The following is a 72,089-nucleotide window of genomic DNA, read 5'->3' as shown; positions in this document are numbered from 1 at the left end:
AGGAGACACGAAAGAGGGCAGGAACCCACCGGAGTCTACAACGGATATGATAATGAACAAGCTAGAATACATAGAATGTAATTGCAATAAATGAATAACAGCAACATGCAAAGTTGACCTAAGTTGAGCAATGTTCCAATCCTTTACGATTTTATTCTCAATGGTCATAACTAGTGCATTACTAGTGACCTATCATCACATCATTATGAAATGTCTGATTGATATGTTTTATCCTGATAGTGAGACCTGTTTTCTTTCAACCAACCCCAGTGTGTCCTGAAGAAGCAATAGCGAAACGTGTTGACTCACAAGGGCTCACTACCATCTATTTGGTGCCAACTTTTTGTTTAAATTAGACACCTTTGACCATCAATGTATACTGAATGTTTTTAACTCTGTTCTAATTGACCTGTCTGTTGTAACTTGTTGTTAATAAAATATTCATTTTATCATATTTTTGTCCATTGCCTGAAAAGTCTGAACGAGGAAAACACAAGTAGAGAGGCGCCTCTGGGTGCAGTAATTTTTTAGAAAACACAGCTTTAATAAACAATAAGATCAACTCACATTTACATGAAGATACAAAGGCATGGTATCAGTATGTCAGGATGACGCTCCCAATTCCTGTGCTGAGCGGGTTCCTTGCTGAAAGCGATGTTGGAGTCCCTTCTGATAGATGGAAAATCCGACTCCGGAAGGCGGCCTCGGAGCGAGGCTTGGAACGCAAGGGACAGCTGGCTGCAGGAGGATGACGTCATCAACGGTGGACGTGTTTCATGAGCGTGCACACTTGGATGTACTGCAAGTTGCACTCCTTTCTGAACAGACCCTGGAACCCGCTCAGCACAGGAATTGGGAGCGTCATCCTGACATACTGATACCATGCTTTTGTATCTTCATGTAAATGTGAGTTGATCTTATTGTTTATTAAGCTGTGTTTTCTAAAAAAACAACTGCACCCAGAGGCACCTCTCCACTTGTGTTTTGTTGCAGCCCCTGGAATATGGTTTCTACGCCATCATGATGGCAGCCCTGCTTGCTTCCTTTGTATACGTTTTTTACCCCTCCAGAATGACCACATAGACTTATCAGCCTGTGTATGCTATATGGCCAATTATCCTTTTCTCTGCTCCATCACAGAATATTGATTAATTAGCAGATTCACATGAGATTTATATGATTCCTAAGTTGATTGCGCCTACACTTGTCTCCAAAGTCTGAACGAGGGCCTGTGGCTCTTTACCCCTTTCCCCTTTGAGTTAACAATATACGGATGTGGCCTTAGGAGTGTAGTTTCAACCATTTACTAGAGACCTATCTAATTTTACATAGCTCTCATGTGTCAAGGAGGGGGGGTGTTTATCTACCCAAAAATTAATATAGCAAGGGAAGACACATTCAGGAGAGGTACAACAGCTGCACACCCCAAAATAAATTGTGTAACTTGGGAAGGGTCCCCCAGGGTGGCTTTAAAACAGCAATACAAGCAATTCAGAAAGGAATTATATAAAAATATTTTATTTGGAAACATGTAAGATTATTAACATGTTGCCATATCAAAAAGTATAATCTGGTTAGGGGATAACAACAACATTTCACATTTACAGAAAACAAACACAAAATTACAGCATCACATATCATTGGTCTGTTCTGATGATGCACTGATGCGTTTCAACCCATATGGTCTTCTTCAGGGAGTTGGTTTGCTATAAAGAGATATGCTGTGATTCTGTATTTTTGTGTTTGTTTTTTGTAAATGTGAAATGTTGTTGTTATCCCCTAGCCAGATTATACTTTTAGATATGGCAACATGTTATTGACCTTACATGTTTCCAAATAAAATATATAATACAACATACACACACTTCATTAAATTAACACAAATTAATTACTATAACAATATAAGAACACATTAATACCTAATAAACATGTGGAACCTGTTCGGCATCTAATGTTCTAAACTTAATAATCCATTTGACATTTTGTAATATGTTAGGACTTTCTGGAATCCCATTTTGATGTATTGATATTATTGGGAATTTGCTGCAGGTGTTGAACTCCCTTACCCTCTGAGGGTGTCCTCAGCATGACTGCTTGCAAGTCGCATCGGATCGATCTTTCCCGCCTTTGGGACACGGATGGGTGTGGACCCTCAGGGATCTTTCGACGGTTTTACATTTCTGGTTGGGAGATCTCTCTCTTCACCTTTCAGTGGTAACTATACTTTATATATATATACAATTCAATACATGTTGGGACATCATCACAACAGACCAATGATATGTGATGCTGTAATTTTGTGTTTGTTTTCTGTAAATGTGAAATGTTGTTATCCCCTAACCAGATTATACTTTTTGATATGGCAACATGTTATTGACCTTACATGTTTCCAAATAAAATATTTTTATATAATTCCTTTCTGAATTGCTTGTATTGCTGTTTTAAAGCCCCCCTGGGGGATCCTCCCCATGTTACACAATTTGTTTTGGGGTGTGCAGCTGTTGTACCTCTCCTGAATGTGTCTTCCCTTGCTGTATCTACAAACTTAATTTACCCTTAAGGAGAGGTGATTTTGACAGAATTTTCTATCAAAAAGAAAAAATGCAGATCTTCAATTTAAATAGTATGCAACCCCTGGGGCTCAACAGTGAATGCATTCTGTCTGTGTTCCTTGAACCCTAGGACCCACTACCCGCCTTGTCCTGTCAACCCCTCTGCCCAACTGAGATCAATATGAGTCTAAATAAAAAGCTTCCCTAAACTAAACTATATACCTACTGTAATCAACCATCATTAATGACTTAGATTTTTCTGTTGTTCTCCGCCCCCTTGTTTCAACTTCTATATGTAGAGGTACTCTTTTCCTTGGTTCTCAATACATTCCAGTAGTTATTTCAATCCATACTCTATCAAGGACATACTATGTTTATTACAATCTTTGTATATTTCTTTGATGTGCTTGGAGCTCTGCTGCACTCCATGGCAGGCCATGCCTACTGTTGTTATTGTGTGAATGGCTGAGTAACCAGAAGTGGACGTCTGTTAAATCCTGTGGAGACACCAATTGCCATACCTCGCATGGGCTATTTAAGGATACTTACTAGATGTTCGCGCATGCTCTGAAGAAACTCGGGTCACGAGGGAAACGCGTCAGCATGATGCTATCACGCTCTCTGTAGTGACGGCACAGACCACCTACTAGCAGACAACCCCCCTCCGAATTCCCCCGGAGACTTGTAAAAAGATATTGGAGTACTCTAGCTTCATCCAGGCATTACAACGCTCAGCATCAACAGCACTGGATGCCTTTGGGACACTTGGAGCAGTGGACAAAGGTCTTTTTTCATCCCCTGTGGTTTCCATCTACTCTGGAAATGGGTGGAATGTCAGCTCTGCTTTGATGCTGTGGACGAGGTGGACATCAGGAGAGCAGTGAGCTCTACTTTTCACAGATCACCTACTGGCGGATGGCCCCCCCTCCGCATTCCCCTGGAGACTTGAGAAAAGATATTGGAGTAATGTCAGCTCTGCTTTGATGCTGTGGACAAGGTGGAAATAGGGAGAGCAGTGAGCTGTATTGATTCCTCTTCCCGGCAGGGAGGAGTATACACACACACTCACATCGCTCTAAACCCTAACCCACATCTATCCCTGTCCACACTGGGACTTCAGTATGAGAATCAGTCATTTATGATATTGGTGAGGGGTGTGTGTCTGCTTGTGGTGGCCATCTGTGTCATGAGACAATGTTGTCTATTTTTATTGTATGTGGTGGAGGTTTGTCATTTATACATTCACTAGTTATCAGTGTTTATGTGGATTTTTTCAATAAAGAATTATTTATATTTTTGATAATTCCAGCTGTTCCTTTTTGAAGAATTATTTGGGAAATTTCCTTCTCCCCTCTTTTTTGTATGCTTGCCCTAATTCAGAAGAACACACCTCAAGCCTTTGATTAAGTTAACTCTTGAGGTGACGGTATGCAATGACTTTTTGAGGAATTGCTAAAATTTAGTTTCCCCTCTCCAGTCTAGCTTGTATTAGGTGTAGCCACTGTGTAATTTTTATTATTTTATGTAGTGCACATATGGGTAAAGTAACCTATGGTGCACGCATCAGCTAAATTTAGGAGAATGATGGAACAGAGGCGACTCTGCACTGCTAAGTAACCTTTGGTGATGTAGTTGGTGTGATACTGGTTAGTCACGGTGCTCTGCTTCCATAGAATTCCTCTTCCAGTGCATATGATGTGATGACATGAACTTTTGTCAAACGAACTTGTGGGTGTGTTTTTGACAACTTGGTACTGATATGAGAATGCCCAATACTTTCTATAGAGAAGGGTTGGTATTACTATGCAAAGTGAAGGAGGTATAAAGTTGTGCACTGATACTACAGGAGTACTTTCTGGAATGCCTGGAGATCAGTTTTCAAGTAACTCTATGCTCTTCTTATTGTAAAGCATGTGAAGTGCCTGCATATATTATGAAAATGGTATCTTTCTTAGAGAAAGTTTAGGGCTAGCCCTTCATCTCACATAACTCCCAAAATTGGCCAGGTTTAGAGATTTTCCTCTCTAGGTCAACTGTCTTCTGCTACCACTTTTTTCAGAAGACTACAAAGAAATAATTACATACATGGCAGATTAAACAATTTAATTGAACCTCTGACAAAGTATATGAGACATAACGCATAGGGCAGAATTTTTCCCAGTAATGTCGTCACTCTACAGAGAAGCTGGTTTACATGCACTGCACACACCACTATGAAGGAAAGGAATGCTGCACAGCCAAGTGGTGGATAAAGTGTGAATGACTGGCAGAGTCAGCTGGTTGCTGAATTTCAACAAACCAGCCGGGGATGCTGGTTGACATCATTGACCACCATTTTGTTAGATGTCACTTTTTCAGAAGTACATCCTACAGGTGTGCCAAAGCACTTGCAGGTTTAAGGCATCCCCAAACATGTTATTTTAAGGATTTTGTACTGTTATTGTTGCCTTATAAACCGCATTGAAAAACATGCTCCCCACTGCATGGTACTTTGAAAAAAGTTTTTGCATTGGTACTTTCCCCAAAGTCAGTATCCAGCTATTCATTCCCATTTTTATTAAAGCTTCCAAATTAGCCCTGACAAAGCCAGAACAAAATTGCAAGATTCAGCTACTGTAAGCTTCTATAGGGTTCGGGCGCTATGTATGGGGTTGGCAGATTTTTTTAAAGTGCTTTGACAAACGTTCAGTGAACCAGGATGTAAAGACTGGTGCCTCCACAGTTTCTGGCAGTGTTGTGTGACAAAGATCAGCCCCTGCCTTACCCTCTCAACTTGTGACTTGCTGCAAAGTTAAATGTTGCAGCTTGATCACTGGGTCAAAAGTACTGTTTTTTAATGATAAAAGTTAGAGTTTTTTTAAAGCTACCATTGCTGAATTTTGTGACATGGAATTTATTATGTAAACTAGTTGGGCTACTGAATTTACCACTTTAAGTTCCCAACTCCAGCTTCTTTCTAAGTGCTTTTAAGTTTTAAGAATTAGGATGTCCTATTTGGTTAGAGCTATAGGTGTATTTCATTTGGGAGACACATTACAAAGTAGGAGCCTATTTGGATAAATATACTTCTTCAAGGAAACCTGCATTGAGGGGAATACAGAGTGTGTCATTGTGGATTTCCTCCTCTTCCTGCTAGTTGCCTGGTAGTTATGGTGATCCTTTGACTTTAATACCTTTGGAGTTACTGAACAAGTATGAGGGCGGTAAAGTCAGGTCTCCTGATCTGAAGACTTGTTTCAGGTTAGAGTCTTAGAAATTATTAAAGCCATCAGTTCAGTTTGACATTTAAATAAATAATAAAAATATAATTGAAGGTCAGCAATCACAACCTCCATGTTTTTTAAAGTACATCTATTTTTCAATATACATGGAAAGCATTTAACGGCTATAAAGAAAAACTGGGTACTCAAATTTGGAAGCTGCATCTACAAGGCTTTATATTTAATTCTTACAATATAGCTTTTTTTTTTTTTTTTTTTAAAGTAGATCTACCATCAGATATATTTTTATAATGCTATAGGCATGCATGCTAAATAGATGTATGCACAGACATTACAGTAATCACGGACAATATCTTTATCTTCCTTTTTCCCAGGAGGCTGACACCAATTTTGTTTTAACTTCATCCAGGCTCTGTAACAACAACATGACTGAAATTCTTCCCCTAGATATCACAATCATATAAGCACTGGTACCAGTGCGGTAACCAGTATGTTTTTAGTGTGTATGCATGTTGTCTCACACAAATCAGCTCTCTGCTGCAGCCACTCATCATATGATTTGCTGTAAAGACACACTTTTGCAGTAATCACTAGAGGAGAAGAAAATGTGTAAATGCTTCTTCTTGCCTGCAGAAGACTTATGACATTATTTTCCTATATTTCACCTCCCAGCCTAGGCAGTCTCATGGCTAAAACTCAAGAACCAATAATAAAAGGTACATTTTTTTTGAAAATATTTTTATAATTGAAATAAGGACAAATTGTAATTTAAGATCCTCTGCATGCATGGTATCAGTGTCCCAATATGTATGGTAAACTATGGCATCACCTAATAATGGTGCCTTAGGTCAGATTCACACTGTTTGAATATCATCTCCATTTGTGTAAACCAATCCATGCTTGGATTAAAGTTGGATATAATGGAAGCTTAGGCAATAAGAGTTGTGTTTAATAACGTCAAAAATATTTAATTAGATGTTACCAGTAATCTTATAGATAAAGTAATGTTGCTACTTTAGGGCAGAGCACATCTCTGCATCATTATGCAGAATAACATAATAACAAACTGTTGAAAGGTCATTTTTTTATTGGCCCAATTATTACTTTAGCAATAACAGTTATATTATTGCAAGTTGTTTTCAGTGTTTTGGAGTATAAACAACAGAAAATTGTAACATTGTAAGTTTTTCTAAACTTAAGTGATGTGAAGCATAGGGAACATTATGTACTTTTAATAATAGCTTGTGCTATTCTGCGTATTCGTCTGTCCTTGACAACCAGCTATATGAATAATAATGAAGTATTGCTTGAAAAATATAAATCCCAAAAAATATGGTTGCAACCTGATGAAAATAATCTTATGTAGGGTTGAAGCTTTACAATCTCTTCGAGGGGACAAAGGACAGTGGTAGGTGTATCGAGCATGTAATGTGATGTCATTGTGTGTAACCAAAAATGCATTTAATTCATTTTGCTGTTCTGCCTGATCATAAACTTATTTATTGACAGTATTACAATGCCAGGGGTATAATCATTTTCTTACCAAACATCCCACATATAGCAACCAATTGCTTATACATTCTCGAAAAGGGAGGAGTAGAACAAAAATATATGGGATCTTTAAGGCGGATTATTTCTCAAAAAAATTTGTTGATTAAACATTAACCAGTAAACTAGGAACTCATCCATGGCATCCTAATATAGCAAATTCAACCCAGGGGTTAACAATGATTCTTATACCACCCGAGACTCAAAATGTAAATGGCAAGAAATAGGCGATCTTGTACTCACAATATAGGTTGTGGAAGTGTTCTGTATATCAATGCGTTTTGCTTAATCACTTCCTGACCAGCCGCTGTAGTTTTACTATGGCGGAATGGCACGGGTGGTCAGGCGCGTAGCCGCCTAGAGAGGGAGCGTGCGTGCCTCCCGGGCTGCCGCGACGATCGGATTCATTTCAGAACCGATCAGTCTCCAGGCCCAGGCCAATGATTTCTGGCCTGGACCTGCTGATCAGTCCTGACAATTGAAATGCTTCCCCTGTCTGTAAGTGTAAAAACAGACAGGGGAAGTGATGTCATCTCCCTCTCTGGAATTCTTTTCCGTTCCAGAGAGAGGAGAGAAGACATTCACACGTGAGTTGCACCAACACTACACTAAAACAGTACACATAGGCACACATTTCACCCCCGATCACCCCCCCCAGTTAACCCCTTCACTCCCTGTCACTGTGTCACCCAGTGCAGTGTTCATATTTTTCTTTGATCACTGTACTGGTGTCATTTGTGACACTAATCAGCGTTAGGGCAGTTAGTGGTAGGCCCAGGTATCTTTAGGGTATCCCCCTAAACCCCCCTAATAAAGGTTTAACCCCTTGATCACCCCCTGTCACCAGTGATCACCGTATTAGTGTCATGGGTGACGCTGGTTAGTTAGTTATTTTTTTATAGCGTCAGGGCACCCGCAGTACATTACCTAATAAAAGGTTTAACCCCCTGATCACCCGGTGGGTGTTATCAGTTAGGTTTTAGCGTCAGTTAGGGTCTGCGTCGCCCCAGACAGCGTCAGATTAGGGCCAGTAGTGCTAACACCCACGCACGCACCATACACCTCCCTTAGTAGTATAGTGTTTCAACAGATCAATATCTTTGATCTGATCAGAACTATATTAGTGTCCCCAATAGTTTAGGGTTCCCAAAAATGCAGCGTTAGCGAGATCAGCCCAGATACCTGCTAGCACCTGCGTTTAGCCCCGACGCCCAGCCCACCCAAGTGCAGTATCAATCAATCACTGTCACTTACAAAACACTAAACACATAACTGCAGCATTAGTCAGGCCTGCGAACGCTAACAGTTTTTTGGTAGCGTTTGAAGCAGTCGCTGACAGTCAGGTTTTTCTTTTTCCTGTGAGTCTCACTAGTTGTACCAGTAAATTTAGAGGCCAAAATATCCAATCGAAGGTACACTAGTGAAGAGGCCTACATGTTTCTGAGCATGACAGATGAGGATGAAGAGGAAGTCACCCATCTGTCAGATTCAGGCTCAGAATACGAACCTGTAGACAGCAACAGTGGATAGAGTAGTGGTCCCTGCCAAGGTCAGGCGTACCCGACCTCGTTCTGCTACTGTTGTTGAGGTGCAAGAACCGCAGGGCTCTCGTATGGAGCAGAGAGCCAGTACTAGTGCTGCTCATCCTTCTGGTGAACTGGCAAGCACCAGCGGCCTAGTACATCCTGGTCATACATCCAGCACTGTAGTAACACTTGGTAATGTGGCGAGTCCCATAAGTGCAGTTCAAGCTGGTGAGGTGGCTACCACAAATAGTGTCCCGTAGCCACCAAGAAGACAAGGACAGGCCCGTCAAGCCCATAGTACCCTTCCTGCTGCATTAGCCAATCAAAATTGGGAGCCCACCACTTCTGCAGCACCTGTACATCCCCCATTCACTGGCCAACCCGGAACTCAGGTGAAAACAGTTGATTTTACGACACATTTTTATACGCTGTTTTTCATGGAAGATCTCTGTAGATCTATTGTGGACCAAAGCAATTTGTATGCTGGTCAGTTCAGCGCCACTAATCCCCAGTTGATCCTTGCCAGAGATTCGAGACCTATTACGGTCTCCGAATTTAAGACCTTCCTGGGCCTATCCCTCCTCATGGGCATAACTAAAAAAAGTGAGTTGCGGTCATATTGGTCCAAAATATCATGATTGGTAGTTTAAAGTGATTTTCTAGCAAAAAAAATATATTTTTTCATGTAAACAAAAAGTGTCAGAAAGGGCTTTGTCTTCAAGTGGTTAGAAGAGTGGGTGATGTGTGACATAAGCTTCTAATGTTGTGCACAAAATGCCAGGACAGTTCAACCCCCCCAATGACCCCTTTTCGGAAAGTAGACACCCCAAGCTATTTGCTGACAGGCATGTTGAGTCCATGGAATATTTTATATTTTGACACAAGTTTCGGGAAAATGAAAATGTGTGAGACCTTTTGTGAGCCTAGCCGTGTACAGGATCCAGAAAACCAATCAACGCCTTCAGGCTTTCTAAAGGGCAAAAAATGGTGATTTCACTTCCTAACTACCTATCACAGTTTCGGAGGCCATGAAATGTCAAGATAGAACAAAACCCCCACAAATTACCCCATTTTGGAAAGTAGACACTTCAAGCTATTTGCTGAGAGACATGTTGTGTCCATGGAATATTTTATATTTTTCCACAAGTTTCGGTAAAATTAAAGAAAATATATTATTTTTTTACACAAAGTTGTCACTAAATGATATATTGTTCAAACACGGCATGGTTATATGTTTAATTACACCCCAAAATACATTCTGCTGCTTCTCCTGAGTATGGAGATACCACATGTGTGAGACTTTTTGGGAGCCTAGCTGCGTACAGGACCCCAAAACCAAGCACCGCCTTCAGGCTTTCTAAAGCCGTAAAATTGTGATTTTACTCCTCACTAAGGGCCCTTCACACTGAGGCGGGGGCGGCGTCAGTGGTAAAGCGCTGCTATTGTAAGCAGCACTTTACCGTCGGTATTCGGCCACTAGCGGGGTGGTTTTAGCCCCCGTTAGTGGCCGAGAAAGGGTTAAAAACCACTGTAAAGCGCCGCTGCAGAGGCGCTTTGCCGGCGGTATAGCCGCACCGTCCCATTGATTTCAATGGGCAGGAGCGGAAAAGGAGCGGTATACACTCCGCTCCTTCACCGCTCCGAAGTAGCTGCTAGCAGGACTTTTTTTACTTTTTTTACTCGGGGCTTTCACACTGGAATCAAAGCAGCGGCACTTTCGGGTCGGTTTGCAGGCACTATTATTAGCGCAATAGCGCCTGCAAACCGCCCCAGCGTGAAAGGACCCTACCTATCACAGTTACGGAAGCCCTGAAATGTCTAGATAGTAGGGATGAGCCCGATGTTCGAGTTGAACGTAAGTTTGACTCGAACATCGGGTGTTCGCCTGTTTGCAGAATAGCAAAAAATTTGGGGTGTTCGCGGCAAATTTGAAAGCCGCTGAACTTTTAAAAGTCTATGGGAGAAGTGCTAATTTTCAGGGCTTATATTCATGGTATTGTCATAAAAAGTGTTTGGGGACCTGGGTCCTGCCCCAGGGGACATGTATCAATGCAAAAAAAAGTTTTAAAAATGTCTGTTTTTTCGGGAGCAGTGATTTTAATAATGCTTAACCACTTGACCACTGGGCACTTAAACCCCCTTCCTAACCAGACCAATTTTCAGCTTTCGGTGCTCACATTTTGAATGACAATTACTCATACAACACTGTACCCATATGAAATTTTTGTTCTTTTTTTCACACAAATAGAGCTTTCTTTTGGTGGTATTTAATCACCGTTGGGTTTTTTATTTTTTGAACTATAAAAGAAAAAAGACTGAAAATTTGGTAAAAAAAATAATTTTTCTTTGCTTCTGTTATAAAATTTAGCAAATTAGTAATTTTTCTTCGTAAATTTTGGCCAAAATTTATACTGCTACATATCTTTGGTAAAAATAACCCAAATCGGTGGATATTATTTGGTCTTTGTGAAAGTTATAGAGTCCAAAAACTATGGTGCCAATATCTGAAAATTGATCACAACTGAATTACTGGTGGCCTATCTAAATTCTTGAGACCCTAACATGCCAGAAAAGTACAAATAACCCCCCAAATGACCCCTTTTTGGAAAGAAGACATTCCAAGGTATTTGAAAAGATGCATGGTGAGTTTTTTTTGAAATTGTCATTTTTTCCCACAATTCTTTGCAAAATCAAGATTTTTTTTTCTTTTTTTTTTCACAAAATTTTCATATTAGAAGGTTATTTCTCACACACAGCATATGCATACCACAAATTACACCCCAAAACACATTCTGCTATTACTCCCGAGTACGGCAATACCACATGTGTGAGACTTTTACACAGCGTGGCCACATACAGAGGCCCAACATGCACGGAGCACCTCCAGGCGTTCTGGAGCACCCAGGCCAATTCTGACATTTCTCTCCTACATGTAAAAATAATCATTTATTTGCTAGAAAATTACATAGAACCCCAAAACATTATATATATATATTTTTTTTAGCAAAGACCCTAGAGAATACAATGGCGGCTGGTGGAACTTTTTATCTCGCACGGTATTTGCGCAGCAATTTTTCGAACGCGTTTTTTTTGGAAAAAAAACAGTTTTGTGCTTTAAAAAAAACAAAACAGTAAAGATAACCCAATGTTTTTGCATAATGTGAAAGATGAAGTTACGCTGAGTAAATAGATACCTAACGTGTCATCCTTCAAAATTGCACACTCTCGTGGAATGGTGCCAAACTTCGCTACTTAAAAATCTCCATAGGTGACGCTTTAAAATTTTTTACTGGTTACAAGTTTTGAGTTACAGAGGAGGTCTAGGGCCGTTTTCATATGTGGGCGGGACTTACGTATGCGTTCGCTTCTGCATGCGAGCACACGGACAGGGGCGCTTTAAAATTTTTTTTTTTATTGTTCATTTTACTTTACTTATTTTAGTTTGACACTTTTTCCCCCCAAAAAAAATTTTGATCACTTTTATTCCTATTACAAGGAAGTAAACATCCTGCAGAGTAGTGCAGGGTATTGCGGGGTATTGCGGGGTATTGCAGGGTATTGCAGGGTATTGCAGAGTATTGCAGGGTATATTGCAGAGTATTGCGGGGTATATTGCAGAGTATTGCAGGGTATATTGCAGAGTATTGCAGGGTATATTGCGGAGTATTGCAGGGTATATTGCAGGGTATTTCAGGGCATTGCGGGGTATTGCAGGGTATTGCAGAGTAGTGCAGGGTATATTACAGAGTATTGCGGGGTATATTGCAGAGTATTGCGGGGTATATTGCAGAGTATTGCGGGGTATATTGCAGAGTATATTGCAGAGTATTGCAGGGTATATTGCATAATATTGCAGGGTATTTTGCAGAGTATTGCGAGGTATATTGCAGAGTATATTGCAGAGTATTGCAGGGTTTATTGCAGAGTATTGCAGGGTTTATTGCAGAGTATTGCAGGGTATATTGCAGAGTATTGCGGGGTATATTGCAGAGTATTGCAGGGTATATTGCAGAGTATTGCGGGGTATATTGCAGAGTATTGCGGGGTATATTGCAGAGTATTGCAGGGTATATTGCAGAGTATTGCGGGGTATATTGCAGAGTATTGCGGGGTATATTGCAGAGTATTGCGAGGTATATTGCAGAGTATTGCGAGGTATATTGCAGAGTATTGCGGGGTATATTGCAGAGTATTGCAGGGTATATTGCAGACTACACGTGCAGCCCACAGCGGTGCTGCATCCGATCCCTCCCCCTCTACCCTTGCACTGTACCGATCGGTACACAGAGGGGAGGGAAGAACCGACATGATGCCGGTTTGTTTACATGTGATTGCTCCGCCATTTGATGGAGCGATCACATGGTAAACGGCCACAATCAGCGGAAGTTCTTGGGTGCGCGCCCCAGGGGGCGCGCGAGAGCAGTATTCTGTGATGACGGACGTCCACCCAGAACTGGCCGACCGCGCTGCAGCCTTCTTCTTCTATAGTATGCCTGTAAATCGGGGCATTTTTCATGTGTTTAAAACAGTCCCTGCACAAAATGACATTTCTAAAGAAAAAAAAGTCATTTAAAACTACTCGCGGCTATAATGAATTGTCGGGTCCTGGCAATACAGTCAATTTTTATGACAATAGCTTGCATATTAACCCTTAAAATTAGCGCTTTTGAATTTTCACATTCATGCCCCATAGACTTGCTGCAAACTGAACTGGGGGGTGTTCGGCTCATCCCTACTAGATAGCACAAACCCCCCTAAATTACCCCATTTTGGAAAGTAGACACCTCAAGGTATTTGCTAAGAGGCATGGTGAGTATTTTGCAGCTTTCATTTGTTTTTGAAAATGAAGAAAGAAAAGAAACATTTTTTATTTTTTTATTTTTTTTATTTTCAAAACTTTGTGCCAACAAGCGAGATCTGCAAAATACTCAACATGCCTCTCAGCAAATAGCTTGGGGTGTCTACTTTCCAAAATGGGTTCATTTGGGGGGAGGGTGTGCTATCTGGGCATTTCATGGCCTCTGAAACTGTAATAGGCAGTGAGGAGTGAAATCAAAAGTTTACACCCTTAAAAAGCCTGAAGGCGGTGATTGGTTTTCAGGGTCTTGTACGCGGTTAGACTGCCAAAAAGTCCCACACATGTGGTACCCCCATACTCAGGAGAAGCAGCAGAATGTATTTTGGGGTGTAATTCCACATATAACCATGCCATGTTTGAACAATATATCATTAGGTGACAACTTTGTTTAAAAAAAAAAAATTAATTTCCCGAAACTTGTGGCAAAATGTAAAATATTCCATGGACTCAACATGCCTCTCAGCAAACAGCTTGAAGTGCCTTCTTTCCAAATTGGGGTCATTTGGGGGGGGGGGGGGGTTGTGCTATCTTGTCATTTCATGGCCTCTGAAACTGTGATAGGTAGTGAGGAAGTGAAATAATCATTTTACACCCTTAGAAAGCCTGAAGGCAGTGATCGGTTTTCAGGGTCCTGTACACGACTAGGCTCCCAAAAAGTCTCACACATGTGGAATGCACATACTCAGGAGAAGCAGCAGAATGTATTTTGGGGTGTAATTTTACATATGCCCATGGCATGTTTGAGCAATATATCATTTAGTGACAACTTTGTGCAAAAAAAAAAAGTTTGTAATTTTCCCGCAACTTGTGGCAAATAATAAAATATTCCATGGACTCAACATGCCTCTCAGCAAATGGTTTGGGGTGTCTACTTTCCAAAATGGGGTCATTTGGGGGGGTTGTGCTATCTTGGCATTTTATGGCCTTCGAAACTGTGATAGGTAGTGAGGAGTGAAATCAAAAATTTACACCTTTAGAAATCCTGAAGGCGGTGCTTGGTTTTCGGGGTCCGGTACGCGGATAGGCTCCCAAAAAGTCTTACACATGTGCTATCCCCATGCTCAGGAGAAACAGCAGAATGTATTTTGGGGTGCAATTCCACATATAACCATGGCATGTGTGAGCAATATATCATTTAGTGACAACTTTGTGTAATTTTTTTTGTCATTTTTCAATCACTTGTGACAAAAAAATGAATATTAAATGGGCTCAACATGCCTCTCAGCAATTTACTTGGGGTGTCTACTTTCCAAAATAGGGTCAATGGGGGGGGGGGGGGTTGTACTGCCCTGCCATTTTGCACCTCAAGAAATGAGATAGGCAGTCATAAACTAAAAGCTGCGTAATTTCCAGAAAATGTACCCTAGTGTGTAGACACTATATTTTTTGCGCAAACCAATAAATGTACACTTATTGACATTTTTTTACCAAAGACATGTGGCTGAATACATGTTGGCCTAAATATATAACTAAAATTGAGTTTATTGGATTTTTTTAATAACAAAAAGTAGAAAATATATATTTTTTTTTCAAAATGTTTGGTCTTTTTCTGTTTATATCGTAAAAAAAAAAAACTGCAGAAGTGATCAAATACCACCAAAAGAAACCTCTACTTATGGTAAAAAAAGGACGCAAATTTCGTTTGGGTACAGCATTACATGACCGTGCAATTACCAGTTAAACCAGCGCAGTGCCAAATTGTAAAAAGGGCTCTGGTCAGGAAGGGGGTAAAAACCTTCCAGGGCTGAAGTGGTTAATGTTTCTTCAGGAGAGGGGTATTCAAAAGAAATGTATCCAGGTATGTCAATTTATGGGATCCATGTGATCCCCAAAAGTAGAATCTTCTCAAGGACCCCCAAGGGCGGAGTGAAAAGGAATCTAGGCCAGTATATATATTACAACCCCAGGCTGGCTCTGTGAATATATACTGCTGGTCGAATTGTGGCCTTATAGTGAATAAGAGGTGTATAATAGAATAAAATAGAATAAAATAAATTCCATGCTGCCTTTGCGGTGTTTGGACACAGAATATGGATCTATATTTTTGACAATTCAGTATTATAAAAGATGAGAAAAACAATTATTCACACTCATATGGGAGAAGCTGCTCCCGTGGATCCAAAATGAAGGGGATCATTCAAAATGTTTTATCAGTGATACTTTTTTTTAAAAACATACACTTACACATTTTGTACACATTCTTCATCAGGGCTAGATGTTGGAAAAAATGATATTGTATGGATCTATCTGTACCCTAGGCGTAGCACCAACAAACTTTTCTTTCTATTAAGGGGCAGTACATCTAAAACAAATGCTTTGTGAGAAAGGGTTGATTAAAGCAATAAAAATATGATAACATGAAAATATTTATTTGCCATTAGAAGATTTTGTAACTTTGTAACAGCAGTTGCAAGCTGTTTTGGCAAACTGGAGCAATTATCTAGAAAACATTTTTACCTATATATGAAAGTGTAATTATTTAAAATAGCATTAAATACATTTTTAAAAATAAAAAACATAATAGTGAAATAAAATTGCAGCCAAATTAATTTTTTTTTCTCTATAAACAAAGAACTGTAAAAAGTGTGTGCAGTTATAATTGTGATTAAAGAAAAGGAAGCCAGATGTTGAAAATAGAATTATGCAAAGCACTGAAGAAAGTGAGAGATCAGAAGAAAAGAGGATAGGAAGAGGTTAGGATGAAAGCAGAATATATTAATTATCCTAGGGCAGATGGACAAAACTCATATGTCATCTAAAGCCATGAGGAAGTGGAATGGATTGTCAGTAATAGCCAAAGACAGGCCATCAAAGAGTGAGACGGTAGGAAGCAAATGGTGAACAACCCTATAGATAATTGTCCAGGAAACACAAAACACATGATGTTCAATCCAGATATGACCTGTATTACAGCTAATGGGTTTTTATAATATTTTGCATTATATCCTTATATCCTTAGGTCATTATAGGCTAGAGATTTTTTGTATTTAAAGGTGAAGAAACTTTACAATACAAATATCTGTCAAAATCGACTTCTATATATAGGAAATATGTTCCGCAATTGATTTGTAGAAATCATAAACTTGCCATAGTAATGTCAGCCAAAAGATTTTTTACAACATGTGTAAAAATTAACAATTTTTGCACAAGATGTAAAATTGAAATAGCAATGTTTACAAATTGAAAGAAACCTGAAAATGTTATACTTACCTGACAGTCATTTTCCTTTCCTGATGCAAAAGCCTGACAGCATATACATATGGGTAGGCCCCGCCCCCCTGCCTTATTCCAGGACCTGTTATACTATATAAGTAAGTCGCCTCCCCTAGGAAGTATTCTCGTAGTCTATCATCACTGTGAAGCCTTTAGGGAGGGACCTATATGCTGTCATGCTTTTGCATCAGGAAAGGAAAATTACCGTCTGGCAGGGGCGGCTCCAGCCCAAATTTTTTGGGGGTGCTGTGCAGGTGCTGGAAGAAAAAGCGAGGGTGCTGAAGTGGCACGTGCCGCAAAATTTGCATGTGTGGGCGTGGCCAAAGGGTGGGTGTGGCTAAAATGTGTGTGGCCAAATGTGAGCGATTTTTCCCAATCTATAGCCACCTTTCCCTCTTTGTATAGGCTAAAAAGAGCCTGGAGGTACACTGAAGAGATTGTGAAGTAAAAGTTCCATTGAGGCCAACAATTATAGCCCCCAGCATATGTCAGGGCCAGCGATAACCTCAACTCAGTGGGGTAGTTAAGTATAAAAAGTCAACAGCAACAAAGAAGCCAGAGAATCTAAAAACTCAGTCACACATTGAAAACAGGCCATGCAGTCAGGCACATTGTCCCATACTCCAAAAAAAACCCAAAATGTGCTAAAGGTAATTATCACCACAATGTACGCCACAATAATTCAAAGAAAGCAGTAAAAGCATAAAAAATATCAATAATATATAAATTAAATATGTGATAAAAACAATAAAAATTTAATCTGTGCATACATCTAAAGTGCAATGTGCAACACAAGTGACCCCTATTAGAATTTCACATCCACAAAGTTCAGTAGAATTGTCTGCAAGCAGAGTGAATCCTTTGCAACCTATTAGCAGCTACCACCATCACCCCCTGGGAGAGAGTTCAGCCTGCTTACTAGAGGTTAAGGCCTTAGATAGCAGGCCCAACAATGCATGGTCATGTTCCACGGGCAATCAGCATACCACCAACCGGACCTCAGATAGTTAATCTTCCTCCAGCATTACCTGCATCAGGGATTGTTCCCACAATAACACACAGCAACTAGGCGAGCAATTGTACACATACAAATACAAGAGCTGCCAAACAATTTCTAATACTGTTCAGCCAGCCTTATGATCCAGGCACCCCTACCAGAGAGCAAAATCGGGTTGTGACCTTACTGATCTCCACTGCAGTTGTAGAAAACCTACCACCTCCTCCTCAAATGTAAGTTACATTGATTGGTGGAATATATATTTATCAGGTTAGATTTTTTTTTTTTTAATGGTAACATGAGGGAGAGTGTTCAGAGGGAAAGTTCACTTTTCTTATAATGAGATATACTGTGACACCACACCAGCAATGTTGGGGCTCATTTGCACTAGCGGTTAGGCAATTGAATCAGCCTTTTCATAACCTGCCAAACATGCTTAGATCACTTTTTAGAGGAACAGTGGTGCCTGTTCCACCTGTAAAACAGCCCTTAGCTGCATTTGACGGTGGTACGTGAGACTAGGGTTGGTAAAACCCTGTGGTTGCGTCACACTTTTACCTTCCCCAATCCCTACTCCCTTTAGCTGCAGAGGTAGCAGCCAAAGGTGTACACATGCCATGTTGTGCCAATATAGCTAATATTGTGCATCTGTATGGGCTCAATAGTATCTTTATGGGCTCAATAGCATCTTTATGCTATTGTGCCTATATAGCTGCTATTGTACCCACATAGCTTTTACTGTGCCCTATCATGCCTACTGACCTTAACTTCTTGCAGAACTTCCAGCTGCTGTGGATCTACCAAGAATGAGGGGCGGACTGCTATTGGTATCACTCCACTCCACATTGCAGCCGGAACTATGGACAAGGCATTGGCTCATGAGGCAGGCTTGATGCCCCCGCGGCCACCTGCTCCCTCCTGCCCTGCTCTTCTTGTTCTGTGGCTGGCCGCCGCCTTCATCCACAATCTGTGCCAGAAGGTCGGTAAGCCCAGGACCAATCTACCAGTCACCTGGATGCGATCGACTGGTAGATCGTGGTCCATGGGTTGCCGACCTGGGCTCTATAGTAAACATGATTTCTTCTGGGAGAAAGGAATACTAGGTGTCTGTGTTCCCTCTGACAACACCCCTGAGCATTTTGTAACAGCCTCCCGGTGTGTAAATATACACAACATACAGTATATAGGGAATGCTTTCCTCTGTTTCCTTCACTGCCTACACTAAACCAAGGAGCTGTGACTGTCCAGGCTATTGCAGAATTTGGTTCTCCCCTCCCTGAAGCAATGTACAGAAAAAAAAAAGACTCACATGGGTGTTTAAGAGCTGAGGGGTCATTTTGGCTTCTTCTTGCTCTGGCATTGAAAATCATTTTTGGAGTGTGCTGCGAGTATAGGTGTATGGAAAACGCATGGAGTGTGCAGCGAGCATAGGAGGTGTATGGGAAATGCATGGAGTGTACAGCGAGCATAGGAGGGGTGTGGGGAATGCATGGACTGTGCAGCAAGCATAGGGAGTGTGTGGGAAAGGCATGGAGTGTGCAGCGAGCATAGGGGGTGTATGGGGATGCATAGAGTGTGCCACGTTAAGAGTGCACAGCGGAGGGGTGCGTTATTTACATACATTTACAAAGTGCAAGATTCAGGCTTGTGCTATTCACAAAGTGCAGGGTTCAGGAGTGCGCTACACACAATGCAGGGTTCAGGAGTGCGCTACACACACAATGCAGGGTTCAGGAAAGAGATCAGGAGTGCACTGCGTATGCAATGCAGAGATCAGCAGTGTGCCACCTATGCAATGTAGAGTTCAGGAGTGCGCTATGCACACAATGCAGGGATTAGGAGTACCTTACATACACAATGCGGGGATCAGGAGTGCCTTACATACACAATGCGGGGATCAGGAGTGCCTTACATACACAATGCGGGGATCAGGAGTGCCTTACATACACAATGCGGGGATCAGGAGTGCCTTACATACACAATGCGGGGATCAGGAGTGCCTTACATACACAATGCGGGGATCAGGAGTGCACTACATACACAATGCGGGGATCAGGAGTGCACTACATACACAATGTGGGGATCAGGAGTGCACTACATACACAATGCAGAGATCAGGAGTGCGCTATGTACACAATGCGGGGATCAGGAGTGCGCTATGTACACAATGCGGGGATCAGGAGTGCGCTATATACACAATGCGGGGATCAGGAGTGCGCTGTGTACACAATGCGGGGATCAGGAGTGCGCTATGTACACAATGCGGGGATCAGGAGTGCGCTATGTACACAATGCGGGGATCAGGAGTGCGCTATGTACACAATGCGGGGATCAGGAGTGCGCTATGTACACAATGCGGGGATCAGGAGTGCGCTATGTACACAATGCGGGGATCAGGAGTGCGCTATGTACACAATGCGGGGATCAGGAGTGCGCTATGTACACAATGCGGGGATCAGGAGTGCGCTATGTACAAGAGCTCCGGTCTGTTACTAAAGTGTGGGAAATATAGGGTTAGTATAATGACATCAGAATATCTTTAATTTGTCAATCTATTCTTCTTGTATTGTGACACCAGCAATGAGGAATGGATGGTCTGATGGATGAATGAATGGATGGATGGATGGATGAGTGAGTGAATGAATGGACAGATGCATGGATGGATAAGTAAATGAAAGGATAGATGAATGGATGGATAGATGAATTGATAGATGAGTGAATGGATGGATGGATAACTCAGAAATCCTGCATTTTCTGCTTGTCAGTTTCTGTCAGATCCATGTGACTTGTGCTGGCAGAGAGGAATGCAGGTGTCAGAATACAGGATAGGTAGATAAACCATCTTGCTCTCCTCTGCTAACCTTCCCACACTGTAGAACCCAGCTTGTTCTCTCCATGCTGGCAGCAGTGCAGACAAACACAACTCACTGTTTCTCAGTGCTGGGCTGAAGAATGTGTCCCCCATAGCAGGCTGTGTCCTCTCCTCTCCTCTCTTTCTCTCCAGCTTCCGAATATCCTCTTCTCAGAAATCATAGAAGGCGGGCTGGGGGAAGGGGGCGGGTACAGTCTTTACCATTGGCTGAGGAGGCAGCAGAGAGGTGGATATCCATCTGCCTCTAAAATTAGTCTGTGCCGGGTCTAGCTAAAGATTTTCGGCTTCTGCGGCCACAGCTGTTGTATCCTTCCACAACAAAAAAAGAGTCCCCAGCTTCCAGGCAGAAATAGAGAACACGCAGGCAAGGAAAACACAAACAAAAAAACAATAACATCTGCAAATACTACCATGTGGATTTTGGGGGTGCTATGGGGGTGCTTAAATAATTTTTGGGGAGGCTTGAGCACACCCAAGCACCCACCTAGCGCCGCCCCTGCCGTCTGGTAAGTATAACATTTTCAGTTTTCCTGACACAAGCATGACAGCATATACATATGGGATGTAACAATCACCAGAAGACAAGGGTGGTTAATGCTGAAGTAGTTATTATATATTTCTATATAACACCACCTTCAGGGAGACATTTCATAGCCATGCGGTCTGATCCCCCCAGAAAGGGGCTTGAGACAGCAATTCCAACACTACTTGCAGGTCCCAGGGAGGGACATATGATTGCTCTAAGGGACGGAGTCTTGCGCATGCCCTCAGGAACTGGAGAATCGGGTGTCGCTAGGCCCACTTGACCCCTGTCAGTGCTGACAGTGCTGAAATCTGCACTCTTGGCATGCTCACGCTCAAGCCTTTCTCCAGGCCTGCTTGCAGAAAGTATTTGCGGATCCTGCAGTGCCCTAGGGTCAAACTCCTGGGATTCCACAAAGGATTTGAACCTCTCCCAGACCCTTGAATAGGTATAGTTGGTGGTGCTGGCTCTGGCGCCCAGTAATGTTTTTACCACCGCCACTGAGTATCCCACTTCTTCCATTCTTCTCCCCTCAATCTCAAGGCTGCCAAGTGCAGCATTCCCGGATATGTGTGCATTACTTGCCCTTGCTGTAGCAGATTCGGTATATCTGTAAGTGGTATTGGTGGTTCTACAGCTAAGGACTGCAGTAGCAGGAACCACGGTCTGCGTGGCCACATTGGAATTATCGCTATCACCAAACCTGGGTAGGATCGTATCTTGTTGAGTAGTCTGAAGATTAGTGCAATCGGGGTAAAGACACTTCCATCTGCAGTTAAGTCCATCTACTGCCTCCGGAATTTTACTCTGGATAGGAAGCGTTTGCACTTCGCTTTGTCTGTGGTTGCCATTAAGTCCAAATCTGGTTACCCCTGCTGTTTGCATATCCAGTGGAAGACTGACTGGTTCAGAGACCTCTCGTTGGGATCCAGTGATTTCCAAGGGTGTCTGCTAGGAGGTTCTGAGGAGCTGGAATGTAAACTGCTGAGAGGTGGGATAGGTTCCGTTGAGCCCAGCTCATTATGGGTGTTATTTGGGCTAGGAGTGACCGGATTTGAGTTCCACCTTGCTGTCGCACATAAGTGACCGCTGCTTTGTTGTCCATCTGGAGGACTATGGCTGCCCCCTGAATCTGGGTGCGAAATGTCTTCCGCGCACAGAGGGCCGCCCTCAACTCGATCACGTTGGAGACTTCGGTCTGTCTGTGGCGCCATTGGCCCTGGGCTAGAAGACCCTCGCACGCCCCACCCGGATGCGGAGGCATCCATCATGACCACCAATGGTGGTGGTAACTGATGGCAGTTGAGGAGATTTGTGAGGGATCGTCTCCCTTCTGTCGAATAGACTGTTTCTTCCATTGGCTGAGGAATCCCCTTTGGAAGGGCCTCATCCTTCAATGCGCCCACTTGACCATTGGGATTGTTGCCGAAAGAGTTCCCAGGAGACTGAGGCAACGTAATGCTGAAAGGTAAGTCATTCTTGCTGTCTCCTCCACCTTGGCCAAGAGGGCTGCTATCTTCTCCTTCGAGAGCTCTATGGTGTTTCTGTTGGTGTTGAGAACCGCCCCTAGAAACAGCAATCTTTGCGTGGGGTTTAGCTGGCTTTTCTGCGAACTGATAAGCCATCCAAATTCTTGTAGTGTGCGGATTAGGATCTCTTGATGGTTCAATAAGGTCTGCAGTATCCGTGCCACCAACAGGATGGCATCCAAATAGTGAAAAGCTTGTAAGCCTTGTCTGCGTAGAATGGCTATCACTGAGAGCAGAACTTTGGAGAAAGTTCTGGGTGAGGTGGAAAGGCCAAACGGCAGGCACATGAACTGGAAGTGTTGGTCTAACACTGCAAATCACAAGAATTTGTGGAAGTGAGGATGTACTGGAACATGCAAATATGCATCCTTCAAGTCGAGGGACAGCATCCAGTCACCCTGAGCGAGCGATTGTGTCACTGATTATAATGACTCCATCCTGAAGCTTTGGACCGACATTGTTTTGTTCAGGTCCCTTAAGTCTAGTACGGGCCTAAAGTCTATAAGTGTCTTTTTCTTTATTAAGAAAAGTGGTGTATAGAAATCTTGACGTTCCTCTTGAGCTGGCACTGGCTCTATTGCGCTCTTCTGTAGCAGTGTCTGGATGTAGTTGAATATCAATCAAACCTTTTGCTGGTGGCCTGGTAACCATGTGGGAGTGAAATGGGGGATCGAGGGAAGAGAGTAAAATCTCCAACAGTGATCCAACTGAATCCCATTTGTGCCCCTGGGTCTTTGATTTGTTCTGTCCAGACTTGGGCGTATCGGTTTAACCTGGCATCCACTGCCCCTGGCTGGACAGAGAAACCCTCAAAAGGGCTTCTGCTGCTGCGTAGAAGCCATTTTCGCCTTTGGCAAGCGAGCCACTGTCACCTGGGGCGCTCTTCCACTCCTCCTATATTATTTGAGCAGCCCATAGGGCCTGAATTCTCTGATCGTGTTTGCATATTGCCTCCTTTCTGGATAGCGTCTTTGTCTTGACCTCATACCTGATTTGCCTCCCGTGACCTTTGAGATAGCTGACTCCAGCTTGTTCCCAAACAATACCTTTCCATTAAATGGTATACGGCACCAGATTACCTTTGATGAGGCATCTGTTGTCCATGGTTTAAGCCAAGGGTCTTCAAACTATGGCCCTCCAGTTGTTCAAGAACTACAATTCCATCATGCCTAGCCATGTCTGTGAATGTCAGAGTTTTACAATGCCTCATGGGATGTGTAGTTTCGGAACAGCTGGAAAGCCGTAGTTTGAGGATCCCTGGTTTAAGCCAAAGGGCTCTCCTTGCCATTACATAAAACTGCATGGCTCTTGCTGAGCAGCGTAGTGAATAAATTGCTGCTTCTCCCATGAAGTCCCCTGAGTGCTTAATATCCTCCAGTAGTCTTAGGGCTGCTGAGGTGTTCACGCCTGACTGCAAGTATTCTTCTATTTTCTCGGCCCACACTCTAATGGCTCTGGCCACTGAGGTAAGTGCTAAGACTGGCCTACAAGCACTCCCTGTGGATGTATAGACCCTTCTAATGTCGGCATCCATTCTTTTATCGAGCGCCGTCGTCCATCAGTAGGGTTACGTGCCGGGCCAGTCTCATTACTGCCGCGTCCACTGGGGGGGGAGTTTCCAGTGAGTGCATTTCCTCTGCCTTAAATGGGTACATCTTATTGAATCTGTGACCCTTTTTCACTTTTTCCCATTCGTCTTGGATGACCTCTCTCATCTTTTCTATTAGGGGAAACGAGAGTACTGCTCTCTTTAACTGAGGATAATATTTTCTTGTTTTTTTTTTTCCACAAAAAATTTTTATTGAGAGTTTTTCGTAGATAATACAAATAGTATCATAAAACACATAACCAAGGTACAAGTACATGGTTCCAATTAGGAGGAAACACAGAGTTTACAGTTCGAGCGAGTACAAGGCAACAGATGCTGCCTCTAAGTTAGCTAATAAAGCCACTTAAAGAAACTTACAGTAGTGGGGAGTAATCTTTTTCTTTTTTTTTTTAAAAAGGGGCTGTCATGGAACGTTCCACACTCTGCTTGAGTGCTTTCATCAGTATACCACTTCCTCCCAGTCTGGATACAGATATCAGATATTCCAACCGCTCATAAGCACAAAACAAGGCGACACTTGTTTCACTGCTAACATGGACTGTTTTTTATTAGAACCAGAATACAGTCTTATATACAGTAGAAGAGGAGGTTCCCCCCTCCTGCTCATATTACTCTAACAATACACCTGTAACAAATTAACATGAGCTAATTAACTAATCCCTTTAAGGAGCCGATGTGACTCTGTGCCCTTCAGGATTTCACTACAGGTCAGACTTGTTGTCTCCGAGCTTCACACAGTACATTATACATTATCATAAGTACAACCACAGGACATTTTCTCACAATAGCAGGAGCTAATTACAATTAGTGATCTCTCTCCCCCCCCCCCTCAGCCTAGTCATCAACAAACTATAGTAGGAGTAGACTGTCCCATTTTAAGCAATCAAAGACATACCCTCCAAATCACCATTTCCCATATGGCATACACAGGGTCCCCAGAGTCTGTGTGTCCCGGGGGACAAGGACCTAATTCCAAAGTAATACCACCTCAAGGGTCCCCAGGCATACAGCTCACAAAGAGCACCGTTCCTCCAAATGCTAGGGCCCATAATCTGAGGCTTGCATTCAATCCCCTCCAAAAGCCTCTGTCCTGGCTAGGTCTGTCACAGGGGCAAAAAAAAAAGGTATACCGCAGTATATTACAGGCCTGCCTGATTTACATTGGGATGAGAGACTTCTTAGAAAAGTAATCAATATAGCTTCTGTAAGTACTATAAGCCAAGCAGGGATTTGGAGATGTGTCCTACCATTAGGTCGGCACTCCAAATCCTTTTAGTAGAGTAAAAATAAAAAAATAAAAAATAAAAAGAGAAAAGAAGGAGAAGAAAGGGGAAGAGAGAGAGAAATAGAGAAAAGACACAGTGAAGGGGGGGAATGAGGGGGGCACCATAAGGGGAATATGTGGGGAGGGGGTGGGATCACCACCAGCTACCCTCCCCAGTGTACCCCAGGTATTGTGAGAAATATTGCGACCCTTAATGTATCTTTTAAGGGTTATCCCGGTATAAGTCCTGGCAGCGCTGTGAGTTTTGGTATTCGAGCCAGGGTGCCCATGTTGCTGAAAAGTATGCTATTCTGTCCTGTGTGGTGCAAATCAACTCCTCCATTGCTGCTATCTGGTTAATCTGAACCACCCATTCCATTATGGAGGGGGGTGATTTGGACCTCCAGTGTACTGGCAGACAAAGCCTAGCGGCATTAATCATGTGCATAGCGATTGACCTATAATATTTTTTGCAGGAGATTTTGGAGATGTGAAGGAGGTACTGTGCTGGTGAAAATTCCAAGGAAAGCAATGATATCTCAGTCACCACTTCATGCACTTTACACCAATATGGCTGGATCAATGGGCATGTCCATCAAATATGGAGGAATGTGCCTATACCCTGTTCACACCTCCAGCACTGGTCTGAGACTGCCGGGATAAATTTACGAAGTATTTCTGGTGTTCTATACCACCTCGTTTTAATTTTGTAACCGTTCTCCTGAGTATGGACGTTCAGAGAGCCCTTGTGGATGTACAAATGCACTCGATCCCAAGCGGTGTCATCAATCACTATGTCCAGTTCAGTCTCCCAATAGGCATGTTCCAATCTCAGGGAGGCATTAGATTCCCCAAACATTGTGGCATAAAGCCCCGAAATTAAATGACTCTGGGGAGAGGAGCTAGAACATAGGGATTTCGGCACAGTAGGAGTTTTCGCAAAGTTACCTCTATTCGTAGGACTGTCCAAAAAATGTTTCAGTTGGATATAGGCCCAAAAGAGGAAAGACTTTGTGTTTGACAATGATGTCAGTTCCTCTTGTCAGAGAAATCTTCCTCTGGAAAAGAAGTGCTTAGCCTGCATTTCTGCGTAAGGCCATTCTGCTGCTAGAAAGGCCCCTTCCATGCCAGGGAGAAAGTCTGGATTACCCCTGATAGGTGTGATCGCACAGTACGTGGTTAAAAGCGAGTGTATTTTGCACACCCTATCGAAGGCATGCAGGGTTGCTCCAATAAGAGGATGAGAATGGATATTAGTATGTGTGCCTTTGAGAACCAGGGGATGTAATGGAGTTCGGTACCCGAAATCAATTTTTCCAGTAACACCCAACCCTTGTAGTTAGTATGGAGCCTCCAGTCCACCACCCAGGTTAGGTGAACTGCCCAGTAGCACCCCTGGAGGTCTGGGAGCCCAATTCAACCCACCCACTTTGGTAGTACTAGCTTTGCCCACCCCACTCGCACAACCTTAGCTCCCCATAGAAAGGCTCTGCGCATGCGCTTGTAAGCTGTAAAGAAGGAGGGTGGTAAACGAATCAGGATAGTCTGTAATTTGTATAGTAAGCGGGGGAGCACCGTCATCTTTAAAATCGAGGCCCGACCGAACCAGGAGATGGTGGGGGGCCTTCCACCTGTGAAGATCCTGCTGTATAAGCCTCAGTCCTGCCAGGAAGTTCTTTTCATATAGATCTTTAAGCTTACTAGGGTGTTGGATGCCTAAATACGTAATAGCATCTGCTTTCCAGCAGAATGGAAAGTTCTCCTGACAGAGCTGCATTATCTTAGGGGGCAAAGAAGCATTTAGCGCATAAGACTTTGAAAGGTTAATTTTCAGATTCAAGATGGTCTTAAATTGTTCTAATACTGGCATTTGATTGGGTAGAGACGTCAACAGGGATGAAAGAAAGAGCAAAATATCAAAGGCTGCAATCTTATATTCCCACTGATATACCTCTATACCTTTTATGTCTGGATTCGCACTGATGCATCGTTGGAGGGGTTCCAAGGTGAAGATATACAATAAAGGAGAGAGGGGACATCCCTGCCTGGTCCCATTATGGATGGGGAAGCCCTGTGTTTGGTGTAGAGTGCTCCAATAAAATCTTGCATGCTGCTTCCCAGGCCCAGGGCTTCCAGAACCGCATCCATGTAGTCCCTGTCGAACGCCTTCTCCGCATACATGGCCAAAAAGCAGCCCTCCCTATTGGTTGACATAAACCAATGATGTAAATTGAGGGCCTTAATGGTGTTGTCCCTGGCTTCTCTTCTAGGGACAAAACCAACCTGGTCCAGTCCTACCCAGGCGGGTACATGATAGGACAAACGAGTAGCCAGGATCTTGATGAACAATTTAACATCAACATTCAGAAGGGAAATGGGATGATAATTAGCTACATCTGTGGGATCTTTGTTTACCTTAGGGATTACTGAGATATACAACTCTAATAGGCTAAGCATATGGTGAGTGGGAGAGGGTGTTGAAGGCCTTAAGAAATTCTGCGCCAAGAGATCAGTAAAAATTTTATAATATTGTGCTGAGAAACCATCTGGCCCCGGGCTTTTGCCGGGCTTCGTAGCCTTCAAAGGATGCCACCACTCATCCAACAACAGTGGTGCTTCCAGGGCTTGCCAGTCATTAATAGATAGCGCCCAGGGGCTGTACTTGGCCAGAAATTCCCTCATGAGCTCAAAGCACGCATCCGCCGATATCGGTCTATGCTCATGTGATTCAAGGTGATATAATTTACTATCAAAAGAGTGAAATTGACTAGCAATGTCCTCATTTCTGGAGTGGGTTAATCCATCTGTGTCCACTACATGGTGAACAGTGGAAGCGCGAGTACCTCTCTGTGTAAACCTCGCCAATAACCTTCCGGGCTTGTTGCCCTGTTCGTAAAATAGTCTCTGAGAAAGTACCTGCCTCTTTGGTGCCCGTTTAAACAGTTCCTTTAGTAGAGTCGCCCATGTATCGGCTAATTCCTTGGCTACCCTTACTGCTAGTGAGCGTTTATGCTGTGCTTCCAGTAAAGCTATTTTGTTAGACAGGTCTCGAATCGTGATTTGGTGTGCTTTTTTTTTCCTGGCTGCGATGGCCAACAGATGCCCCCATACGAAGCATTTGTGCACTTCCAATTGGGTCATGGGGGATACGTCCGGAGTGTCATTATGTTGGAAGTAATCTTTAATGGTCAGTGAGAAGGGAAGCATCCAGTCACCAGGTCCTGGTAGTCATTTCCCGTTGTGGAAACTGCAAGGTCAGAGTGATCAGGTGGTGGTTGGAGATGAACATACTCTCTATTGTCGTGTCCTGCAGGAAGGTCAAGTCTGTCTGGTGGATAAATGGATAGTCTAGCCTTGCGTAGCGGTTGTGCGGAGGCGAGAAAAACGTGTAGTCTTCCTCCTGGGGCTGTAACGTTCGGCAGGTGTCATGAAGCGCAAGGGAGGCTAGTGCGAGCTTGGCCTGGCGTAAAGCAGAAAATGGGAGTGAGGAGGTACCTGTGGAGGTATCAAGGAGCAGGTCTAAGGCCATATTGAAGTCCCCCCCATTATCAAGAGGCCCGTCTGAAATGTGGTGAGCTGTCCCTTTTATGAAGAGGAATCTTCCCTCTGGGTCGAGTACTTGGTCAGTAACGGGAACGGGAAAGATTTAGCAAGTACTATGGAAACCCCTTTAGTTTTGGAGTCGGGACAAGTTGCATGATAGACCTCTGGAAATCGGCTATTGGACTAGTGAGTAGTGGAGCCTGATTTGAAATGGGTTTCTTGTAGAAATATCACTTGAGCTCTGTGGCGGTATGCCTCAGCAAGAATACTGCTCTGTTTCTCCGAGATGTTAAGGCCTTTAGCGTTCAAGGAATAGACCTTGAGAGATAGAGGAGCTGATGATTGCACTGCAGAGGGCGTGTTTCAGTGATCAGAGGTGCTTGTCAGTGCCACCCCCAAATTTTCAGGGGAAGGGGTCTAGAGGAGAAGAGGGAGGGTGGTAGGGAACAGAGAACTAAGGGAGAAAAACAAACAAAAAAAAGGGATAGAAAGAGAAAAAGAGAGAAAAAGGGGACTTAATGAAGAAGAAGGAACGAAAGTCAAGGTTAAGCCCACTTTGGGAAATCACTCAGGGCTTACCAGTAACCCAAGAGAGGCTTAACACTTGAGCAAGCAAGCTACCCCCTAGATGGGGGTCGCAATAGAAGTACCGGAGGTAATACCAGTCCAGCTGAGTTACCTAATAGGGGAAGAGGTGGAAAACAAAAATAAAGTAAGGCTATTCCAGCTGGTTTCAGGGGGGATACCTGGCTCCCTGAGGTGGGGAAGAAACCTAGTACCTAAACAAAAATATGTACACTTCCTACCATCCAGAAACCCAAGCGAACTTGCCTGAAGTTTAATGAGAGACTTCGGCTTTGCTGGGTGGAGTGACACTGCGCAAGTCCTCCCACAATAGGTGAGAAGGGCCCACACCGGCCTCCCTCCCCTCCAGCAAACTAGGGAGCCTTGACGGGTCAGGAGTAGCACCCTATAGTAACATGTTGCCTTATAGTATAGGACCACTTGTAGTTAAACAGAGTAAAATAAAGAGTTAACAGATCAAACAAATAACATTTTATCATATTAACATTTTAACATTTAGACTGCCTCCATATTGGCCGACTAGAAATGTCAGAGTCCCCGAATCCAGGACCATCCAAAACCATGATGGATCCAGGGATCAGGGTCCCCGAAAACCCGTAGACATCCAGGCTATGTTACAGTCCCTGCAATAGCTGGCATGAGGGAGGATATAGAGCCCTATACCTCCTTACTGCAAGAAAACCTCTATAGCCCATAAGGGCCAGCATGGACAGGGAAGGGGCCCCCCTTACTCTGGGATTTCTGTGACGTCTTTCCCCACATCCATAGTCTGTCATGGGTGTAAGGGTTAGAGTTCACATCCTCAGGGCAACCCTAAAACTGTCATATAAGGGAATAACATAATACACAACAATAACCAGGAACAGACAGAATACCAGCTTGATGAGTTATGCTTGGCCCTTATCCCTAGTACCTAACGAAGTGATGTTCTGTAATGCCCCGTACACACGGTCGGACATTGATCAGACATTCTGACAACAAAACCCTAGGATTTTTTCCGACGGATGTTGGCTCAAACTTGTCTTGCATACACATGGTCACACAAAGTTGTCGTAAAATCAGATCACTCTGAACGCGGTGACGTAAAACACGTACGTCAGGACTATAAACGGGGCAGTAGCCAATAGCTTTCATCTCCTTATTTATTCTGAGCATGCGTAGCACTTTGTGCGTCGGATTTGTGTACACACGATCGGAAATTCCGACAACGGGTTTTGTTGTCGGAAAATTTTATAGCCTGCTTTCAAACTTTGTGTGTCGGAAAATCCGATGGAAAAGGTGTGATGGAGCCTACACACGGTCGGAATTTCCGACAACAAGGTCCTATCACACATTTTCCGTCGGAAAATCCGACCGTGTGTACGGGGCATAAGAGTTTCTGAGTTGTCAACGCATAACCTGCAATTACAGACTGGCGAGTCCAGGTACCCGCAGCCCCCCCCCAAAAAAGAAAAAAAAAAAGATAAAGGTAAAACATGGGGGGTGGGGAGGGAGTGAATGGCAGTGAGGTGACACCATGAGCAGAGTTTCCATTACTGCTGTCACTGACGGAAATAAATTAGGTAGAGGGCAGGGGGTCACCAATCTTCTCATGCAGTAGCTGCCCATTTTTAGTATATAGAGTTAGTATGGCGGGGTGGGAGTACACGCTTCTTCCCCATGCTCAGCCGCCTCCTGATGTGGAAGAGTTATCCTAGTGTTTGGACCAGAGCCGGGAATGGTACAGGGCTGGTAAGGGTTCCTTGGAGGTGATCGCATACCTCTGCTTGGTATTTGTTCAAGGGTCCTTGGTAAAGTCACCTGTCATAGTCTCTGGCAGTAGTACTGCATGCACAAGCTCGTGTCAGTTCCTGGGGCATAGAAGAGAGATCACTTCTGTCAGTAACGGCATGATGTAGTGGGCTGCACAGTGATCGGGAATAGTCCAGGTGTCAGAAAGTTCTGCATCAATCATTCGTCAGGTGCAAGCAACAATCGTAACGTTGAAACTTGGCTTACCTCACAGGATATGCTGAGAAGCAACGACACAGCTCACATCTCGATTCCTGCGAATTTAATGGTCAGTTTTGTGCCTAGCAGATGACGGGGAAACACGTGGGCTTTCGTCGGTTTCCATATCACCCTGGCGTCTCGGTAGTGAGTCAGCTGAGGATCTGCGGCGGCGTTGTCTGCTTCTCTGCGACCTTGGGGTGTCTCCAGGCTGTGTAGGGATCCAGGGCTCAGGCTGTAGAAAAGCTCCATACCGGGATTGGGACCATCGGGATTCCTAGGATGTCACAGAAAGGTCTCAGATCCGCTGGCGTTCTCAGTTAGGTTGTGCGATTACCAATCGTCACTTGAAGGCAAAATGGGAACTTCCAATGATAGGGTATATGTCTCTCCCACATGGCCTGAAGGAGAGGGCGGAGGTCCCTCCCGTGTTGTAAGTTAATGGCGGACAAGTCCTGGAAAAGCTGGCTCCTTCATGTTCCAGGTGAACATGATTGCGAGCCAGGTGCAGGATCTCTTCCTTCTGGGTAAAGCTGACCATGCAGCAAACAGCATCCCTGGGTGGATCCCTCAGCGTTCTGTGGCACCTCTCAATCTAGATGGGCACATCTGGTGGTCTACCTAGAAGGGTGTTGAATATAGCCCAGACCACAGCTTGCAGTTGGTGGCCCTCAACAGACTCAGGGATCCCCCTGACACAGAGATTACGCCTGCGGCCCCGATTGTCGAGTTCCTCCATATGTCTATGCATGTCAATGAGATGCTAACTATGCACCGTGACTGCCTGCTGTACCCGATGTATGGCCACGCCATGTGTCATGGCCGCCAACTCCACATGCTCCACATGTGAGGCAACGGCTTTAAGCTCTGTTTTCAGGTCTGCAATTGCCGCCATTAGCGCGCTCTTGATGTCCAGGGCCACACTCTGGTGGTCCGCCAGGCATACGACGGGAGAGGTTCATGAGGAAGGCGAGCCCATCTGGGAGACTGCAGGGGAGTCAGCTGTGGCCACATAGCCTGTGTAGCTACAGTCCGTGGTTTGAGATGCGGCCTGTGAGTCTGTGTGTTGAGTCCGGAACATCACTGGAATGTTCCTACTCAGCTAAGTGGACAGGTCCAGCTGAGAACGGGAGGCTGACTGACTCCTACCCATCATTTTACCGCTTGTGGGTTGAGGTTTAGCTGCTGCTGATGGCTTACTTGAGATCCTGGAAGGTGGAGCTCTCTCTCTAGGCAGCCATCTCACTCCGGTGCTAGACCACACCCCAGATTTTCTTGTTTTGGAGGGTTGTACCACTTCTTCCTCCCACTGGAGTGCCTCCCTTACTGATTTTACCAGTGGTTGTATTAGGGAAAAGCTGAACCCCATAAATAGGTTGTCATCTTCCAGGGAATCTTCCTCGGAACTGAACCTTGGGGATGGATCCCCTATGCGTCTTCCTTGGCCCAAGGTTGGGCCTCCACTGGTCCCCCCTGGCTGACTTGTTGTGGCTGATAAGTCCTGTAGGGACTCCTTGACTGTTTGTATGATTAGCCGGGCCATATCTCCCCTCTCTGTCTCCTTATCTGCTGCCGCTTTCAGCAGGCATGCCCGACATAGCATTTGTTCCATGTACCCTGTCCTTGAGACCTGTTCCCTGTACCTGCTCCCTGCTCCCATTACAGACTGTTTCCTCATACCTGGCTTCAGTTCCCCTTTTGCTTTTGTCCCTGCCTGGGTTATTGATGTTTGTTTCCTGTGCTTCTGAATATATAATTATTAGTTAGATAGGCAATTAGGTGTTTTGGGGGTTTTGCTGTGTCTTGCACTAATTACTTGTTTATGGTTTGCTGTTTGGTTGGCACGTGTGTGTTTATCTTAAATAAACATACTTTTTCCACTTACTCATTTGTTCCTGATTCCTTGGTGCAACCCAACGATCTGATCACCTGTATTGGATGTCTGTGTATGGCATCCCCTGACACACTGTCAGTCTGACCTTGTGTTCTTCCTACCTGTCTCCCGGCCGCGCTTCTTGTGGCGATTGACAGGTTCATGATGCAGAGGGGAAGGGTGGTTAGTGTCACATCATTGCACAGCCATTCTTTAGAGGTCTTACCGACTGTAGCTTCCCTTGCACCTTGTGCCTCCACTCTGTTTGCATGCTGCATTCTGCTTTCCCTTGGCAGATAATGGCTGGGAGGATGGGTGAAACCCCGCCCTTGATCTGGTTGGCTACTGCGGCTCTCCGGACCACCAATCCCACATTCTTCCCCGACCGGAAATGGCCCAGCCGTCATCTTGCTCCACCCGCTCCAGCCTCTGGAAGTGGTACTGCTGCTGCCATTTTGAGAATGGGCAGACCTCCGGCTTCCTTGTTCCATGCTGTCTCCACAGTGTCCTGACCCAGATGGCTCTCCCGATTAGATGCCTGCCACCCCCATCCCTGGATTATGAGGGGGGCCTCCCCCAAATAGGAGATTTACAGCCTGTACAGCAGGGAACGTCACCACAGGAGATGCTTGAACCTGTGTGGATTGACAAGATGAATCTGGCAAGGTGAAGGAAACATTTTTTTTTCTCTTAGCAGCAGCATAACTGGCTGAGCAGTGAGGAAAAAAAGGAGAATACTGCCTAGGGGAGGCAACTTACTTATATAGTATAACAGGTCCTGGAATAGGGCAGGGGGGGGCCTACCTATACGTATATGCTGTCATGCTTGTGTCAGGAAAATACTGAAAAATAGTCCCGGCTTGACCTCAGCTGCAAAATATTTGGTATTTTCTGCAGGGTAAACACTACATTGTGTCTTAAAGTCTGTGGCCTATTTCAGTGCATGGGCATCATAAAAGTACCATACAATGTTTCTGCTGTAACTCAACTGCAAAAATTCTAATATTTGTTGCAGTGCAAATCTTGCATTGCACCTCAACATTTGTGGTCTCTTCTAGTGCTTGGGCAGTGCAGCAAACATTAGAATTTTTGCAGTTGAGGTACAGCTGTGGAAACATTGTATGCACTTTTACAGTATCAAAACAGTGGAATAGACCACAAACTGAGGCACAATGCAGGTTTTACCTTGCAGCAAACATTAGAAAATTTTGAAGCAGAAGTCAAACTTTTTACACTTTTACAATGCTGGAGCACTGAAATAAGCTACAAACTTTGAGGCTCAGTGGAAGTGGAAGAATTACCCTACAGCAAACATTACTACTTTTGCAGCTGAAGTCAAGCTGAAGCAAAATTTTGTGGCACGTTAAAGCACTGGAGCACTAGAATAGGCTATGAGAGGTGGAAGAATCTTGTAACGGTGCCAGGCCTTTAACTGCTGACTTGTACTAAGATGCTGCTCCCACCAAGCATTAGGGATGAGCCGAACAACCCCTGGATCGGTTCGCACCAGAACCTGCAAACGGACCGAAAGTTCGCACAAACTTTAGAACCCCGTTAAAGTCTATGGGACTCGAATGTTCGAAATCAAAAGTGCTAATTTTAAAGGCTAATATGCAAGTTATTGTCCTAAAAAGGGTTTGGGGACCCGGGTCCTGCCCCAGGGGACATGTATCAATGCAAAAAAAAGTTTTAAAAACTGACGTTTTTTCGGGAGCAGTAATTTAATGATGCTTAAAGTGAAAAAAAAGTGAAATATTCCTTAATAAATATCCCAATTTAAAAAAAAAAAAAAACACATTTTTTCCTCAGTTTCAGCCGATACGTATTCTTCTACATATTTTTGGTAAAAAAAATCGCAATAAGCGTATATTGATTGGTTTGCGCAAAAGTTATAGCGTCTATAAAATACGGGATAGATTTATGGCATTTTTAAAAAAAAATTATTTTTTTATTTTTTTTACTAATAATAGCGGCGATCGCGATTTTTTTTTTCGTGACACATCGGACACTTTTGACACATTTTTGGGACCATTCACATTTATACAGCGATCAATGCTATAAAATTGCATTGATTACTGTGTAAATGTGACAGGCAGTGAAGGGGTTAACCACTAGGGGGACACAAGGGGTTAAATGTGTTTCCTAGGGAATGCTTCTAACTGTAGGGGGCAGGGACGTACAAGGGGAGGAGACCGATCAGTGTTCCGCTGTTCTGGGAACACAGATCGCTCTCCTCTGAGCTGACAGGACGTGGATCTGTGTGTTTACACACACAGATCCACGGTCCGGCCCGGTTAACGTGCAATTGCGGGTGCCCTGCGGACATCACGGCCGCTGGGCACTCGCACCGGGTCCCGAGCAAAGCAGCAGGCGCACGCGCGCGCCCCCTAGGTGGCCGGGAACCCGAGGCCATCATATGACGTCCACCCAAGATGGGAGATCCCATCTGTGGACGTCATTTGACTATAGGCGGGTAGGGAAGTGGTTAATGTAATGTCGGGTCCCGGCAGTATGGATGAAAATCAGTGAGACAAACGGCAGGGGTACCCCCGACCCCCCAGTCCATTACCAGGCCCTTTGGGTCTTGTATGGATATTAAGGGGAACCCTGCACCCAAATTAAAAAAAGGAAAGGCGTGGGGACCCCAGGCCCTATATACTCTGAACAGCAGTATACAGGGGGTGCAAACAAGACAGGGACTGTAGGTTTGTTGTTAAGTAGAATCTGTTTGTAATTTTGAACTGGTACATTTTTAAAGTGTAGCTCCAGCCAAAAAAATCTATTTTTAAGCTTTTTGGAAAACATAGGGAAGGGTTATCACCTCTGTAACATTTGTTTTGCTGTCTGTGCACCTCTTCAGAAGATTTCACCTCACTTTGGGGTTTTTAGTGAAACGGGATTGGTGATAAAGCATCAGTGAAGAGGAGACACGTTTTTCCCATATCAACTCTCACAGGAGAGAATTTCCCTTCCTAGGGGTAGATTTCATCTCACTTCCTGTTGTCTCCTTCCGTTTGCAAGTAGGAGTCATTTGTAAGTTGGATGTTTGAAAGTAGGGGCCTGCCCTATATACTCTGCAGAAATTGGGGCCTTAGGTGTTGGTGTTGCCACCACACTGTAAGCCCTCACAGTTACTCTTGGTGGGCACAGGAATGGGCCCTGCTGTGAAATATTAGATCAAGAATTGTAATTACATGCCATTGTTGAACAGTGGTAGAAAAATTGGGTCTTTGGTGGTGGTGGTGCTGGTACCACAACACTGTAATGCCCCATACACACGGTCGGACTTTGTTCGGACATTCCGACAACAAAATCCTAGGATTTTTTCCGACGGATGTTGGCTCAAACTTGTCTTGCATACACACGGTCACACAAAGTTGTCGGAAAATCCGATCGTTCTAAATGCGGTGACGTAAAACACGTATGTCGGGACTATAAACGGGGCAGTGGCCAATAGCTTTCATCTCTTTATTTATTCTGAGCATGCGTGGCACTTTGTCCGTCGGATTTGTGTACACACGATCGGAATTTCCGACAACGGATTTTGTTGTCGGAAAATTTTATATCCTGCTCTCAAACTTTGTGTGTCGGAAAATCCGATGGAAAATGTGTGTTGGAGCCTACACACGGTCGGAATTTTCGACAACAAGGTCCTATCACACATTTTCCGTCGGAAAAAACGACCGTGTGTACGGGGCATAAGTCCTCACAGTTACTCTTGGCGGGCGCTGGAACGGGCCCTGCTGTGAAATATTATATCAAGAATTGTAATTACATGCACCTGTTGAACAGGGGCAAAAAAATTGGGCCTTAGACACTGGTGCCACAACACTGCAACCCCTCACAGATGCTATAGTTGGGGAGCAGGAATGAGCCCTGCTGCAAAGTATTGCAGCAAAGATTCTAATTATACACCCCTGTTAAACAGGGGCTGAAAATTTGGGCCTTGGGCACTGGTGCTGGTGCCACAACACTGCAACCCCTCACAGATACTCTAGGAGTGCAAAAATCAGCCCTGCTGCAAAGTATTGCATCAAAAATTGTAATTACACACCTCTATTAAACAGGGGCAGAAAAATTGCCACAAAGCTGCAACCCCTCACAGATGCTATAATTGGAGCGCAGGAATGAGCCCTGCTGCAAAGTGTTGCACCAAAAATTGTAATTATATGCCCCTGTTAAACAGGGGCAGAAAAATTGGGCCTTGGCCACTGGTGGCGGTGCCCAGAACCATAAATGTTCTTACAAGCTATCAGCATTAAAATTGAGGAGGAAGGGAATTGTGACTCAGCATAACAGGATAGCCACTCAGCATCAGTATAGGCAGTCTTGAAGGGATCTCACACTAAAAAAAATCAGTTGGTTACATCAGCATCAGGTGCTTGGTAGCTGGTGATACAAGACTGATTCATTTTTATGAAGGTCAGCCGGTCAACCGGTTCGGTGGACAGGCACACCCTGTGATCAGTTACAAAGCCTCCAGCAGTACTGAATGTTCCGAAAGAAAGCTGGATGCAGGACAGGCCAGTAGCTCAATTGCATACTGTGCAAGCTCTGGCCAGTGATCCATCCTCAAGACCCAGTAACCCAGAGGATTTTCAGTGGGAAAGGTATCCAAGTCTGATCTTGCCCCTAGGTAATCCTGCACCATGTGAATCAGACGCTGGCGATGGTTGCTGGAACCGATCAGACCTTGGGGCTGCAGACTAAAAAATTGTCTGAACGCATCGATCAGACGGCCACCTTCTCCACCGCTCCTTCTGTGACTGACCAAAGCCTCAGCAACACATTGTCCAGGAGGACCAGGAAATTGTAACCTCCCAGGCTCTGGAAACGCATTGCACGAACCTTTCTGCAAGGCCTCCCGAAGATGTTTCATCCTCTGCTCCCTCAGCGACGGCAAGATAAGGTCCGCAACCTTACCCTTATAACGTGGATCAAGGAGGGTTGCCAGCCAATAATGATCCCTCCCCTTGATACCACGAATACGAGGATCTTTCCACAGGCTTTGCAGGATCAGGGAGGCCATGCAGCGTAGGTTTGCTGAGGCATTCGGTCCAGAGTCCTCTGGGTCACTAAGGTCGACATGATCCGCAGCCACCGCCTCCCAGCCACATACAAGTCCATGGGTTTCTTCGGACTGTAAATGATCCCTTGAAGACTGCTGCTGATGCTGAGTGCCAGGCTCCACCTCCATGCTGACACAATCCTCCTTCTCCTCCCCGTCCTCTTCCTGTGTGATCGGTGGGCACGCAGGAACACTGTCTGGATAAAGGGGGCCTTGAGAGGTAAGGAAGTCCTCCTCTTCCTCCCTCTGTTCTGCCTCAAGTTCCCTATCCATTATTCCATGCAGCATGTGCTCCAACAGGTGGACAAGAGGGACAGTGTCACTGATGCATGCACTGTCACTGCTCACTATCCTCATGGCCTCCTCAAATGGTGACAGGACAGTGCATACATCCCTGATCATAGCCCACTGGCGTGGGGAAAAAAAACAAGTTCCCCTGACCCTGTCCTGGTTCCATAGTCGCATAGGTACTCATTGATGGCCCTCTGCTGCGTGTGCAGCCGCTGCAGCATGGCCAACGTTGAGTTGCACCTGGTGGGCATGTCACAGATTAGGCGGTTCTTAGGCAGGTTAAATTCCTTTTGGAGGTCAGCCTGCCGAGCACTGGCATTATATGACCTGCGGAAATGCACACAGACTTTCCTGGCCTGCCTCAGGACATCCTGTAAGCCTGGGTACCTGCCCAAGAACCGCTGCACCACCAAGTTAAGGACGTGAGCCAAACAGGGCACATGGGTCAGTTGTCCCTGTCAGAGGCCGAAGAGGAGGTTGGTGCCATTGTCGCAAACCACCATACCTGGCTTAAGCTGGCATGGCGTCAACCACCTCTGAACCTGCCCCTGCAGAGCTTACAGAATCTCTGCCCCAGGGTGGCTCCTGTCCCCCAAGCACACCAGCTTAAGCACTGCATGGCATCTTTTTTCCTGCGTTCTCGCGTAGCCCCTTGAACGCCTACTGAGCACCGCTAGTTCCGAGGACAAATCAGCACCACAAGAGGCCATGGAGGAAGAAGAAGAGGAGGGGGTGGAGGAGAGAGGTGTGGTAGAATCACCACTAGTAGAATTTTGGAGGCGTGGTGGCGGAACAACCTCCAACACTACTGCACCCTGTCTTGCGGTACACACTACACTAACTGTAAATACTGCAGCTGCCTGCAGCACCAATTTTCTTCAGGTAGCTTTAGGTGCACAGTGTGCAGAGGACGCAGTACACTAACTGTAAATACTGCAGCTGCCTGCAGTACTAATAGGATCAGAAGAACACCACCAATTTTCTTCAGGTAGCTTTAGGTGCACACTGTGCAGAGGACGCACTACACTAACTGTAAATACTGTAGCTAATAGGACTAATAGGATCAGAAGAACACCAGCAATTTTCTTCAGGTAGCTGTAAATACTGTAAAAGCCTGTCAGTAGGAAGAGAATAACAGGAACGGATCTAGCTAAACTGAATACAGTGTATATATATATATATACACACAACACCTAGGATGTATATATATATATATACACAATACACTGTAAATCAAATGACACTCTCTCTCTATCTCTCTCTGCCGCCGCTGCAACACACTACACACGGCCGCCACGCCGGCGGCCTTATATAGTGCGGGTCGTGTACTAAACCCCCTGAGCCATAATTGGCCAAAGCCACCCTGGCTTTGGCCAATTATGGCTCTCTGTACAGATGGCGCTGTGATTGGCCAAGCATGTGGGTCATAGTGCATGCTTGGCCAATCATCAGCCAGCAATACACTGCGATGCCGCAGTGAATTATGGGCCGTGACGCGCCATTCGAATTTGGCCCATAATGTTCGCAATTCAACAAACGGTCGAACATGCGATGTTCAAGTCGAACCCATGTTCGAAGCTCATCCCTACCAAGCATGTAGTACCAAAATAGCTGGTACTTTTAACATGACTGTTATTCTACAGGCAGAGGCTGAAGACAGCAGATACAATAAAACAGGCCCACACTGCCTTTGTAAAATAGTGTCCCAATTACAGACAGTCCCCAAGTTATAAACATCCAACTTACAAACAACTCATACTTACAAATGAAGGGAGACAACAGGAAGTGAGAGGAAATCTACCACTAGGAAGGGAAATTCACTCCTGTAAGCATTATTATGGGAAAAAGGTGTCTCCACCTTTTATCACGAATCCGTGTTTTCACAACAAACCAACATTTTCAAAATCCAATCGTCACAGGGACAGAACTTGAGGAGAAATCTTCTGAACAGGGACACAGACAGCAAAACAAACATTACAGTGGTGTTATCTCTTCCCTATGCTATCCAAAAAACGTAAAAATATTTTTTTTGGCTGGAGTTACACTTAAAAAATGTACATTTTCCAACTTACATACAAATTCAACGTAAGAACAAACCTACAGAACCTTCTTGTTTGAACCCAGGGACTGCATATTTGTCAGTTTTGTATTTATAAAGGGTAATCTACTAAATAAAATGTTTACCTTGGCAAATGTAAATCTGCCAAATAAAAACAGAGTTGATGCAATTACTGAAGTCTGTAATAAACTAACCCAATTTAGAGAGGCTTAACCTTAAATCTACCTGGATATTTCAATGTTTTTCTAAATCCCGTTGTACCTTTACCTCTCATAGAAATTTTAAGATGTGATCCTGTGACCCGTGACGTCACTTTCTTGCGTTCCCCGCTGGTTCCGGTCTCTCTCCTGTGGCCGGAGGACGTGCTGCGGACCTGCTACCAACACAGCCACGCTCCAGGAACCCCTTCTGGACATGAGGAGCCCCCAGGACCACTAATACAGATGAGTCTTTACCAGTGATGGTGAACCTTGACACCCCAGATGTTTTGGAACTACATTTCCCATGATGCTCATGAACTCTGCATTGTAGTTGAACATCATGGGAAATGTAGTTCCAAAACATCTGGGGTGCCAAGGTTAGCCATCACTGGCCTATACTTCTCTTACCCTTTGTAAGTGTGCTTGTATGCCTTGCCATTAAAATCAGCTTTTAATACTGCACTTAGGTGGCGCTTTCGGTGTTCTCCCTTTTTTATTTTTTTTTATCTCAGCCACTATCATACTCACCCACTATCATAAAAACATAAGTTATCTATTTATATCTATTTGTACCACTGCAAAAAAAGTTTTAAAAATGTCAGTTTTTTCGGGAGCAGTCTCTGCCACCTGCTCCCGAAAAAACGGCCATTTTTAAAACTTTTTTTTTGCATTGATACATGTCCCCTGGGGCAGGACCCGGGTCCCCAAAAACTTTTTATGACAATAACTTGCATATTAACCCTTAAAATTAGCACTTTTGATTTCTCCCATAGATAATTCACTATAGCCGCTATTACTTTTAAATGACTTTTTTTCCTTTAGAAATGTAATTTTGTGCAGGGACTGTTCTAAACACGGGAAAAATGCAATACTTTACAGGCATACTATAGACACCCCCATTTACAAAATATAAAGGAATATTTCACTTTTATTGTTTGACTTTAAGCATTATTAAAATCACTGCCCCCCGAAAAAATGTCCGTTTTTAAAACTTTTTTTGCATTGATACATGTCCCCTGGGGCAGGACCCAGGTCCCCAAACACTTTTTATGAAAATAACTTGCATATTAACCCTTAAAATTGGCACTTCTGATTTTTCACGTTCGTGTCCCATAGCCTTGACAGTGTTTGCATGTTCGAACAAATTTTTTGCCTGTTCGCATGTTCTGCTGTGAACCGAACTGGGGGGTGTTCGGCTCATCCCTAGTACTTAGTCTGCATGTCTTCAGCAAACTGTTTGCGGGCTTTCTTGTGCATCATCTTTAGAAGAGGCTTCCTTCTGGGACAACAGCCATGCAGACCAATTTGATGCAGTGTATGGCGTATGGTCTGAGCTCTGACAGGCTGGCCCCCCACCCCTTCGATCTCTGCAGCAATGCTGGCAGCACTCATATGTCCATCTCCCAAAGAAAACCTCTGGATATGATGCTGAGCATGTGCACTCAACTTCTTTGGCGAGGCCTGTTCTGAGTGGAACCTGTCCTGTTAAACCACTGTATGGTCCTGGCCACCGTGCTGCAGCTCAGTTTCAGGGTCTTGGCAATCTTCTTTTAGCCTTGGCCATCTTTATGTAGAGCAACCATTCTTTTTTTCAGATCCTCAGAGACTTCTTAGCCATGAGGTGCCATGTTGAACTTCCAGTGACCAGTATGAGAGAGTGAGAATGATAACACCAAATTTAACACACTAAAGAGTAACATGACACTGGGGAGGGAAAATGGCTAATCAGGCCCAATTTGGACATTTTCACTTATGGGTGTACTCACTTTTGTTGCCAGTGGTTTAGACATTAATGGCCGTGTGCTGAGTTATTTTGAGGGGACAGCAAATTTACACTGTTATACAAACTGTACACTCACTACTTTACATTGCAACAAAGAGTCATTTCTAAAGTGTTGTCACATGAAAAGATATAATAAAATATTTACCAAAATGTGAGGGGTGTACTGACTTTTGTGATATACTGTATATATACAGTCTAATATATATATATATATATATATATATATATATATAGATATATCTATATCTACATATATAGATATATATATACACATACATACACATGTGTATATACATAAATATGTGTATATATATACACAGTGGGGACGGAAAGTATTCAGACCCTCTTAAATTTTTCACTCTTTGTTATATTGCAGCCATTTGCTAAAAAGCATTTATGTTCATTTTTTTCCCTCAATAATGTACACACAGCACCCCATATTGACAGAAAAACACAGAATTGTTGACATTTTTGCAGATTTATTAAAAAAGAAAAACCGTAATATCACATGGTACAAGTATTCAGACCCTTTGCTCAGTATTTAGTAGAAGCAGCCTTTTGATCTAATACAGCCATGAGTCTTTTTGGGAAAGATGCAACAAGTTTTTCACACCTGGATTTGGGGATCCTCTACCATTCCTCCTTGGAGATCCTCTTCAGTTCTGTCAGGTTGGATGGTAAATGTTGGTGAACAGCCATTTTTAGGTCTCTCCAGAAATGCTCAATTGGGTTTAAGTCAGGGCTCTGGCTGGGCCATTTAAGAACAGTCACAGAGTTGTTGTGAAGCCACTCCTTCGTTATTTTAGCTGTGTGCTTAGGGTCATTGTCTTGTTGGAAGGTAAACCTTCGGCCCAGTCTGAGGTCCTGAGCACTTTGGAGAAGGTTTTCATCCAGGATATCCCTGTACTTGGCGCATTCATCTTTCCCTCGATTGCAACCAGTTGTCCTGTCCCTGGAGCTGAAAAACACCCCCACAGCATGATGCTGCCACCAACATGCTTCACTGTTAGGACTGTATTGAACAGGTGATGAGCAGTGCCTGGTTTTCTCCACGCATACCACTTAGAATTAAGGCCAGAAAGTTCTATCTTGGTCTCATTAGACCAGAGAATCTTATTTCTCACCATCTTGGAGTCCTTCAGGTATTTTTTTTAGCAAACTCCATGCGGGCTTTCATGTGTCTTGCACTGAGGAGAGGCTTCCATCGGGCCACTCTGCCATAAAGCCCCGACTGGTGGAGGGCTGCAGTGATGGTTGACTTTCTACAACTTTCTCCCATCTCCAGACTGCATCTCTGGAGCTCAGCCACAGTGATCTTTGGGTTCTTCTTTACCTCTCTCACCAAGGCTCTTCTCCCCCGATAACTCAGTTTGGCCAGACGGCCAGCTCTAGGAAGGGTTCTGGTCATCCCAAACGTCTTCCATTTAAGGATTATGGAGGCCACTGTGCTCTTGGCCAGATCTGTGCCTTGCCACAATTCTGTCTCTGAGCTCTCCAGGCAGTTCCTTTGACCCCATGATTCTCATTTGCTCTGACATGCACTGTGAGCTGGTCTTATATAGACAGGTGTGTGGCTTTCCTAATCAAGTCCAATCAGTATAATCAAACACAGCTGGACTCAAATGAAGGTGTAGAACCATCTCAAGGATAATCAGAAGAAATGGACAGCACCTGAGTTAAATATAGGAGTCTCACAGCAAACGGTCTGAATACTTAGGACCATGTAATATTTCAGTTTTTCTTTTTTAATAAATCTGCAAAAATGTCAACAATTCTGTGTTTTTTCTGTCAATATGGGGTGCTGTGTGTACATTAATGAGTAAAAAAAAAATGAACTTAAATGATTTTAGCAAATGGTTGCAATATAACAAAGAGTGAAAAATTTAAGGGGGTCTGACTACTTTCCGTCCACACTGTACATATACACATACATACAGTCTATTATATATATATATATATATATCTATATACTCTGCATTCAGTATAGACTATATATACAGTGCATTCGGTGGTTTATAATATATAATACAATTCAGGCGGTGTATTTATATACTTTTGAGGGCTGGACTAGACTGTATATATATATATATAGCGGAATTTTTGTGGGGGGGGGGGCGAGCACCGTCGGCAGGTGGGTTGTATGGTAGGGGGTGGATACAGGCTGCATTGGTGAATACAGGCCGCATTGGTAGCACAGGCTGCAATGGTGGCACAGGCTGCATTGATGGACACAGGCTGCATTGGTGGACACAGGCTGCATTGGTGGCACAGGTGCATTGGTAGGCACAGGCTGCATTGGTGGGCACAGGCTGAATTGGTGGATACAGGCTGCATTGGTGGACACAGGCTGCATTGGTGGACACAGACTGCATTGGTAGACGCAGGCTGCATTAGTGGACACAGGCTGCATTGTTAGGCACAGGCAGGCTGCATTGATGGACACGGGCAGGCAGGCATTGGTGGACATGGACATGCTGCATTGGTGGACACAGGCAGGCTTCATTGGTGGAAAAGGGCAGGCTGCATTGTTGGGCATGGATAAAGTTGTTGTTAATATTTATATAAAAAATATATAAAACATTTAAGTGTCATTTCATGAGATAATTTATGAGGGCGTGTTTAGGGGTGGAATTAGAGGTGGGGCAGGGTAGGGGTTGAACGGGGCAACTGGTGGCGAGTAACCCTTGAGGCTTGGCTCAGGACTTGAAATTTTGAGCCCTGCTCTAGTGTGTATATATATATATATATATATATATATATATATATATATATATATATATTTATACATACAGTATCTCACACATTATTATATCTTTTCATGTGACAACACTGAAGAAATGACACTTTGCTACAATGTAAAGTAGTGAGTGTACAGCTTGTATAACCGTGCAAATTTGCTGTCCCCACAAGATAACTCACAGCCATTAATGTCTAAACCGCTGGCAAAAAAGTGAGTACACCCCCTAAGTGAAAATGTCCAAATTGGGCCCAATAAGCTATTTCCCCTCCTCGGTGTCATGTGACTCGTTAGTGTTAAAAAGTCTCAGGTGTGAATGGGGAGTGGGTATGTTAGATTTGGTGTTATCACTCTCACTCTCTCATACTGGTCACTGGAAGCTCAACATGGCACCTCATGGCAAAGAACTCAAAGAATACTTTCCGTCCCCACTGTGTATATATATATATATATATATATATATATATATATATATATATATATATATATATATATATATATATATATATATATATATATATATATATATATATATATATATATATATATATATATATATATATATATATATATATATATATATATATATATTTATGTATATACACATGTGTATGTATGTATATATATATATATATATATATATATATATATATTATATATATATATATATATAGATATATCTAGATATAGATCTATATATCTAGATAGATCTATATCTAGATATATATATATATATATATATATATATATATATATATATATATATATATATTAGACTGTATATATACAGTATATCACAAAAGTCAGTACACCCCTCACATTTTGGTAAATATTTTGTTATATCTTTTCATGTGACAACACTTTAGAAATGACTCTTTGTTGCAATGTAAAGTAGTGAGTGTACAGTTTGTATAACAGTGTAAATTTGCTGTCCCCTTAAAATAACTCAACACAAGGCCATTAATGTCTAAACCACTGGCAACAAAAGTGAGTACACCCATAAGTGAAAATGTCCAAATTGGGCCCGATTAGCCATTTTCCCTCCCCAGTGTCATGTTACTCGTTATTGTGTTAAATTTGGTGTTATCATTCTCACTCTCTCATACTGGTCACTGGAAGTTCAACATGGCACCTCATGGCAAAGAACTCATCCGGGCTGGCAAGGAAGGGCTGCCTGGGAGCGGGGGGGGGGTTGTATGGGAGCCATTCTCCCAGCGATCGGAGGGGAAGAGAGGAGGAGAGCCACTGCCCGGATGATCAAAGCGCGGGGAACATAACAGCTTTCATTTCAAACAGCTGTGTATTCCCCGCCGCGCATCGTCTCATACAGCCCCTCCTCTTTGTCTGGGCACTTTGATAGACAGATCACCCGTCCAATCCTGGGACAGGTGATCTGTCTATCAAAGTTCCCCCAGACAAGGGGGAGGGGCTGTATGTGACAGCGCACGGTGGGGAATACACAGCTATTGAAATGAAAGCTGTCATGTTCCCCACACTTTGATCATCTGGGCGGCGGCTCTCCTCTCTCTTCCCATGCACAGGTAGGCGGATTGGTGGATACAGGCTGCATTGGTGGACACAGGTTGCATTGGTGGACACAGGTTGCATTGGTGGACACAGGCTGCATTGGTGGACACAGGTGCATTGGTGGACAAAGGTTGCATTGGTGGACACAGGCTGAATTGGTGGATACAGGCTGCATTGGTGGCACAGGCTGCATTGGTGGACACAAGTTGTATTGATGGATGTACAAGGAGTCAGGCTAAATGATGCCATGCAGTGTTTCAGTTGGTCTGCCTAAGGGACAGGAGCCACACTGGGGTAAAGATTCTGTCTACTCTGCAGGGGCCGGCTCAGAGGCGGTTGACGCCACGGCAGCTTGAGCCAGGAATGGTTGTATGTGACAGTGGCACCAACAGTCTCTCCGCCCACTGACAGGGACACTTGACCCATGTTCCATGCTTGGCACATGTCCTGAATTTGGTGGTGCAGCGTTTCTTGACAAGATACCCAGGCTTACAATACCTCCTGAGGCAGGCCAGAAAAGTCTGTGGTCATTTCCGGCAGTCATAATACAATGCTAGTGCTTGGCTGGCTGACATTCAAAAGGAATTTAACCTGCCCAACAACCACCTCATTTGTGACATGTCCACCAGGTGAAACTCAACATTGCTGTTGCGGCTGCACACACAGCAGAGGGCCATCAATGAGTACCTGTAAGAGTATGGCACCAGGACAGGGTCAGGGGAGCTTGGCTTCTTTTTGCCATGCCAGTGGCTACTGATCAAGGATGCATGCACTGTCCTGTCATCATTTGAGGAGGCCACAAGGATGGTGAGCAGAGACAATACATGTATCAGAGACACTGTCCCTCTAGTCTTCCTGCTGGAGCACACGCTTTGTGGAATTATGGACAAGGCACTTGAGGCAGAACAGCAGGAGGAAGAGCAGGACTACCTTTCCTCTTAAGGCCCCCTTTATGCAAATAGCAATCCTGGGGGTCCGCCAAACACACAGGAAGAAGAGGAAGAGGAGGAAGATTGTGTCAGCATGGATGTGGAGAATAACACGCAGCAGTCTTCAAGGGATGGTTTTCAGTCCCCAGAAACCCAAGGAGTTGTATGTTGCTGGGAGGAGGTAGTTCTTGATGTCATCCTTAGTAACGCAGAGGACTCAGAATCGAATGCCTCTGCAAACTTACGCTGCATGGCCTCCCTGATTCTGTAAATCCTGCCAAAGGATTTTAGGATTCGTGGTATCAAGGAGAGCGATCATTAATGGCTGGCAACCCTTCTTGATTCACGTTACAAGGGTAAAGTTGCAGAACTAATCCTGCCTTCGTAGAGGGAGCAGAGGATGAAACATCTTCAGGAGGCCTTGAAGAAAAGTTTGTGTAATGCCTTTCCAGACCCTGGGAGGTTACCATTTCCTGGTGCTGGACAACGTGTTTCTGAGGGTTCGTCGGGTCAGAGGAAGAGTGGTGGAGTAGGTGGCCGGCTGACCAATGCCTTTAAACAATTTTTCAGTCCCCAGCGCCAAGGTCTGATAGGTTCAAGCAACCATTGCCAGTGTCTTTTTATTTTTAATTATATGGTACAGGAATATCTAGGGGCAAGAGCAGACTTGGAGACCTTTCCAACAGAGCATCCACTGGGTTACTTGGTCTTGAAGATGGACCACTGGTCAGAATTTGCTCAATATGCAATCGAGCTACTGGCCTGTCCTGCATCCAGCGTGCTTTCTGAACACACATTCAGTGCTGCTGGAGGGTTTGTAAAGGATCTGTCAGGGCTGGGCTCAGCCCTTCCTTCTCTGAGCTGGCCGCTCAGCTGTCGGCTAATTGTCAGCTCCTTTCTCTCCACAGTGACTCAGCTGTTAATGATCTGCTCATCAGTCCTGGCTACTTAAAGCCGTCCAGCTCACTTCATCTCTGCCTTCGCCTTTGGTCACATCTCAGAGACTTTCTCCTGCATTCCTGTTGAAGACTTGCTCAGCTGATGTCCCTTCTGGCTCCTGATCCTGCTTGCTGTACTACTACATTGATGCCTGGCTCTCTGACATTAGCATTGGCTGACTACCCGATCTGGTTACTGAACTCTGGCTATGTATTGACTACGCTTACTCTGTTTACCTTTTTATTATTATTAAACAAGTGTGATTAACTGTACTTCTGTCTCGATCTGATTCATGGCTTCTAACAGGATCAAAGAGTGCGCCTGTCCACAGACTCCGTTGATAGGCTCATATTTATAAAAATGAATCAGTCCTGGATCATCAGCTATCAAGCCCCTGATGCTGATGTAACTGATTGCATTTGCTATGGATCTGGGATCCCTTAAAGACTGCCAATGCTGCCTATCCCATTCCTCCTGAATCTTGATGATGCTAGGTTCCAACAATATTTTTGGTTTAGGGCACCACCGACACCCAAGGCCCATTTTTTCTGCCCCTGTTTAACAGGGGCATGTAATTACAATTTTTGAAATAATATTTAACAGCAGGGCCCATTCCTGTGCCCAACAAGAGTAACTGTGAGGAGGAGTTACAGTGTTCTGCCACCACCAACACTTAAGACCCAGTTTTCTGCACCTGTTTGACTGGGGCATGTAATTACAATTTTTGAAATAGTATTTAACAGCAGGGCCCATTCCTGCACCCAACAAGAGTAACTGTGAGGGGTTACAGTGTTCTGGCACCACCAACACCTAAGGCCCAATTTTCCTGCAGAGTATATAGTGCAGTCCGTATCATCCGCTCATCCCTATCCAACACAGTAGAATATAAGTAAAAAAAAAAAACTATACTATACTGTAATGAATATAACAACAAACACACTGGATTAACCATTATATGAGAAGTACAAACATCTGTAATAGAAATGGGCTCAAGGAAGAGAAAAAAAATACAATAAAAATAGTGACTTATGGAAACAAAATAGATTAAAGCGGTATTAACCACTTCAGCCCCGGAAGGTTTTACCCCCTTCCTGACCAGAGCACTTTTTACAATTCGGCACTGCGTCGCTTTAACTGCTAATTGCGCGGTCATGCAATGCTGTACCCAAACGAAATTTGTGTCCTTTTCTTCCCACAAATAGAGCTTTCTTTTGATGGTATTTGATCACCTCTGCCGTTTTTATTTCTTGCGCTATACACGGAAAAAGACTGAAAATTTTGAAAAAAAATGATATTTTCTACTTTTTGTTCTAAAAAAAATCCAATAAACTCAATTTTAGTCATACATTTAGGCCAAAATGTATTCGGCCTCATGTCTTTGGTAAAAAAAATGTCAATAAGTGTATATTTATTGGTTTGCGCAAAAGTTATAGCGCCTACAGACTAGGGTACATTTTCTGGAATTTACACAGCCTTTAATTTATGACTGCCTATGTCGTTTCTTGAGGTGCTAAAATGGCAGGGCAGTACAAAACCCCCACAAATGACCCCATTTTGGAAAGTAGACACCCCAAGGAAATTGCTGAGAGGCATGTTGAGCCCATTGAATATTCATTTTTTTTGTCCCAAGTGATTGAATAATGACAAAAAAAAAAAAAATTACAAAAAGTTGTCACTAAATGATATATTGCTCACACAGGCCATGGGCATATGTGGAATTGCACCCCAAAATACGTTTAGCTGCTTCTCCTGAGTATGGGGATACCACATGTGTGGGACTTTTTGGGAGCCTAGCCGCGTACGGGCCCCAAAAACCAATCACTGCCTTCAGGATTTCTAAGGGCGTACATTTTTGATTTTACTCCTCACTACCTATCACAGTTTTGAAGGCCATAAAATGCCCAGATGGCATAACCCCCCCCCAAATGACCCCATTTTGGAAAGTAGACACCCCAAGCTATTTGCTTTGAGGCATGTTGAGTCCATGGAATGTTTTATATTTTGACACAAGTTGCGGGAAAGTGACAAATTTTTTTTTTTTTTTTTTTTTTTTGCACAAAGTTGTCACTAAATGATATATTGCTCACACAGGCCATGGGCATATGTGGAATTGTACCCCAAAATACATTTAGCTACTTCTCCTGAGTACGGGGATACCACACGTGTGGGACTTTTTGGGAGCCTAGCCGCGTACGGGGCCCCGAAAACCAATCACCGCCTTCAGGATTTCTAAGGGTGTAAATTTTTGATTTCACTCTTCACTGCCTATCACAGTTTCGGAGGCCATGGAATGCCCAGGTGGCACAAACCCCCCCCCAAATGACCCCATTTTGGAAAGTAGACACCCCAAGCTATTTGCTGAGAGGCATGGTGAGTATTTTGCAGCTCTCATTTGTTTTTGAAAATAAAGAAAGACGAGAAAAAACATTTTTTTTTTTCTTTTTTCAATTTTCAAAACTTTGTGACAAAAAGTGAGGTCTGCAAAATACTCACTATACCTCTCATCAAATAGCTTGGGGTGTCTACTTTCCAAAATGGGGTCATTTGGGGGGGTTTTTTGCCACCTGGGTATTCCATGGCCTCCGAAACTGTGATAGGCAGTGAAGAGTGAAATCAAAAATTTACGGCCTTAGAAAGCCTGAAGGCGGTGCTTGGTTTTTGGGGTCCCGTACGCGGCTAGGCTCCCAAAAAGTCTCACACATGTGGTATCCCCGTACTCAGGAGAAGCAACAGAATGCATTTTGGGGTGTAATTTCACATATTCCCATGGCATGTTTGAGCAATATATCATTTAGTGACAACTTTGCGCAAAAAAAAATAAAAAAAATAAAAAATTGTCTCTTTCCCGCAACTTGTGTCACAATATAAAATATTCCATGGACTCGACATGCCTCTCAGCAAATAGCTTGGGGTGTCTACTTTCCAAAATGGGGTCATTTGGGGGGGGTTTGAACTGTCCTGGCATTTTATGCACAACATTTAGAAGCTTATGTCACACATCACCCACTCTTCTAACCACTTGAAGACAAAGCCCTTTCTGACACTTTTTGATTACATAAAAAAATAATTTTTTTTTGCAAGAAAATTACTTTGAACCCCCAAACATTATATATTTTTTTAAAGCAAATGCCCTACAGATTAAAATGGTGGGTGTTTCATTTTTTTTTTCACACAGTATTTGCGCAGCGATTTTTCAAACGCATTTTTTGGGGAAAAAACACACTTTTTTTAATTTTAATGCACTAAAACACACTATATTGCCCAAATGTTTGAAGAAATAAAAAAGATGATCTTAGGCCGAGTACATGGATACCAAACATGACATGCTTTAAAATTGCGCACAAACGTGCAGTGGCGACAAACTAAATACATTTTTAAAAGCCTTTAAAAGCCTTTACAGGTTACCACTTTAGATTTACAGAGGAGGTCTACTGCTAAAATTACTGCCCTTCGATCTGACGTTCGCGGTGATACCTCACATGCATGGTGCAATTGCTGTTTACATTTGACGCCAGACCGATGCTTGCGTTCGCCTTAGCGCGAGAGCAGGGGGGACAGGGGTGCTTTTTTTTTTTTTTTTTTTTTTTCTTTATTATTATTATTTTTTTTTTATCTTATTTTAAAACTGTCCCTTTCATTTTTTTTTTTTTTTTTTAAATCATTTTTATTGTTATCTCAGGGAATGTAAATATCCCCTATCATAGCAATAGGTAGTGACAGGTACTCTTTTTTGAAAAAATTGGGGTCTATTAGACCCTAGATTTCTCCTCTGCCCTCAAAGCATCTGACCACACCAAGATCGGTGTGATAAAATGCTTTCCCAATTTCCCAATGGCGCTGTTTACATCCGGCGAAATCTAAGTCATAAAATGCTCGTAGCTTCCGGTTTCTTAGGCCATAGAGATGTTTGGAGCCACTCTGGTCTCTGATCAGCTCTATGGTCAGCTGGCTGAATCACCAGCTGCATTCTCAGGTTCCCTGTTGAGACAGGAGAGCCAGAGAAAAACACGGAAGACGTTGGGGGGGCATTCCCTCCCACTGCTTGTAAAAGCAGTCTAGAGGCTAATTAGCCGCTAGGATTGCTTTTACATGAAAGCCGACCGCTGGCTGAAAAGAATGATACCAAGATGATACCTAAATCTGCAGGCATCATTCTGGTATAACCACTCAAAGTCGTGAATGGCGTACCTGAAGACAAAAAAATGGTTAACAATAAAGCACAGTAAATGGTAAAGTATAAAAAATTGCATACCTGAAAAGCAAACATGATAAAACATAATAACAATAAAACATTGCAGAATAGAATACAGTAAAAAAGAGCAGAACAATAGAGAGAGAAGAGAGAGAGAGAGAGAGAACAATAAAACGACAACTATTATTTTTTATTTTATATTTTTGCTTGTGTTTTTTTTTTTTTTTTTACACTTTTTTTTGTAACTAACTTTTATAACGGTAACCGGTTCCAGGTTCGGGTCTCTCAAAATGCGATGGCATCTTGGGAGACCCTGTGAAAGTGTGCCTAGTCTGTGCAATGCTGTACCCTACGCTAATACTTAACTAGTGAATGGTAGCGTTCAAAACATTCACCAATGCAAAGACCAGGATTGTCAGGACAGGAGGGACAATAATAGCGGGTGTCACGCCTATATCCGCGCTTGCTGCAGACACGACATCTTTTTTGGGGGGGTTCGTTGGGTAGGGGTACTCGGGAGGACATAAAGAAAATGCCTCTCATGCAGCCGACTGCATTTGGTTGGGGATGTGAATGGGGGAAGTACGGGCGCTGCAGAAGTGGTGGGTTCCCAATTAGGATTGGCGAATGCAGCAGGAAGGGCATTATGGGCACGACGGGCCTGTGTTTGTCTTTTTGGTGGCAGCGGGACACTACTTGTGCTTGCCACCTCACCAGCTTGAACTGCACTTATGGGACTCGCCACGTCACCAAGTGTTACTGCAGTGCGGGTTTGACTACGACCGGGGTGTACTAGGCCGCTGGTGCTTGCCAGTTCACCAAAACGCTACCAAAAAAACTGTTAGCGATCGCAGGGATCAGGCCTGACTCTGCGAACGCTGCAGTTATGCGTTTAGTGTTTTGTAAGTGACAGTGATCGATCGATACTGCACTTGGGTGGGCTGGGCTGGGCGGGGCGGAGGGGCAAAACGCAGGTGCTAACAGGTATCTGGGCTGATCCCGCTAACACTGCGTGTTTGGGAACCCTAAACTGCTGGGGACGCTAGTATAGATCTGATCGGATCAGATATTGATCCGTTCAGATACTATACCACTAAGGGAGGTGTACAGTGCGTGCGTGGGTGTTAGCGGTACTGGCTCTAACCTGACGCTGCCTGGGGCTGGTGCTTGCCAGTTCACCAAAACGCTACCAAGAAAACTGTTAGCGATCGCAGGGATCAGGCCTGACTCTGCGAACGCTGCAGTTATTTGTTTAGTGTTTTGTAAGTGACAGTGATCGATCGATACTGCACTTGGGTGGGCTGGACTGGGCCGGGCGGAGGGGAAAAACGCAGGTGCTAGCGGGTATCTGGGCTGATCCCGCTAACACTGCGTTTTTGGGAACCCTAAACTGCTGGGGACGCTAGTATAGATCTGATCGGATCAGATATTGATCCGTACAGATACTATACCACTAAGGGAGGCGTATGCTGCGCGCGTGGGTGTTAGCGGTACTGGCGCTAATCTGACGCTGCCTGGGGCGACGCATATCACCGCCGGGCGATCAGGGGGCTAAACCTTTGTTCGGTAATAAACGGCGGGTGCCCTGACACTATAAAAAATAAACGAACTAACCAGTGTCACCCGTAACACTTATACGGTGATCAGTGGTGAAAGGGTTAACTAGGGGGCAATCAAGGGGTTAAAACATTTATTAGATAGTATATGGGGGTCCCTGATGCTATAAAACGCTGACGGCGAACCTAAATATTTACCTCCCTAACTAGCGTCACCAGCGACACTAATACAGCGATCAGAAAAATGATCGCTTAGTGACACTGATGACAGGGGGTGATCAAGGGGTTAAAACTTTATTAGGGGGGGTTAGGGGGGTACCCTAGACCTAAAGGGGGCTACCACTCACTGCCCTAACACTGTAACTGTCACAAACTGACACCAATCAGTAATCAGAAAAAAAAAAAAAATACTGCTTGGTGTCAGTTTGTGACGGGGGGGGTGGTTGGGGGGGGATCGGGGGGCGATCGGGGTGTTTTGTGTGCCTGGCATGTTCTACTGTGTGTGTAGTGTTTTGTGCACTTACATGTCTTCTCTCCTCGGCGCTGGAACGGAAACTGCCGAGCCGAGGAGAGATGACATCACATCCTCTGCCTGTGTGAAACTACACACAGGCAGGGGAGGATTCCGATTGGCTGGGAGCGATCGCGAGGGGGGGGCCATGATCGGATGGTCTCCCCCTCGCCTCCCAACGCTCCCAGTCACAAGCCGACCGCCGCTGGCACCGGGGGGGGTCCGATCGGACCCCCCGCCCGCGGGAGGCAGATCACGTACAGGTACGTGATTCTGCCTGCCCGTGCCATTCTGCCGACGTATATTGACGTTAGGTGGTCGGCAAGTGGTTAAAGCCAAAAGTAAACATTTATTATATTGCAGCTTACCAATTATTAGATGTGATAGCTGCATTACTTTCCTTTTTTTAGGCTTTCTTCTATTTTCTTCTGGTGATCCAGCTAATAAGTCTGTTTGCTACAAAAAAGTTCTCTTACAGTTATAGGGATGAGACAGACCATTTAACATTGACAGGGGTGCTTCAAAACGTTCATGTTTTATTTACGTAAAACCTTTATCACAAAAGGAAAAAAACTGCTGTAACTGAATATAAAGTATTAGCTGGAGTTCAGCTTCAATTTGCTAGTGTAGCTATATTTTGGAGATGTTGAGGCTGGAAGATTTGGACAGTGATTGGATGTAGGGCTTAAAGGAGAGTCCAAAGTCCAAGACTACATCTAGGACCTTGGCATGCGGGGATGGGCTGATAGTGCCATCGATTTTGACAGAGGGACCAGGGGAATAGACACGTGGTGGAGGAAAAATGATAAGTTCCATTTTGGATAGATTGAGTTTGAGGAAGTGGATTGACATCCAGACTTATATATCTGTTAGTAATTTAGTGATATGGGAGGAGACTGAGGGAGTGAGTTGAGGAGTACAATTTATTTTATTTATTTCAGGTACTTATATAGCGCCATCAATTTATGCAGCGCTTTACATATACATTATACATTCACATCAGTCCCAACCTTCAAGGAGCTTACAATTTAAGGTCCCTAACTCACATTCATACATACTAGGGACAATTTAGACAGGATCCAATTAACCTACCAGCATGTCTTTGGAGTGTGGGAGGAAACTGGAGTGCCTGGAGGAAATCCACGCAGGCACAGGGAGAACATGCAAACTCCAGGCAGGTAGTGTTGTGGCTGGGATTCAAACCAGCGACCCTTCTTACTGCTAGGTGAGAGTGTTGCCCACTACACCACTGTGCCACCCACAATAACTCATAACGGACTTCAGAGGAAGAAGGCTTCTTTTAACCCTTTTACTTCCTCTGTTGTATGTAGCCAGTTGCAGCAGGAGGGGAGTGTGCAGCCCCGGTGTGTGTGTAAATCTGACAAGTCACCTGTCAGCTGTCAAATAGAAGTGATTTGGTGGCTCTGCAGTCACCCGATTGTTTCCACACACACCACTGCCACTCACAAGTCCCAGTGTCATTTTTTTCCCAGTCAGTATGGCCAGGGGAGAAGCTAATGCAGTGCGATCTGCACTGCATTCATTTCATTGGTGGACAGGTAAGACATTAGGGTGTTTTTAGACCCCTGATGTCTCATTAAAGGAGAACCTGTCACAAGAAATGCATTACATAGGAGACGTTTTGTCCCCTATGTGGTGGAAAAAAAATAGGTAGAAAAAATTGTAAAATAATATGTAAAAAATGTAAGTTATTTACAACCAATTAAAATACCCCCAAAAAAGTTTGAGGCTCTCCAACTCTTACATGCACGAACATAAGAATGTAAATGCATGCATTGGGGGCACCTACGCATGAAAACGCAGGCTGCACTGTACATGTTACATATCGCTATTCACACCAGAGTAAGAGCAAAAATTTTACATCCATTATTTACAGTTAACTGATATAAAGTACCTAAGTTTGTCACCATTTCATTGAGAACACATTTTTAGGGCTGACATGTTTATCTTGAGCAACCTTACCTTTTGTATTTTAATAAAAATTGGGTAATATATTGCAGTTGCGCTAACAGTGATTTGTGTCCATGAGGAATCTAATAAATAATAAATATCACAAATTAAAATAAACAAAGCAAAGATAAAATAAAATAAAGTCTTTGTGATAAAATAACCCTTGATTGAAAGTCATCACCATCTGCCACCGTAAAATTATGCTCCTCGGTGACACCGCAGCAAAAATGCTTGGTTACCAGCTCATATTGACCTCATTAAATTTTTTTCTTTTTTTTTCTTTTTGCTGGTAATATATTGCATTTATGTGCCCTAAAGTCACTTTAGTGCATTTTTTCTTAAAATGTTGTGTTTCATAAACTTTTGCACTTATTTCTTGTGACATTAAAAATTCGAACGAATATTATTTTGTTCTCTATGGTGTCTCCTTTCAGAAAATATATAATGTGTGGGGGTTTCATGTAAACACGTGTGCAAAAAAAGCTAAGACAGCTCTGGCAGTGAAAGGGTCAAAGTTTTGAAATACATTTTTTAAACTGAAAGGAAACCCTGTCTGGAAGGTAGGTTTAGCACACCATGCTGCTTTATACACATGGGATAGCATAGTGTGCTTTTTGGTGCTTACACTTTAAGTAAATATTCTGAGTGACAAGGATTATCATATGATCCATGACCAACAGTACTTGTCCTCTATTGTTGGAAAACAGGCTAAAAATGTCTGAATGTAGAGTGATATAGGAAGTAATGAGTTAACATAAAAGTGTTTTATGGTATTTTTTTTAACATTATCTTTGACACAATGATAAGGATCTGCAATTGCATCTAGAATTTACTACAATCAAGGAGTATATGTTATATGTCATTGTATTTTTATTTTTTTTCCCAATACACTCTTCTTAGAGCATTCATTCAGTTGTCAGAGGGTAAGTGGAAATGTCACAGTTTGTAAACCACTGATAGCCTTTGACAAATCTCTAGCCTTAGGTTATAATATACACAACAGCAAAGTTAACCAGAAGTAGAAAATGGACAACTGAAAGCTACATAACACTCAGTTTATATCAAAACAGGCAGAGTTTAAGTCATGATTCCCAGAGACATGTTTATATTCTCTCATTTATTGCTGAAATAGAAAAATAGACAAAGGCTGAGTGAAAGCTACATCTGTAAATTTGCTCTATCTAAGGTAACAGATCACCAAGTTTTGTGTCTTCTTGGTGGAAACGGAATTAATGAACCAGTTTGGAAATTGTAAGAATTCTATTATCTGCTGGTCATAAATCCTGTGTAGCAAACTAGTTTACTGTTGCAAGATATCTAGTGAATTGTAAAAGTTTGAGCTAGAAACAAGACTTTTCTATGATATGTATGAACTGTATTTGCAATTTTCCTTTTTTAACCACTTCATGACTGTTCATAGTAAATATATGTGAAAGGCACTTGTGTAGCTGACAAAGTCACTAATGTTTGCTGTGCATGTTTCCAACTACACATTTGGGGCTTGTGATTGTGGTGTCACTAGGACTGTATTGCCTGGTTCTATGATTAATCACTCTGACAGCATGTTAAAATATTCAAGTGAAAGATCTTTGTAACATAAAAATAAAAATTCTAATCGCCTTCCTTGCTGTTCCTGTTGTCAAAATACTTTAACTGATGTAAACAATTGCAAGTGTGAGCATAGCCATAATTTTACTTAAAAATTACAATTTTATAAATATATGGTGCCATGAAACAAATGTTTAATTCTTTTGTGTAGCTTGGGGTCAAAGTTGTTTAGGCTTTCCCTATATCTGCTTGGGTTCTCTGAATAAATAATGTGACCCCCCCATGCATTTCTTAAAGTGGAACTTTACCCAAAAGAGGAAGTTTTGCTTTAACACCATCCCCCTCCTTCCTCTCCAAATATTTGGCCATTTTTTGGGTTTTTTTCAACTCCCCTCTTTGCCCGCAGCCTTCAGGGACCCAAAGACTGGCGAAGAACCAGCCTGGGTGAGGACAGAGCTGGAACTCTGGACAGGTAAGTGTCCTTTTATTAAAAACTTGACCTCCAAAAGATTTACCCCCCTTCATGACCAGGCTATTTTTTGTTTTTTGCCACTGCGTTACTTTAACTGACAATTGCACGGTCATGCAATGCTGTACACAAATTACATTTTTTTTTCACACAAATAAGGCTTTCTTTTGGTGGTATTTGATCACCATTGGGTTTTTTATTTTTTTGCACTATAAATTAAAACATTTTTAAATAAAAAACAATATTTTTACTTTCTGCTATAAAACATATTCAATAAAAAATTGTAACAAATTGAATTTCACTGCATTGATTCCAGATCGCATTCTATGCCTATTAGAGTATATAAATCCCAACAATCTGGAACATGATCAGGTAGTGACCAATATAAGATCACTTTTTAAAGCCCGTAAGGTAATAGCTTCTTATTGGGTCTCACCAAACCCTCCCACCCTTGGGCACTGGATTCAGGAAATGGACAAACATGTTATGTTTGAAAAACACACCTATATTGATGTATGAATGGGCTTGTTTTGCTTCGTGATGGCGTTTGGATCGACCTGATGGACTCCCCTCCCCTTCCTTCTCTTCTCTTTTCTGCTCCTTTCTTCTCTTCTTTTATGGATTTCTATCCTCCCATCTCTTCTTATTATTATATTGAAGCTCCAGATCCCCCAAACTAAGACTTTCTTCCTCAGCTTATTTATCCTATTTTCAGCTGACTTGAATAACTATTTTAGTATTAGCCTAGATTCTTATACAACTTTTACCAACGTTCATATTACATTTTTGGTTACATATTACATGTTTAGAAAGTCTATTAACCTAATAGTGACGAGCTTCATTTCTGTTTGTCAATCATTATGTTTTCTGAAAATATCTGTAATGTCCTTAATGAACCAACTAAAAACCATTTGACAAGAAAAACACACCTATGTTCTTTATGTAACTAAATGCGCACGTGAAGTTTGAAAAAAATACAAGAAAAAAAAATTAATAGACGCTCCATGTTCTAGGTTAGGCATATAATAAAGAGAGATAGCATTTGAAGAGCAGGTAGTCTGTTTTACCTAACTCTTTATATAGTGTAGCGGTTGCCCTGGAATATTTCTGGAATTTTTGGAATGATTGGTAATAATAAGGAGAGGAAGGGAAAAGGGGGAAAGTGAATTTTTGTTCTGTTTTTTTTATTATTATTATTTAATTATTTTGTATATGTTTGATGTGTAAAAGGGAAAAAAAATCAAAAATAAAATCTGATTTAAAAAATAAAAAAATGATTTTTGTTGGGTACAGCACTGTATTGCCCCGTACACACGGTCGGATTTTCCGATGGACAATGTCCGATCGGAGCGTGTTGTCGGAAATTCCGACCGTGTGTGGGCGCCATCGGACATTTTCCATCGGATTTTCCGACACACAAAGTTGGACAGCAGGAGATAAAATTTTCCGACAACAAAATCCGATCGCGTCAATTCCGACCGTGTGTGGCCTGTTCCGACGCACAAAGTGCCACGCATGCTCAGAAGAAATTCCGACACGGGACAGCTCGTTCTGGTAAACGTAGCGTTCGGAATGGATACAGCACTTTCGTCACGCTGCAATGTTCAAAATGGTTTAATACAGCGCACTCTCTTCTTCTTTATAATGTGACAAGAATTAAGTAGTTTTGCTGCTCATATTCACACACACTTCTCACAAACTTATTTCGTTACTATTTATCGGGATTCCCTCAATATATTTTGATTTCTCACATCTGACAACAAAATTTTTTTTTTTTTTTGGACTTTAATGTAGATTCTTTTTTTGTGTTTCTCTTTTTTATTTTTTATTTTTTTGGTGATTTTGATTTGTATTCCCGAAAATGTTTGTGTGTTTTTTGTGACAAGTTCCCACAACACCACTAATATGTTGTTCTATTTAATCTGTAGGAGATTGTTTGGTGTTGTTGTCCCTTGTTAATTTCACATTGTACTTTAGAAATGTACCTGAATCGTCACCAACAAACTGTCCTTTTTGGATGAAAACACACACAGGAGAGTAGAATTTACCCCAAAAAATGTTATTAAGGGCTCACAACTAAACAAAGAGGGAGGCAACGCTGGAGAAACTGCAGAAGTGGGCGAAGCCTTGGACCCCCGGGGCAGACATCAACTATTTAAAAGCAAAATTGGTGGCCTGAGGAGTCCATATCTAAGGGAGGGCAATGTGGTCCAGAAGTCCCAGAGATCCGGAAAGCAGCAGATGACATCTGTGTCCCCAGGCTGTGGTCATACGAGAGACTGCAGCTTCTGTCAGACCAGACTGAACCCAGGGCAATCACTCTCAGGTCTTCTTTCCACGCTTCCTTCCAGCCTTTGGCTGTGGTGGTGGAGTTGTGGCAGCAGGAGGAGGAGGAGGAGGAGGATCGTCGATCTCAATGACATCCGTCTTGTGTGTCAGTTCCCCACTCTCCCCCTTACGAAGGACTTTATAAATCAGGTCCTCAGAGATCTTGCGTTGACCCTCCTGCATGCCCTGCAATTTTGTGGCAGCCATGCAGGCAAAGGCCTCTTCAGGACTGGGGAAGGCTCGGAGGGACGCCGAAGCCTCCTGGATCAGCCTGTACGCTGAATCCTGCACGGGACTCAGAGTGGCCTTCCTGGCTCGTTTATATGGCAGGCGGAGGGGAGGGACCTGAGATTCAGTCAGGCTGCGACTTGTCCCTGGCTTCTCTTGGCTGACACTTAGCCCCACCTCCTCCTGGCTGCCACTAATCCCCGCCTCCTCCTGACTGCCACATTCCACAACCTCCTCCTGGCTGAGGTCTTCCTGTGTATGAAAAAGGGACATAGTTTTAGTTTTTTATTCACAATTTTCACCTCCTGACTGCTGCAAATTGAATGTTAACAAATATAACAGACTATCCTTCTGAGCCCAGCAGTTTTCATTCTTTTCCCAATTTTGGGTGCCCACTACTGTCTATTGATATGTAAAGCACTTTTTTTAATCAGCAATTAGTGATCAATAATAACATCTAATAAACATCATTTATTTATTGCCCAGAAATCTGTAGAAGAATGCTATACCTGACTCCAGCTGGGCTCCTCCACTTCTCCTGGCTGGAAGGCCCAGGTTGGACATCGGAAGCCTCAGCTGGGATGGAAGGAAGCGTTGAAGGAAGAGTGGAGAGGGATTCCCTGACTTCAGTGTGGTCTGACAGAAATCGCAGTCTCTCGTAGTACCACAGCCTGGGGACATAAATGTCATCTGCTGCAGCTCCGGACCTCTGGGAATCTGTGACCTTCTTGCGCTCCCTAAGATAAGTGCTCCTCAGGCCACCAATTTTAGCTTTCAAATAAGGGATGGTTGCTGTGGGGACCACCGGCTTCACCAACTCCAGCAGTTTCTCCAGCGCTGCCTGCCTCTTCTGTTTGTGATTATAGTGGGGGTGTCTCACTTGCCACAGACAGGGCAGCTCCCTGTACTTGTCTATGAACAGGGGCAGGAAATTGTGGTCGTTGAACCCATCCATTTTCTCTGTAAGACACAACACAAGACAAAGCCTAATGTCAGGCCAAACTCCCCTAATCTTGTTACAATATAGGCTTCCATTTCGAAGCAGTATAGGCCCAAGTTTAGATCCTACCTTCGTTAGCGCGATCGGCGTCTCCGATGCTCCTTCCTCCGCTCACAGATCGTACGTAAGACGCGCGCGTTACGATTTATACACACTGCGCATGCGTATAACTCCGCCCACCCCTGACGTTCTTTCTAGTCTATTCCCCGCCCCTTTTCGTTCGGCGCAGTGGGGGAAGAGCACATGGTGGATAGACAGCAGGATCATGCTAATTGTAGCAGCGAGGAGGAGGAGGAGGAGGAAAGGCCGGAGCCTGAAACGTCCCGATCCAGAAGGAGATTAAAGGACTCAAATATGTCCTTTGGGGAGATGTTGGAGATGGTGGACATCCTGAAGAAGGCCGACTATGATGGAAAGTATGGGCCTTACCCCAACCCCAATGTCCGAAAGGCCAAGATCATGGCGAAAGTGGTCAGGAGTCTGCACCGGAAATTCGGGGTACGATGATCGAAAGATCAGCTCAGGAAGCGGTGGTCGGACCTGAAATTACAAGAACATGAGCAGTACAGAAAGATCCGGAGAGTGCTGTAAAAAAGTAAGTAGTTGTGCTGTGTTCCTATTCTTTATGTTTATTACGTTCGTGCTGCTCCATGTGCTTTTAGGAACTGTTGTACAGTTTAAAATGGCAACTTTCATGTTCATGGGCACATTATTCGTTCGGATCACACATTGTTATTTCGGACGATAAAATACCATTGTTTAGGCCATATGCATTTGGCCACCATTTTGACGCCCTATACTTGTCTTCAAAGAATTGGGTTGTGTAGATGGCTTTGTTACTAGAATGAAATGCAAACTAGATTCTGTGTAAGGAGAGGACACTGAGCAGCTGTTTTCACATCTGGACACTGGAGCACTAGTGTGGGACACAAGAACACCATTTTTATTAGGGGGCCACACAGGTGCTCCAGTGTATACTATAGGGGGGGCTACATCTGTGAAGCTTTTACCAAACAGGTAAAGTATTGCAGCTTGACAAAGGACACTAAAAAAGCTACATGTTGGAACTCTGCTAAAATAGATAATTGTACCCCACTTCCAAGCAATGTTTCATCTTTATAGTTCTGCCATCAAATATCTGTGTGCTAATTATACCATTTTTGTTTTACATAGGGGAGAAAAGACTCGGAGGACACCCCTCATCCGAGGAGACCAGAGCCCCCCCCCTGGAAGAAGGGGAAATCCCCCCAACACAAGCTGAGCAGGAGGATGAAGACGTGGTGGAAGTAGTTACCACAACAGGTGAGTGTCTGCAACCACAGGCTCCGATAAGAGATGGATTGCGGCATTTTTTTGAAACCTAATTTATTTTGGGATTCCTCTCTTTTTAGGTGATCGTGAGGTTGTGGATCCAGATCCTTTCACATCCGAAAGTGCCCAGATCCTGATCGGGGAGATCATGGGGTGTAATTTACAATTGGAAAACATCAAGCAAAACATCAATGATGTTATTCCAAAATATAAAAACATCATTGATGTTTTGGGGCGAGTTTAAAGCCCCTCCAAATCACTTTCTTCTTTTGTGTGCTACAATGTGCGAAATGTTTTTGTGATTTTTCCCAAAGCCAAATTTGGAAGATGCACACAGTGTGTCAACATGTGCTATCTGCCATCACGGGAGATCAATGGACGCGTTTTGGGGGTGCAACCCCTTCCTCAATAATAAAGTAGCGGTGAGGAAGGGCTTTCTCCCCCAAAACACATCCCTTGATCCCCCGTGATGGCAGCTAGCACATGTTGACATTGGGAAATTTGTGTGCATCTTCCAAATTTGGCTTTTCCAGGGGTGATTTCCCCCCATCTGAACGCAATATCAAACACAGTTCCTAAATACTCATGTCTGATATTGCCTTCCAGTTCTACCAAATGTGAACTTTGTAAGATCAAGATTTGTGTCTTTCTTGTTGGTTTTACACAGGCCTGTTTTCTATAAAATGCACATTTTGATTTTGGATAATGACACCACAAAAATTGTTATACAACAAACATGTTGGTTTGTCAGAAAAACCTTGGGTAAATGCACATGTGATTGTGCAGGTATTAAAAAGATTGTTCATCAAGAATGTGTGGATTATTGTCTCACGCTACAACACTTTTGGGGTGATGTAATTGTTGTTTTATGAGAAAATGGGGGTTATTTCCTAAGGGCAAATCCACTTTGCACTACAAGTGCAGTTTCAGTGCAGATGCAAGTGCACTTGTAGTGAAAAGTGTCTTTGCGGCAGGAGGCGGAGCCTAGCAGAGCAGACATGCATTGTTAGAGCTCCACACCGCTGAGGAGAGAAGAGAAGGACAAAGCGGAGCCTGCAGGCTCAAAAGGTATCCATTTGAACCTTTTTGCCCCAGGGAACAAACTGTGAAAGTTTGGGCAGGAAATATGGTACTGGGAGGAAACCGTGGCAGAAATAAAAATCACCTCACAAAGAGCTCACAGGCACTCACTGCAGCTGAAGCAGCTCCAGTCACCTCACAAGATACAGCATCAGGGCACTCTCACAGACAGAAAATGTCACAGCAAGACTCTCCATTTGAGTCAGATACAGAACAAATCCTCTCACAAACTTCTCCACAAGCCTCCTCAGTATCCCCAGTAATATTATTACAATTTGAAAAGATGCTTCATAAGGCTTTAAAACAAACCTCAGACCAAATAACAAAAAGCCTAACCAAAGAAATAAGAGAGCTGGGAAACCGCACCGCAGCCTTAGAAATAAAAATGGATGAAATTGAAATTACAACCCAAGAAAATATAACAGAATTGGAACAATTAAAAAAAGAGAATTTAATACTTCAAACTAAGCTCGAAGATTACGAAAATAGAGCCAGACGTTCAAACTTGCGCATAAGGGGAATACCTGAAACTGTGACAGACCTGCAATCTACTATTACTGCTCTATTACAAGAACTAAAGCCAGATATCCCTATTGAACGTTTAGAACTGGACAGAGTACACAGAGCCCTCACAGCCAAAAAGAAAGATGGACCCCCACGTGATATAATCACAAAATTTCATTATTACAGAACGAAAGAACAAATACTAATTGCTGCAAGAGAAAAAAAGGAACTTAATTTTCAAGGACACAATTATCAAATTTTTGCTGACCTATCCCAACTTACTATTACTAAAAGACGATCCATGAAACCCCAACTAATGGAACTGCAACGCCACAACATTATGTATCAATGGGGCTTCCCCTTTTCAGTCAGATTTAACTACCAAGGTACAATTTACAGAAGCAGATCAGCAGATGAACTACAACAAACCCTTTTAAAATTAAATCTGACAGAACCCACAAGCAGCAACACTCCCACACGCAGAAGAATGGCATCATCTTCACCTTCAGGCAGCACCCAGAAAATTTCAGAACAAAATGGGAATCATCATTCTCACAAAAGAGGCCGTTATGCCACATCATCCATGGACCAAGAAGATTCAATGGACTGACATCCTAATTCCTGATATCTCTTCATTTATTATACTAAGAGATGGTTCTCTATAAAAAACCTGTATTTATAACTGAATGTAACTGCATTCTGATAGTCACACACTGTGTGGGATCATGTTACATTCCAGTTATATTTCTTATTACTTCTGATTCATATAGCCTTAGAATATATAAGTGAAATAAGGAAATTCTTGTTCAGTTATATATTATCAGGTAATAACAATAGATTTATTACTTTTTAGGATAAATATGTTCAATAATCCAGAAGTAATGGAAGCTTTTTCTTTCTTTTCTTAAAACAAATATATTATTACCTAACTAGTTCCTAGAATTATGTTTTTGTTTATTCTAATCTGAAGCAATACAACCTCAATTTTATGAGTTAACATATCTAAACAGTTACATATGAATAAAATATGTAATTGTTTACTCTAAAAGGGTTAAAATCCCCAAATAATTCAAACTATCTTCATCAATACCAAAGTTATTAACAGTACCTTTCTAACTGAATTATTTAGCCTAGGGCAAGACTAACCATATACAACCACCCTGGAATAAATAATTTCAACAAAAACTATATTCTGCATTCCAATTAATGAAACATCATTTTGATGTCTTTTGACATAGCACTTCTCTCCTGTAAGCGGAAGATCCGTGTACCCCCATTAGCCCTCCTCATTCTCCCAACCATATTATGTGGGAGTGTGACGAAGGCACTTATTCCCCTGAGAGAGATATTTATTCTCTTTCACGGGTAAATTGTGATTACTTGCAAAAAATAATTTATACAATGTATCATCTAATCTCATATGTTTTTTGTTTACTCTTTACTCCAGAATTCACTGGTTTCTTTTCTATCTATTCATCTCTTCAGTCCACACAGGTTGATCTGCGCAGTCAGCTCTGCATAACAAAAAGTAAGTCAAAACTATTTGATCTATTGCCATGGCACCACTGAATATACTTTCCCTGAATGTTCAGGGAATAAATGTCCCTCAAAAAAGGACCAAAGCCTTCCGTACTTTCCATAACAAGAAGGCTCACATAGTATGCCTCCAAGAAACACACTTCACCAAAGATTCTACTCCAAAATATATTTCTCCTTTTTATCAACAAATTTACACGGCTTCTGCCTGTACCAAGCAAAGGGGAACTCTAATTGCATTTCACCGATCCACACCATTCACCTTATCATCAGAAATTAAAGACCCAGAAGGTAGATACCTGATACTCATGGGTTATATAATGGATACAGCAATCACGGTGATTTCCTACTACGCTCCTAACAAACAACCTACACCATTCCTCTCACATATATTACAAGTGATTAATACACACAAAATAGGAACAGTGATAATGTGTGGGGATTCGAACCAGGTCCTCCTCCCATTTCTAGATAAATCACCTTTTACACCATCCAAAATAACCTCTAGATTACCTTTTTCTCAACTTCTTTCCAAATACAATCTGGTAGATTCATGGAGAGAAAGTAACCCAATGAAAAAGAAATTCACTTATTTCTCGCACCCTCATCAAACCTTCACCAGAATAGATCATATTTTTCTAACAATAGGAATGATACCAGAAATTATTGCATCAGATATAATTCCGATTCCGTGGTCTGACCATAATGCAGTATACACCACTATAGCCTCAGCCATACCAAAAGCGCATGACCCAACGTGGTACTTACCGGACATAATGCTCAAACACCCACTACATCAGATGGCCATTGAACAAGCTTTAAAGGAATACATATCAATTAATAATACAACAGACGTCTCCCCAATAACACTGTGGGAAGCTCATAAGCCTGTCTTGCGTGGTACAATACAAAGACAAATGGCACTATTTAAACGGGAACGCAAAAATCTAGCAAAAAAACTAGAACTCAATTTTAATGCAGCCTACATATCATTTCAAGATAATCCATCCCAGAGTACAAAATCTCATCTGGAAAAATCTAGATTGGAATACGATCTATTTCTCACTGAGTCAGTTGATAAATCCCTCAAACGCTCCAAACACAATTTCTACATGAATACAAACAAACCAGGTACATATTTGGCTCGGGCATTAAATTCAACTAACAAATCTTTCAAACCAATACGTTTGAAATTATCAAAAAATGTTTACACTTGTAATCCAGTTAAAATAGTCCATAAATTTCACTCACATCTCGCAACTTTATACAAGACAAACAATGAATTTAATCCTACAGAGGCTGAATCCTTCTTCTCAAAAATAACCTTACCTGTGTTATCTCAGAATCAAAAAAGCAGTTTGGATGAGCCTATAACTATAGATGAAGTTGCTAACGCCATAAAAGACCTAAAACTTAACAAAAGACCAGGCCCAGACGGCTACTCGGCTTTATACTATAAAACATTCTCAGAAATACTCTCTCCCATTCTCACTGAAACTTTTAACAAACTTCTAGATGGACATTCTTTTCGGCAAGAAACACTAATGGCAATTGTTTGTATGATCCCAAAACCCCTTTCTGATGATACTTCCTGTGTGAATTATCGGCCTATCTCTCTGTTAAACCTCGATATTAAATTATTAGCAAAAATAATAGCAAAACGCCTCAATAGCATTATAGGAAAATTAATACATAGAGATCAAGTAGGCTTCATGCCAAATAGACAGGCAGGCGATAATATACGCAGGGCAGTGTTATTGGCACATATTGCTAAAAAACGGAAAATCCCTTTATGTTTTCTATCTCTCGATATTAAGAGGGCATTTGACACAGTATCCTGGCAATATATGCAATATTCATTACAAAAATGGGGTTTTGGACCCCACTTTTTAACATGGATCAAAGCATTATATAATAAACCCAAAGCCTATATAAAATATGCTGGATACAAATCTGAAGCCTTTAATATCGAAAGAGGTACCCGACAGGGTTGCCCATTATCTCCCTTATTATTTGCCCTTATACTCGAACCCATGGCCCAATACATCAGAACAAACCAAACTATAACTGGCATTGAAGTAGGAGGTATTACACACAAATTATGTATATTTGCAGACGATATATTACTTTTTCTATCATCACCACAGGTCTCTGGTCCTAACTTAATACCAGCTCTTGATGGATTTGCAGCCCTATCCGGCCTTATGATTAATCCTAAGAAATGCCTAGTGCTTAATATTTCACTCACAAACATGGAATTGATCCCGGCTAGGGCTGCACTCCCATTCACATGGGCAGAAAAATCAATCCCATATCTTGGAATTCATTTAACAGCATCTCATTCTGATTTATTCTCAACCAATTATCCTCCTGTATTAAGACAGATCACAAATCTAATAAAACAATGGTCGCAACTTCCTTTATCCTGGATAGGGAAGATTAATGCAATCAAAATGACTATTCTACCCAAATTGCTTTATCTATTCAGAGTCCTCCCTATTCCAATTCCTTCCTATTTTTTGAGAATAGTACAAAAAAGAGCAACTTCGTTTATATGGGGCTCTTCTAAACCACGTATACCTATACACACACTACATCTTCCCAAAAATAAAGGAGGTCTGGGATACCCTAATTTTACTAACTACTACAGAGCAGCACATTTGGCCAGTCTGTCCAAATACCATGCAAAACAGGAAATCCCATTATGGGTATTTATAGAGGCTTCAGAAAATGACCCTCTATTAATATCAAATTTATTATGGCTTGATCCTAAAGACCGCTTTAAAATTCATAATCCCATAACTAAACACTTCTTATCTCTCTGGGATAAACTAAAAACCAAATATCAGTTACAATCTCCACACAATCCTCTCCTTTCTTTTATCAGAAATCCGGCCTTTTATCCGGCATGGATCTACCCAAATTCTTTTAAAGCTTGGACAACATCAGGCATTCAGACACTAAATGACTTCATAGCATCTAAATCATTCCTTTCATTCCCATCGCTTAGAGAAAAATATGATCTACCAAACTCTGAGATATTTAGATATCTCCAAATCAAAAATTTCTATACACCATTCCTAAAGGGGGATACACCATTATCCCATTAATCCATTTTTGAATCAATCTGTACAAAAGATCCATTTGCTAAAGGTACAATTTCATCACTTTATAATCAATTATATGGAGTAGCAAATCTTAATAGACCCTCTTACGTTCAGAGGTGGGAGGAGGACCTGGGACGAACTTTAGAAGACACGGACTGGTCTAACATATGGCTCACATCTAAGTCATCTTCACCCAACATCTTAGCACTGGAGACAAATTATAAAGTCCTAACTCGCTGGTACCTTGTACCCGCTAGAGTGGCAAAATATTCACCTAATACCTCAGCTCTTTGTTTTCGAGGATGCCCAGAAATAGGCACATATTTACACATATGGTGGACGTGCCCAGTAATCCAAACCTTCTGGAAGGAAGTCTTCGTGATTGCATCTAAAATATTTAAAAAAATAATACAACCAGATCCATATTTAACTTTACTTAATCTAAAACCGGAATGGTTAACACTCTCTCAATTCAAACTTATGATCCAACTAATAACGGCTGCAAAACAAACAGTGGCCAAGGCATGGAAATCTCCTACATTGGTACTAGCAGAAACAATTCACAGAATGAATAATACAATGTCCCATGCTAAGATGGTAGCCATCGATCAAAATCAAATTCCAAAATTTGAAAAACTTTGGCATCCTTGGATAAAACAACAGTTCTTGTCAAACTTCAATGACTCTGTCCTGTTGCCATGGTAACAGATTAAATGACTTACAGTGACACCCATTCTAAGGCTTCAAAGAGAACTAAAAAGAATAATAAACTGACGAGCGGGACAATCTTGTGGACCATACCTCTACCTTTCAACCTTTTTTCTTCTTTCTCTTTCCTTTTCTTCACCTTACGATTAAAGCTCATTATCAGAATTTATTTGATCTATATACACTCTACTTGTAAACAATATGTATAGTAGGTATAAATCATTTAAATACCTACAAAAGTAACTAAGGAAATGATATATATCTTTAATTTAGGTTTACGTGAACCCAATGTTTAATATTTGAAATTTCATGATATTTACCTATATAAACCCTACTGTAAAACAATGAGCTTACTTTATAGATCCTTGTAAACTTACTTTATGTATCTTTATAACATTGTATACTCAATAAACTTCTTTTGACAAGGAAAAGTGTCTTTGCATTTAGTAAATAACAGCCAACAGTGCTTTGTATAAGGTTACACAATCACGATATTTTCTGCACTCCACACATTTCTGTCAGGGTCAGCTCAAAAAACACAAGCAGTAAATGTCCACAAAGAAGAGCCTGGGGGGAGATGCCTGTCGAGAACTTGAGGTCCTGCAGGCTTCTCTCTGTGGCCAAATACCGCAAAGTAGCGACCAACCTCTGCTCCGGAGTGATGGCTTGCCTCATGCAGGTATCCTGCCTGCTGATATAGGGGGTCAGCAAAGCCAACAAACGGTGAAACACGGGGTCCATCATCCTGAGAAAGTTCCTGAAATCATCAGGATTATTCTCACGGATCTCACGAAGCAAAAGCATA

This window comes from Aquarana catesbeiana, linkage group LG01 (assembly GCF_042186555.1).
Source record: "Aquarana catesbeiana isolate 2022-GZ linkage group LG01, ASM4218655v1, whole genome shotgun sequence".
Lineage (NCBI taxonomy): Eukaryota > Metazoa > Chordata > Amphibia > Anura > Ranidae > Aquarana > Aquarana catesbeiana.
Note: the sequence above shows the minus strand (reverse complement) of the source record.